General features: G+C 33.7%; 4 protein-coding genes across 9 annotated transcripts in view; 2 read left to right on the top strand and 2 right to left on the bottom strand.

The window, feature by feature from the left end:
- LOC129315791 (uncharacterized) overlaps positions 1-10,439 on the bottom strand; it is an 11,859-nt gene extending 1,420 nt beyond the window's left edge. Inside the window, exons 1-16 of one of the 2 annotated variants that reach the window (XM_054959847.1) lie at positions 9,766-10,439; positions 8,344-8,890; positions 7,145-7,396; positions 6,873-6,964; positions 5,864-6,074; positions 4,013-4,194; positions 3,705-3,923; positions 3,159-3,331; positions 2,430-2,523; positions 2,268-2,324; positions 2,053-2,187; positions 1,642-1,713; positions 1,401-1,514; positions 724-885; positions 505-633; positions 263-364 (exon numbers count right to left, since the gene is read on the bottom strand). In XM_054959847.1, coding sequence (XP_054815822.1) covers positions 263-364; positions 505-633; positions 724-885; positions 1,401-1,514; positions 1,642-1,713; positions 2,053-2,187; positions 2,268-2,324; positions 2,430-2,523; positions 3,159-3,331; positions 3,705-3,923; positions 4,013-4,194; positions 5,864-6,074; positions 6,873-6,964; positions 7,145-7,396; positions 8,344-8,890; positions 9,766-10,260 — 3,036 coding nt within the window. In that variant the 5' untranslated portion in view covers positions 10,261-10,439. The remainder of the gene's footprint in view (positions 1-262; positions 365-504; positions 634-723; positions 886-1,400; positions 1,515-1,641; positions 1,714-2,052; positions 2,188-2,267; positions 2,325-2,429; positions 2,524-3,158; positions 3,332-3,704; positions 3,924-4,012; positions 4,195-5,863; positions 6,075-6,872; positions 6,965-7,144; positions 7,397-8,343; positions 8,891-9,765) is intronic. The other variant, XM_054959856.1, reaches the window with a different exon arrangement.
- A 15,949-nt stretch (positions 10,440-26,388) lies between these two features.
- Positions 26,389-28,374, top strand: LOC129303298 (uncharacterized). Its single transcript, XM_054942520.1, has 2 exons — positions 26,389-28,192; positions 28,313-28,374. Exon 1 carries the CDS (start codon positions 26,579-26,581, stop codon positions 28,169-28,171), a length of 1,593 nt encoding a protein of 530 aa, XP_054798495.1. The 5' UTR covers positions 26,389-26,578; the 3' UTR covers positions 28,172-28,192; positions 28,313-28,374.
- Positions 28,375-35,959: 7,585 nt separating this feature from the next.
- On the top strand, positions 35,960-40,945 carry LOC129311166 (probable alpha-amylase 2). 3 transcript variants are annotated; one of them, XM_054953244.1, is made up of 13 exons: positions 35,960-36,328; positions 36,720-36,792; positions 36,880-36,913; positions 37,180-37,217; positions 37,700-37,826; positions 37,938-38,164; positions 38,252-38,394; positions 38,495-38,607; positions 39,400-39,488; positions 39,760-39,882; positions 40,136-40,171; positions 40,373-40,471; positions 40,558-40,945. In XM_054953244.1, exons 2-13 carry the CDS (start codon positions 36,775-36,777, stop codon positions 40,750-40,752), a joined length of 1,242 nt encoding a protein of 413 aa, XP_054809219.1. In that variant the 5' UTR covers positions 35,960-36,328; positions 36,720-36,774; the 3' UTR covers positions 40,753-40,945. The 3 variants fall into 3 exon arrangements, with proteins under 3 accessions (XP_054809219.1, XP_054809225.1, XP_054809210.1); XM_054953250.1 differs by having other exon boundaries at positions 35,960-36,421; XM_054953235.1 differs by having other exon boundaries at positions 35,960-36,792.
- Positions 40,946-41,276: 331 nt separating this feature from the next.
- On the bottom strand, positions 41,277-53,502 carry LOC129311155 (villin-3-like). 3 transcript variants are annotated; one of them, XM_054953205.1, is made up of 24 exons: positions 53,202-53,502; positions 50,779-50,905; positions 50,515-50,614; positions 50,001-50,069; positions 49,617-49,853; positions 49,355-49,532; positions 49,116-49,248; positions 48,821-48,980; positions 48,596-48,746; positions 48,407-48,507; positions 48,109-48,267; positions 46,994-47,062; positions 46,855-46,923; positions 46,623-46,760; positions 46,397-46,525; positions 45,857-46,004; positions 45,723-45,733; positions 45,466-45,606; positions 45,251-45,376; positions 44,281-44,343; positions 43,139-43,234; positions 42,718-42,967; positions 41,885-42,117; positions 41,277-41,795 (listed from the first exon to the last, which is right to left on the bottom strand). In XM_054953205.1, the coding sequence occupies exons 2-24, from the start codon at positions 50,832-50,834 to the stop codon at positions 41,682-41,684; spliced, it is 2,931 nt and encodes a 976-aa protein (XP_054809180.1). In that variant the 5' UTR covers positions 50,835-50,905; positions 53,202-53,502; the 3' UTR covers positions 41,277-41,681. The 3 variants fall into 3 exon arrangements, with proteins under 3 accessions (XP_054809180.1, XP_054809189.1, XP_054809199.1); XM_054953214.1 differs by having other exon boundaries at positions 41,885-42,114; XM_054953224.1 differs by lacking the exons at positions 50,515-50,614; positions 50,779-50,905; positions 53,202-53,502 and having other exon boundaries at positions 49,978-50,038.
- Positions 53,503-55,190: the final 1,688 nt, after the last annotated feature.

Genomic DNA, 55,190 nt, shown 5'->3' with positions numbered 1-55,190 from the left:
AATAAACGGTTTTTATTATGGAAGCAAAGAAGAATGTGGATTATATATTGTTCGTTGCCTGAATTCAGTCACTTTTTTTTTTTTTTTTTGGTGGCCAATGAAAAAAGACTGATTTGGAATTTGTGACTTCAAGGCATTTGAACTTCAAAGTCCACATGTCCAAAAAAATTGAGCTTTTGCATAAGATGCTGTCACATAAGAATAGCCTCAGGCTGAGCTTAAGGTATAGCAGTGGTCTCATAACTAGTACAAAACAGAATACCTCTAGTACCGTCGTAATAAAACCCATGTATTTCCCCGGAGTAACCGCCTTGACAGCTGCAGCTCCACACTTCCTTGTTATTATCTCAAATATGACAGTGACCTGCAGAAAACCAACACAAAGGAACACATGGGTTTTTAGAGTGCAGACTATAGAGACATGTTACACAGTCCAATCTAATTAAGCACACAACCAAGCATTTATTAGAATTTTACAATCATAACGCTAAAATTTGCACATACCTTTGATCTAAAATGATGTCTTGAGACAGACGACCAGGGGAGGACTTCAGTTACAATATCTGAGAGGAAGTTGTGCAGATCTTTTGCTTGTACGCAGGAGACCATCACTTTTACAAAGCCCAACACAGCCTGTACAAGATGTAAGTCAACGCAGAAGTTGTTATGTAGAGATCCTCTAAAAGTATTCTGACTTTCAAAGTAGAGTAGGGAAACACTCACCTTTATGACTTCAACAGCTTTAGCGTGCAGCAAAGATAAAAGAGATGGCACAAGGTTAGACACTGAGAGAAAGATGTCTATATCCTTGTACGCCAAAACAGACAGTGCAGACACTGCCCCACTTTGTATATGCGGAGATGAACCAGTAAGATACCCAATTATCTGAAAATTGTAGAGTGTTAACCACTTACTCCCCCTGTTAAAAAATGTAAGGCATTTTTAACCAAATCTCACCCTCCAATATAGTTACCTACTTTTAAACTAATCCTATCTTTTCACATTTACCTGTATTAAACACCCTACAATAAGTATAAAGTCATTATCAATAGCGACACTTTTCAAAAAAAGGCAATGGCTACACCTCAAAACATCCAACTCCTCAAAAAATGCCTTACATTTTTTAACGGAGGGAGTGTTAGTTACTACAGATGCATAAGAAAAACAAGTGAAATTAAACAACAGCACAGCCAAGTCCAATAGTGCGATGACAAAATAAAGATTTGGAAAGAGCGTAAAAATATGATTTCATTGCATACACCTATTTTTTAGTTTATATAAACACGCAAATACATATATATCAGAACATAATCAACTCTAAACCAAGTAACTTCTGAAAAAGTAATGCTCCCAAAGAAATGTACATCAACTGATCAAAGTGAAATACACTATGCACTTACCATATTAATGAGTTTATGATATGGTTCAGTTGGGCCACCATATGGTAAGTCTCTCAACGTGGAACCAATATCAAGGAGCACATCATAAGCTTGTTTCCTAGCTCCATCATTGCCCTACAAATTACAATTGGTTGTCAGTTTATGAAACCCACCACTTTTCCTCTTTTATTTGAAATAACAGACCAAACTTAAATCTGTGAAGTTTTGACAAGTACATCAACAACATTCACTTAAATCTTACATCCTTTAACGTGAGAATTATTTCATTGAGAATTAAAAAGGCCTTTGAGTCCACCTCCTCCTCAAAGCTCATCTGCAAAGTTCAGGAATCTACTTCAGTATGCTAGACAGTTAAAACATGACCCCAAAGTAAAAGCCATGAAGAAAATTTTGGATTTGATTGAAAAACTATAAATAAAGACACCTAACAAGTGAAAAGTCAATTGTATAAGTAATCATGATACAAAGCTCTCTAATGTCAGCCAAACTAGCCTTAACTATTCTGGTCAAATAAGCTCCCAGACTGGCTTGGTTTAGATACAATCCGGACCCATGGTCATTTTCTTTCCCTCTTAAAGGCCCAACCAGTTATTTGATCTAGCTTGAACAAATTACAGCAAATTAATTTATCTTAATTGAACAGAATTCTGACCTTCACCATGTGTATCATCAAAGTATGAAAACAAGCAAATCGACTTCTAAGACATGCAAAATCACTTGGAGGCCTCTGATTCAGCAAGAAATCAATCAGCTCTCCATATCGGGAAGACCAAAAAGATGTGTGTTCCTGCATCAAGCAGCAACAGTGATGAAACTGGAAGCAAAAACAAAGGCTATGAAACATAAGAATCTTGTGCATTAGTAGACCTCCAAAATTTTGCTCAAAGTGCAGTATGCCTCATGATGAATGTGCTCATTAGCTGCCTAAATAGCATTCATTTAAGTAAAAGGTCAAACCATAAGGGATAGTCAAAAGAACTATTAAAAAACTGTAAAAACAAAAAGGAAACGTCTGTCACTTATAAATACCTGAAAAGAGTTTATAGTTAAAGCATAAATCATCTCAACAAGATCATCCTTCGCTCCTTCAACAAGAGATGATGCCAATTCCAATATCAGGTGCCTGAACAAATAAGTAATTATGACCATTCAGTGATTTCATAATTACATAAAAGACATGAGTTAGTTTTCAGCAACTAGGATAGTTGGGCTCTCCAACTCAAATATCATAGTCTGAATGCCAATGCCAACAGTGAACATGTATCATCTGCTATGAGATAAGAAGTTTAGTACAAGAGTAACATAAAATGAAGGCTACTAAAGTTCAAAATCAGTAAAAGGACAGAATTTACAGATTGGTATTTATAATGAATCGATGAATTATTTCCTGTTTATGTTAGGAAGTAATAGTTATTAGCTTGGACTTAAAAAATAATTATCCCAGCACAATCATCCCTCTCAAACAAGGTACTTTGCTGAAGATTTTAAGGCTTCAATGAGAAAATAACCTGTGTTAAAAGATAAATTAACAAGAATGCTCAGTATTCTTCTAGTTCTATGCTTCTTAACAATATAAAACAGAAAAGACAAGGAAAGTAATGTGGATGCTATCAACAAGTCATTCCAACTTTAGAAAGAGATGAACATTAAATGCAAAACTGAGATCATACGTGAACTATTGCCATCATATAAAAATCCAAACTGCCAAGCATGGCCACTGATTCAATTATCCTTGTAAAATTAAATTTTCACAGTTACCTTTGAGAATCTCTCTCTGCGTCACTTGGTTCACTATCTAAAGTTTGACTGTCATTCTTCAGCTCTTTGGATTTACTTTCGTAGTCAATAAATTGAAACCTTTTAAGTAATGACGCAAGAATTTCTTTAGTTACAGAAGAATCAGTGATAGAAGCCAGACATCCAATAGCTCCCTGAAAAAGGGGGGGAAATCAAATAATTCAAATTACTTGTACCCTGTCTATAAACACAAATAATCAGGAAATTGCTTAAAGAAAAATCCGACAGAAATTGAAAAGAGTGCGTGATAAGATACAAAACCATAATGACAACACCAATAATTATCATCATCATTATCATTAAGGTTAAGGAGAACTAGAAAGTAATGTTTCCAGCCAAGAAAATGACACCTAATAGTTTACATGCTACGTTGACTTGAAACTCCGTGAATAAATATTCTTTAGAATGGCAATGATGCCAACAAATTCTTGATTATGGGATCTATTCAATGACATGTGAAGAAGAGGTCTTATCTAAGACGAGCTAAATAAGTGATAAAAGTACAACCTTTAAACAAATGTGATTCTCACAGTGTGAATTTACAAATAAGTCTGTTAGTACACTAAGCAATTGATTAGAACAAGATGCCAGAGCCTTGACGTTTCTAGTGGCTTCTTTCTTTGAGTAAGAAGGTAACATTCCATCCTCCATCCAAGAATCTTCCACTGCATAGCAGTTTGACACGCTCTTTTTCTGGCTTGCAGTTCTGTTTTCATTTACAAGAATCTGCACAAAAATTAAGAGTGTGTAAGAACAGTACTCTTTTTGGGGTGGGAAGCTAGATCATATAGACCTATCTTTGGAAGGAAAGAGACCTGTAATGCCATGGAAATATTTTCATGCATAGAGGGGTTCTTCTTGAGGAAAGTAATAAGAACATCAGACAGACTAGAAAACTTCTGGGAAGTATCAGTTGCATGACGACAAAAGCTAGGCAGCAATGCCAAGAGCTCATGCGCTCGAACCTGCAGATCTTGGCTAATGGCTGACTTTTTGTCTGGAAGAAAGGTTAAAAAGCCATTTATAAGTTGGTAAAATTGCTGACGCATGATAAACAAGATAACTACAAAGGATGGACATTTTAGACAAAACAGAAGATTATCCACTTTACTCAACCAAATTATTCATGATCAAATAATTGTTATCACTGTCAGGAAAACCGGACCAAACCAGCCTGCCTAAAATTAGTCAAAAACAACACCTCAAGGACCAGCCAGTTTTCAAATTTTGTTACAGCACAATTCATCTAGGACATCTGAAAAACAAAGAATTGAAGGCAATAGGAGAAAGTGGAAGTTGAAAAAAGGAAAGAATAAAGGGAAAAAGAATGCACAGGAAGCAAAGTGTGTGGTCGGTAATTTTTGGACGCTCTCTACACCATGCTCCATATCTCAGCAGCACCTCATTCATCAACTATCAAGGTGTTTGGACAAAATTGCTACTTCTACCATTGGGTTCTTGATATAACGTGGGAAGCTGGAAAGTTTTATATTAATTACTCTTAGATATTATCAGTAGTTTTCCGTATTGTTCAATTCAAAAATGACTTCTCAAACACGTTAAGAAATATGGAATTGGTAATTCAATATTTAAAATTTATTAGTCTTTACGAACAGTGAATCATTGAGTGGTAAGGAACTCAACAGCTATCAAAAGGAGTTTCGAATTCAACCATTCCTAAATTGGGGCCCACCCTGGCTTGAATCCAAACTAGCTGACATTACAAATATTGAATGGATTGTTACCAAAAAAAAAAAAATCATAGTATTTATCTGTCATGTTATAATCTTTTATATAGAAAAATTTTGAAAACATATTTACTCATTACTAGTTCGAACATGGTTCAAGTATGGTCAGTCCTAAAAGCTTATAAAGCACCGATACTTCAAATTACCCCACATATTACCGATACTTCTTCGATATTCAAATATTATTTTTTTAATTTTAAAAAATTTTAATTTTTGATACGCATTCGATACTTCTAGATTGCTAGTTGATACTTCAAGGCTATTTTTAAGAAATTAATTTTTTTAAATACTTGCAATATTAATCTTTTTAATTCCTAATATATTTCTGTGATTTGCTTTAAAGTCAAAAATTAGATGTTCCTTTAAAAAATAAGTTTCGGATATAATAAAAGGATCGAAATCATATTTTTTAATTATAAAAACCTAGGGATATAATCTTTTGGCATATAACCCCTAAGTAGGAAACTATTATCAAAGACTAGACGGTAGGCAAAAGGTAGAGATGGAATAAAAGAACAATAAATGTTTATGTTTTGCTTGGTGTTACTATAAAGGACTATACATGTATGCTAGTTTGTATATTTTCTAAATTGAAATTATATTTTTAATGTTTTTATGATTTTTTTATAAATATATTTGCACATATCAGAAACATATCATATCCTATACTTTTTAAAATAAAAGTATCATCGTATATCCGATACACAAATCAGTATGTGTGCATCATAGCTAAAAACCATGAAGGCAGGAACCGCTATTTTCCTTAGTTCAATGTCTGACCCAACTTTAAAAAAATTGATTACAATATGATTACCTTTTTCTATATTTTTATCCAGTAAAACAAAAATAAGGAAATCATATTTTAGAAGAATAAAACTAACTAATAAGCTGAAGATGATGAAAAGAATGACAGAGTACCTCTACGACTAGCCTGCTTAAAGGACTTCGCAAGAGGCATGATATGATCCATGTAGCATGTAAGGGTTGCTCCAGCAACATAGCACTTCAAAATAGGTACCAGCCAGATATTTGAATAACTCAAGTCGTGTTCATCAAGAGATATAGGCACAAGCATAAGAATCCTCTCTGGCCCCATAGCAAAAACAGCAGCACCAAAACATTTCTGGAGCTGCACAATTATGAAAAGCAGAAAAAACAATAATCAGCAGACATAGTTTGGGTATGAAATGGATTAAAATACATTAAACATTACAAGTTTAACACAGCAGGGACAATTGCAGGAAGAAAGAAGAACGTCAAAAATCTCAAACCAGTCAACCGATCCATGACAAATTTATCCACTTGGAATATTATAATAAATGAGATATACAAGTATCCTACAAAAACTGATCCTAAAATTTAATATTAGACAACGGATGACTATTGTTTCATCTCATCCCAGAACCCTACCCAGTAACTTCTAAGAGGCAAAATTTAACAAACACTTCACTAGAAGGAAAATAAATGACACCAAAAACAGGTAAATTTTAGGGGAACTGATACTTGGGTCCCAAAAAATCAACTACTTCACAGTTAAGACTCAAGACCCAAAAAATTTTCTCAAAATCGAATTGCAAATACTAATTTAGACAGTTGCAAATATGAGTCTCAATTGTAACCCAAGTGTTTTAAGTATCATGAATAACTTGGGAGTAATTCACAACTGAGATTCTCATATTTGTAACTATCTGAATCAATATTTGTAACTTATCTTTTAGCAAAATTTTTTGAAAATTAAATGATATTAAATTGAAGTTTTGGGACTTGGTTTCATTCCCCCTAAAATTCACCCAAGGTTTAGAATAACTGAGGAAACTACATATACGGGAAAAAGAAAAGGTGGAAACATGAAGCATTAGTTGCACACTAAAACTGTAAGGCCAGATCAACATCACAGAAGCCAAGAAAATCTCCAGTCAGTACTTACATACTCCACGCTCATCCCACCTTCAGAATTGTAGGCCATCAAGTCAGCAAATTTAAGCACAATATTCCTCATAAGCACAAACGAGATTTCCCCTACAATCGAGAATAAATAAGCAATTAACACTATGTCTAACCCCCCTCCTCCAAAAACAAAAGAACAAAAATTATCACTGAAAGAGGGGGAAAGTACAATAGCAGAGCATAGACATTATCATCAATAATTATTCTATGGATAAAAACAGTAAGCGACTGTAAAAATAGAAAGTCCCATACCAAGCTCAAGAAACAAAACAGATATGACAGAGAGAATATGCTCATTTGGAATTCCAACACCACTTGAAATGGCATTCTCAAAAACAGCGCATGTTGATTTCAACGCACTGCTTTCAAAACTATCCCCACTCCTACCACAGGATAATTGATCTGTATCAATTAATAAGCTCAGTGGGTGCACATGACGCTTCAGCACATCCTTCAAAATACTTGAAGCTTGTGATGCAGTGTTTGTCTCAGAAGTTAGAAGACCTAAGTTCAACATTGACAGCTTGAATCAGACCACTACATACTTGAGAGGATGCATAGAAGCAAGCACACATGTAACATTTGAATAAATAAACTAAGAAAGAATATACATGAATCCCCATTAATATTCTATATAATCACTTGCTAGATAGAAAAACACTTTTAGATGATGTATGAAGCCTATTAATAAGTGAGTTCAGCAAGAGTTAGATAGAAGATGGATTTTTTAGAATCTTCCTCCAAGTGGAAAATGGCAAATTATTGCTTCTACATTACAATGAAAATGTTTTAGTGGGCATAAGATATATTAATAAAACCAATAAAACCAATATTTGACCTTCTTTAACAGTTGAAGGTTTTCGGATGATTGGTTTCTTAATAAGGTAAAAGTTTCAAAATCAGTTAGCATGGGTGGGCCTACAGTTCCTCACACTTCAAGCAGAAAGGCTTTTGCTCAAGTGGCATGACAGATATTAATTAAACTATTATTAGGTCTTCTTCAAAACCATAAGCTTTTGGGATAGTTGGTAGCTTGCCAGAATGAAAGTTCTTGGTTTAAATGATACAGAGAAGGACCCAATTTGAATCTAAAGGTAACTATTCATCTTCTTGAATGAAAACAAATAATGAATAGAAGTATTGCAGCCTTCTGGTGTAGTGTGTTAGTGATATTTGAATGACAAATATAGTAAAGTGAACTAGAGAAGGCAACCTAGGATGTTTTCTATGACAGAGTAATAACATCCCTGAAAATTATGTAATTCTAGAATGCAATAATTCAAGTCAAATAAAACAGACAAAAGCAAGTGCCAAGAATTCCAGTTTAACTATATGAAATTTGAGGATGGAGAGGAAATAAAGAGACCTAGAGCAAGCCTGAACATAATCAAATGACAAAATTGTTACATTCAATTATCATGTAGCCATGTAGGAATAAGAAGTATACATACCCATTACAGAACTACAAACAAGAGGAAGATTCTTGATCCAAGAGCTTGATTGTCCAATATGAAGCATGTCCAATGCACGGCTTAACAAGGTTGCTGCACAAATCACAGTATCCAAGGGGTTTTTATCTCCCAAAGACACATATGAAGTAAGACAAACTGTAATGTTCTCTGTCTCTATAACTATGTTTTCAGATCTTGAAGCTTCAAAAATAGCCTCAATAATTTTAAGAGCATGCCTTGTAAGTGCCGAGAACTGGGAATCAATTAATTTATGCATTTCTGAAAGCACCTTTGAAATGACTTTTGCAGAAAGACAAGGAGCAGTAAGCTTAAGTACATTTAGCACATAAAGGACCTCCATGTGTTCAGGTTTGGAAGACATATCATCTTTAGGTCCATCACCGGTCCTTGAAGTGACTAAGTTCATAGCCAAAGGCATGTAACTTCTCAGCACTGACAAAACGAACTTGCTTGCTTCCATAACAACTCTGGAAGATTGGAAAGACTTGAAAACCTTTTCAAGAGACTCTTGAGCACATCTTCGTACCTGAAAGAAACCAACCAGCAGAAGTACATGAAGTTATGAACTGAATTTGTTTGATTCTACTAATGATTTGATCTACTCTTTGACCAAAAATATTGCAAAATCAATTATCTAAACAGAACCAGCTAAAAAAGAAAAACGCAAAAAGACCAAAACAACAGAATAAGAAAGAACCAAATCAGTTTCTAACAAGTTCGATTCGACCATACAACTTGGTCAAATTGAATTTGATTGCATTTCAGATATGACCTATTTCAACATTAAGGTTCATCAAAGGATCCAAAAATGAAGGAAGCAATCCAATAAATACACCTAGGTGCCATTTAAATGGTGAGGGCAAAATGCTGTCGGAAAAAATCAAACAAAATAAGATTGATCAGTTTAATGCGTAACACTTGTTCTTAAATTTTACAAGCTTAAGAAGGTGGTGAGTTTTCCTCCATATGGCATTGCAAGCAAGGAAAAAAGTGCAGGTCTTCAGATTTTCTTCTTCCAGACAAGAGCTCTATTCTTTGAGACATAGTTAGGGATAGTAATCTTAGCAGGTCTTATACATTGTCCGTCTGTATCATCATGAAATAACGATACTAAAAGACCACTAATTCCAATAAAGAATAAAACTTGTTATCATATGGACTAAATTACTTGCACCGTTACACGTCAATACCCGAATTAACCATTCAGAGGAATGTGTACGACAATGGGCAGTGAAAGAGCTGATGTCTTGAATAATGTGAGAACAGAAATTAGATTGAATGTTAGGTTTTGCAATGAGACTACGGAACATGGGCACGAAATTATGGATAATTAAACATCTTGATATGCATAGTTGCATAAACAAAAAAATGCGAAAAATGATAACAGTAACATAGGAATACCTTGGGACGCTTGTCGATGGAAAACTTCATCAGTGCTTCGAAACCCAATCTGACAGTGTCCCAAAGCTCCAAGTCACAAGACGCCACCAAAACCCCTAAACACTTGACCGCAGCCCTCACGCTAGAGACAGCCAGTCCCTCCCCTTCCCTCTCAGCCACCTTGACCAATACTTCAACCGCATCACTTGCCCTGGCGGGCGCAATTCCACCGGGTTGCACCAGAGGGAGGTCGATAGCCAGGAAAGACAAGAGTGCGGAAAGGGCAGTAGGGTCCAAGGAATCAGACGAAGACGCAGTATCAAGTGCAGAGATAGTGGCGGCAAAGTAAGCCGGCGGCGTGAGAGGGAGGGACTCGGCAGTAAGATTGGAACGCATGGCTGCAGCGGTGGCGAGAAGGTGGCGATGCTGCGGCGCGGCGGAGTTGGCGTAACGGTCCATGAGCTGTTGGCAAATGTCTGAGCCATCCTTGAACAATTCTGTGCGTTCTTCTTCCATGATGAAAAGATTTTTACTTGATTTATCACCCTGTCTATATTTTCAATCCCTGCACTCCCGCCGGTGGAGTGGAAGAAGGGGAGAGAGTGCCCAAGAGGCGAGGGTTTAGTCAAGGGGTTTTAGGCTGTGTTTGATTCGCTGGAGGGGAGGTACCTTGTTTGGTTAAAGAGGTGGAATGATCTTAAATGACCTTATACTTGATTTGGAAGGAGAAGGGAGGGGGTGTCCACTAATTTATCATTATATTCTTGTATCTAAATTTTATATTTTTTAATTATTCTTTATGTAAATTAATTTTATACCTTAATCTAAATTACACAGCTTTTTTTAATTTAAAACTAAATTATTTTATTTATTAATTTTCAAATTAATTTTAATATTTTAATAGTTTTAAAAATATGCAAGAAAAGTGGTTCACAAAGTCAGTCTCTTCCCCACGTCTTTTTCCTCAATCATTCGTTACGTGTCTCTCGACCCATTGCTCGATCTCTCGCCCCCTGCTCCTGGCTCCCTCGCCCTCGCCCTGGCCCTCGTCCTCGCCCTTTGCTCCTGGCTCCCTCGCTCTCCCCCATCGTTCTCGCTCTCTCCCTTCACTCACTCCATTAAATTGCTACATCTTCTCAAGTCACAACAACACCCTCCATCATACTTATCATGCTCTCTTTCTTCCCTTCTCACCAAAGTATTGTTTTTCGATCTCTAATTCTGTTTTAATTAGCTTATAAAAAATATGAATGATTGTTATTGATTGAATTATGATTGTCACCATAGACTACAACTTGAATAGGGATGGTAGACTGCAACTCAAACGGCAAAGGGAAGGAGTGCTAGTGAGGAGATGAGTTATTAAGGGCGAGATGATCAGAAATTTTAACTCCTCTTCAAAAAACTTCAAATTAAAGGTGAGCAATATGAGGTCCTCTCCCCTCCAAAACTCTGAATTAAACACATCCTTAAAAATTTAAAATTAATTATTATAATATATATATATATATATATAATATATATGTTATGTTTTTCTCTTAATATTTTATTTATTGATCTGTTTCATAACGAGTTCGATGCTCATCTAAGTACCAAAACACTATCATTTTGCAAGATTTTCTTTTTAAATCGCAAAATTATTATTATTATAATAAATAAATATTATAAAATTACTATTCTAACATTTAATAGATAAATAAATTTAACTTGTTAAAACTTGACATAAACAATTTATATATAAATTTTGATATAAACAGTTCAGAGCTGTATTAAAAAAATTGTAACTATAACTACAAATATTTTATAAAGTATTTTTTTATTTTATTGATATTGTACAATTGTTCATCTATGAGAGATAATATCATTCAAAATATGATCAAGTATTAAATATAAGTATTTTTCTAAATAAGAATTTAAATATTGATTTGTTACATTTTTGCTAAACTCAACCCTTATTCTGCATTCTTTAAGTCATTTTTTTATTACAGTCCATTCAGACCAAAATTTTTGTTTGAACTGTTTGGATCATATTTTAACATATTAATGTTTATTTATTAAATATTAAAATAAAAACTTTTAAAGTGGTTTTTTTTGTTATTGTAACAATTTTGTGGGTTAAAAAAAATTGACGCTGCAAAAGGTCGATGTTTTGGTGCCAAGCACCAAAACAAAATCCTTCAGAAACGAGGCGGAGCCCAGCCTTTATTTAACTAATAACAAACTTAGGATAACTATAAGCCCTTATATCTTGATACGACTACTACATAAATAAGACTCATGGGAAGTTCAGGGAGGATGTTACATTCAATACATTGAGTCAAATCGTACTTCGCTGACAAATCAACACTCTCATTGCTTTCATGGAACACATGTTGCACTATAATTTGCTGATCCTGAGTGATAACTTTAACAACATGGCACATCCGCCATTGTTGAGAACTATTATTTTCTTGTGCCACTTGGAACTCATGAACCACAGAGGAAGAGTTATCCTCCACAATCTGTTTAGTCAAATTGAGTCTACAAGCTACTTCTGAGCCATGATGGAAACTCCATAATGTAATGCTGTGTTTAGATTAGCAGAGAATTTGATTTCGATTTAGTTAAGGTCCTCTTCTAAATATACAACAAAATTTAAATTTTATTACAATTCATTTCTCATTTCAAATTTCCTTTACATCCCAGTTAATTATTTAAAATTTTAATTAATTCAAATATTTTATTCACTCCGCATTGCATTTTATTATTGATACTCCAATGACTCATTTATATTTTTGCATATCTTATTAATTAAAATACAAATAAATTTATCATTTTTATTTTTTTTATTTTCATTTCAAATCTCCACTCATCTAGTTTCTTCATTTAAAATTTTGAATACAAAATTATTCAAATACATGGATTTTGGACTTGATATTTAGAATGTAATTTTTTAAATATAAAATTTAAATTTTTTTCACCAGTGAAATATAAAATTTAAATTTAAATTTGTTAATATAAACATTATCTTAAAAATTTATCATACTTGAATTCATGTAATAATAGGAAAGTTTTTCGTCAGACATAAATAGGAAAGTTTAACTTTCCCGAATAATGCTCGGAGGGTGTTGTGATGATTATTTATCAGATATAAATCGGGCCAATTGCAGGAAGACTTTTATTTTCGGGCTTCTACATAAGCCTGACAGAAAGCTTGAGCTCGCTCCACCTCATGCCAAATCTAACACCCATGTCCGTGTTGAGAAAAAAAATATTTAAAAAAAGAAAACAAGAGGATGCATTGTGAATATAGCATAGAAATCTAAGTCAATCTACTCAATTAAATTGTTAAACCAATCAATATCTTCATCAAATTAATAAAATATTTTATTCATGATCAATTTGATCCTCGTTCAATCATGATTTTAACTATTAGCTATTGATCAATTCAGTAAACCCAATTTCCGGTACTCTGATTATGAATAGATTGGAGGCGTGCATGGACTATGGAGGGGTCAATATGAGGCATTCAACTTTCAGCGTGTGTGTATCACTTGAACTGCAACGTGCATTCTTGATGCATTTAAAAACCATGACAGATTTACCCGTACCTTACTTGACATATCTCCAGTCATTTTATAGTACACGGATTTAACAAAAAATTAAAACAACCAGCACGACGATAGGAATTAGTTGAAGATCAAGTCGTGAGTAAAGATGCACATAGATTTTTACAAAGAAAAAAGGAAAGCACGTAGAAATAAATACATCAACAATATAGTGTCTAGTTTGATAGTATGGAATATTGAATATAAAATAATGAGAATGAAAGTAAAGCTCTAAAAATAGATTATCTAGTGTTTGAATAGATTTCCTTGTGAAAGTCACTTGCGCCAAAAATGCTTCGAACTGGGTTCCACCATACTCTGTTATTCCTGATTGAGTCTAGCCATACTCAAAGTTTCTGATTGATAACACACAGACATATTTGACGAAAGCATAAAATACTATCTCACACAACTAAAATCGTCCTGTATACGAAACAATATATCATGTTAAATTTTAGATTAGCACTGAGCTTAGGCTTTCGTGGCGGCCTTCGCATTATGGGAAGCAAGACCACAAGAAATGGCTGAGATTGCATTGTCTTAAACACGCGATCGAGTGAGGGTGGGATTTTGGTGGGCGTCAGTGTCTCTGACCAACTGATGCACAAAACAACTCCCACAATGATGAGGATGACACAGAGAGTCGCAAGGGGACACAAATGCCCGCAAAAACTTCCACCCCCCAACGCACATAATATATTCAACATTTTAACTGTGCTCTTCAAAACCCGTATGATTAGCTCCTTTGAATTTCCCCACTTTATAACTTGCACAGAACAGTCAAATCACACTTGCCAAGTGACTTTAAATATAAAAATTAACAGCTACTGTAAACTACACCTTTTATAAAAAAAATTATATTGAATACCTACCAAAAAAAATTAATTATTAATAATATAGTTTAGTTTAATTATTAATAAAATTTATAATAATTAATTTTTTTATACGAGATTTGATTGTAATTCTCTTTTGTATAAATAGTAAATTAATGTAATTTAATTTAATTATTAATAAATCTTACAGTAATTAATTTTTTTTATGGGACTTGATTATAATTTTTTTTATAAATAGTAAATAACGTGACTTTATTTTTTAGCTGCGCAGGTATACTGCTGCAGTAAATATATGTCGTGCGAAGCGCCAATCCAAATAAAATCAAGCAAGCCCGCTAAGACACGGGACCTGAGAACCCCATCACTTTCTCGGCATGCTGTTACGAACTTCATTCGCGCAACGCAGAATACTGACGTCGAAGCAGTGTGTCGTCTAGTTAGCAGCTACGCTAAAAATCTTCTCATGCCTGATCCGTTAAAAGAAACCAGCGTACTTGTTAGTTGTTTGGATTGAAACTACCTCTTGCATAAATTGTAATTTGCAAATTAAAATGGGGTTAAAAATCAGTTATTGTAGCATGATTTATGTTTAAATATTCTTTTATAAAAAAATCAACTTAAAAAACTAAAATTTATTTAAATGATATAATTAAAAAAGTTTAAATATATAATAACTAAAAAGGACAAGTGGGAATAAAAAAATTAAAAAGGACAAGTTGTTTGCCCCTCTCTTCCCCTGCTTCTCTCTTTCTCACACACACATATAAGTATGCAATTTGATAAATTTAAAAAAAAAATTGAAATTATAGCTATGATTATAAAAATAAAAGAGTTAATGTATCAATGTAGAATATATTTTTAAATGCTAAAAGACTTAATTAAACCTATTTAAAGAATATATATATACATATAGATTACAAATAATAAAAATGTTAATTTTATAGATAATAAAAATATCAAATTTCACAAGGAAAAGTGAAAGGATAAATAAGTTTAATAAATTTAAAATGCATTAAATACAGCTAACTGTTAAATTTCAATAACTAATATGAAAGTTTCAAAATATAACTTTTGGCCTTATTATAATTGAAAAAGAAAAGCTCATTTGCCAATTACTCTTACCCAAATGTGTGTGTCTATATATATATATATATATATATTTACTTTTAGTTAGCTTTTAAACCTATAAAATATAGTTTAAGTAGTTACATGGAATCCCAGACAAGCACAACATCTCTTGGCAACGTGCTATTAACGTTACTAGATTTGCTTGCCCTATCTATCCAAAAAGAAGGAGAAAGAGAAGAAGGCGGCAGGGCCAGAGATAATGCAAGGATTGATGCCGAGGCACGTAACATTCAACTTGGATAGTACACACACATGCATGTTTATTATGAACAGGATGAAAATGAAAATATATACAGTGAATTTATTTACTGGGAATATAAAAACGCAAAAATGAAAATAGTATGGAAGAGAGGCTGGCGAGCGCACAGCCGCACATGATAGAGGTAGAGAACATTAATGACGAAGCTGAAGAAAGAGTCAGAACAGTACAGTACGTTGCTGGAAGGCGAATGTGAGGTAGGTAGAGCACGAGAACAGATGTACTGGTACTTCATTTCTTCGCACCTTCCAACTCTGCATGCCATCTGCTCTGAATCTGCCTATTTATGTTCCTTGTCTCGCTGCTTTCGCACATCCCAACCCCATGCCATCACTCGCCAAGCCTCGTGGCTGGTTTAATTTAACTCTTCAAACGAAATAGAAGGCATTTCTTTCATCCTCCATTACTGAAACCATGCGTTCTGAGCTCTTGTGTCTCTCTTTTTTCCATCCTATGTTGTGGCCTATGGATATCACATTGGAAATATTTTTTACAAGTAAAGTGACATTTATAAACGTAAGAAGCCCTTTCAAACTTTCACCTTATAGATTATATTTTTAACATAGGCTTTTCCTTAGAACTAGCACGTGCATTCATTAAAATTTCAATGTCACGGAAATAATTATCTATGAAGGATTATAATCAAGAAGAAGTTGAGTGAAATGCCATGTAGTGTAACTATCAAAATATCCTCTTGAAATGAATGGCGTTATCATGAATCTTGTGTATCGGACAATCTTATAAGTAGAGTGAGAGTTTTATAAGTGTATGTGATAGGTTTTCCTACCATGCATGTAGACTAGTGTTTGTCTTTTTTTTGGGCTCTTTTCTTTGGTGTTGCACTCATAAGTCATAACATCTCACTAGTACAGCTTAATTAACTATGTTTCAGGCCTTTATATTACTTGAGCCCGTGGCTATATGTAACTTATAGAGTTTTAGACATGTATATATATATAATTTAACTACTCCGTAATAAAATGTAATCAAGCATGCGTAGATATTGAACATCTTTTTTCTTTTTTCTTTTCTTTTTGTTTGTTTGTTTGCCATCGTATATACTGAACCTCAATGGTTTTTTTTTTTTTTTGGGTGATTGAAAATATCTGCACTGTTGAAGCAAACCTGTGAAAGAATCAATAGTATTCCGCGCACATGACAGTCTCTCTCAATTTCGCACTCATCATGTTACCCCTCCATCTCCTGTTTTTCCCTACGTACGGTGCATGTTTAATAAATATTTATGTGTGCTTGGATATGCATGGAAATATGATTGCACAGTCCAGGTTTTTATTGAGCGAAAGAAGTATCCCGATTATATATATAAACACGATGAGGATATAAAGCTACAGCCCTGCGCTAAAATTATAAAGAAAGGCTATATTTACGGCTTTTAAAATTTTATAAAATGAACTATACTAACATTTCTGAAACAATTAACAATAAACAGCTGTTTTGAAAAAATTAATTATAAAGAAAAAGCCCTGTTTATATATGTCACAATGTTTTGAAAAAATCAATGATCACTGAGTTGTTGGAAAACACATTTTATTACATGTTCATTGATTCTCATAAACGATGAAATTAAAAAGTCGAACAATTTTTGTAAGTTTTAAAGCATTAACTATTACAATGACTAGAAGAGTAAGCATGTCTCGATGCATGTTTAAAAATGTTGTTAAAAGAATTACATTATTAAAAAAGTAGTTAGATTGATTTATTCGTTCAAACACACTCAATATTTCAATTACGCTTTTGTGGATAAAAAACTTTATTACGAATTGTTAAAATTATAAGAAAGCTACTAAAATCACATGAATAAAATGGCAAGTTATTTAATATTTTGACTAGATACTTTATAAAAGGATCAATTTTTATTCTTGGAATAGGCAGCGGAGATGCGTCAGGTTTTACTTAATATTTCGGGTTGGGCCTTTTCCCCCTTCCCGGTTGGGGGTCGGGCATGTGGGGTTTTCGTTGAATAACTCCAAAATATATTCTATTTATTTCAAATTATAAAATAATGTAAGATAATATTATGTATAATATCATTTCAATTCTTTTTTTATTTAAAAATAATATTGAGAATATATTCTTAATAAAATTTTATTTTTTTGAAATTTCTTATGTCTCGGGACAAAAAATTCCTCCAATTCTGTCTTATATTTTGAAAAAAAAGTACTTCCTCCTATCCAAAATATAAGCATTTAAAAAAACACATACAAATAAAGTTTCATTTTTATAAAATTATATTTTATTTTTATTTTTTATCCTTAGTTTAAATTATAAGTGTATTTTATGATAGGTGAGAGATAAACTTATATATCAATTCAGATTAATAAAACATTATAGAGAAAATTAAGGGTGCGTTTTTGTGACTGGGAAAGGACTGAGCTTGATTCCTTGAAAATGGCATCAAATGAGTTAATGAGATGAAGTTGAATCGAGCATGGAACCCTACCAGTCTACCCCGCCCCCCAACCCCCTTCCACATTTTCCACTGCCCTTTAATGTCGGCAGGGCCAGCTATTTTTTTCCCCAATATTTTGCCACACTGGCAAAAAAAACTTAAATATTTTGGATCTTTATCAGCATTGAATTTTAAAATTCATAAGAATCTACTCCCACCGGTATACTTTATTTATAAAAATTCTAATAAGTGAGATATAAACGCAGTGACTTGCATGTTTTTATATTTTTATACGGAAACAAAGCAGCATTGGTTATCTATAAGATTATACGAATTTGTAATTTTTTTTTAATTCTTTCATTTAGTTTATACTACTTTGATATCTTTCTTATTAATTGGTGCGGTGAAATACTATTCCCGTTCATGCATGCACATGAGCATATATTTTGTCGGCGCCGTTAAAAATATGTTAGACCTTGGTTGAGCGAGTGATTTGCTTATACTAAGTATCAGTTTGAATTTTAATTGAATATAATAAATTATAAAAATAATTAATTAAATAATAAATTTTAATTATAATTAATTATGTTATAACATAATCTCTTTAGATACTATTTTTCTAAAATAAATTTTAACAGAATTAAAAATATGTAGATAATTTAATTAAAATTAATTTTATCTTTATAAATTACAGTATAATTTAATTATTAAATATTAATTTTTTGATGATACAAAGTTTGAATTTTATTAAAAAATGATAAAAGAGAATTTTATTTTATTTTTATTAAATTATGTGCTTTCTTTGTAATTTTTTAACCTTTTTTTATAATTTTTCTCAATGTTTTTTGATAAACTTTTTGGCCAAAGCTTGGATTGGCAGCTCTAGAAAAAAATCAAATTTCACCTCAAAATCTAATTAACCAAAAAAACCTGATGTTTGGGTAATTGAAGTCAAAATTAATTTTTTAAAAAAAATTGATTAATATGACTATTCAAACACACATTAAGAGTGTTTGTAATCTGGCCGCGCGTGGTTAACAGATATAACAAAATTAATTTTTTTTTAATTTATTCCCGTGCATAGTTGGAGAAATTATAATAGGTCATAATTGAAAAAACAGGTCAACTCAAGACCTATTTGGATAAGAAAAATATTAATAGATTTGGATTTAATTCATTTTTATAAATTAAAAAAAATTCCCTCAGCTCAAGTAATGTGGATTAGAGGATTAAATAAACACATCCACCAACTCATTTATTTTTTTGGCATAAATCTAAAAAAGATACGCCTAAATAAAATATAATATTTCACATAGTTGGAAAAAATCACGTCATAAATAACTATGTGAGAGTGATAGTTAATTTTGTTGCAGCTGATTCCAAATTCATCGTAATGTGAATCTATAATGTTGGCACGAGATATATGAACTATGACATCCTGCGTCTATTAATTTATCGAGGGCCATAAAGCATGATTTATCATGTTACTGTGCCAGGCAACCCACAAATTGCGGAACACAACTGCGATGCTAGAATTACAATTTTTTTATTCATCAAATTTTTAAGGGAGAATTTCAAATAAAAACTAAGAATGTGATATAATTATTAGTTAATCCAAAAAAATTAAAATTTCAGTTTAATTCAGAAAAATAAAAGTAAAAATAATTTTAACTTTAAAAAGACTAAAGCACCATTTACTTGTTATGCAGAATCATTCATTATTAATTTTATTATTTTCCTGATTAATTTACTAATTTGAGTTGTAAATTATATGAGTTAACATGATAGTAATTATATAACATTTGACATTAGTTGTTCAATTATAAAAAATAACATCAGATGTTAAATTAATAACTTTACTTATTAATTTATCAATATTAATTTACAAATGATATTAGTAAATTAACAAATAAAGTTTGTAAATTACTAGCTAATGATATTGTTTGTCTGATAGCTGGATATAATTTATAAATTATATTGGTAAATTAGCAGGTGAAATGAGAAAACTAACAATCAATGATTCTGCATAACTAGTGAGATGTATTTTTATCTTTTCAGAATTAAACTTGTTTTTACTTTGATCCCCTGAACTAAATTGAAATTTCAAAAAAAAAATTAGACCTGCTGGTAATTATATCACATCCCTGGTCCTTATTTAAAATTATTTCAATTTTTAAATAAGAGTAAAGGTGTAAATTTGGCTACTAACTAATTTTCTAATACTATTGGGTAGCCTATACTATCAAGCGGTGCGAAATAAATTCTCAACTTAAAGTATATAGTAACCCACTATTAATTCCGCTTGATGAATGTTGGTGGGGCCCATAAAATTTGACTGAAATGACATGTATTAGCACGTGTAGAGATGTTAACTTAACTACAAATTATTTTTTGATGAGCATTGAGTAACATTTGCTATAAAAAAATAGACCATTCAGTATTTTCTCATCAATTTTGATCAAACATCATTTATTTTTAGACTTATGAGATCCATAACACGTCAATTTCTTTAATTTTCTTGCCTTCATCCTTAGTCCCAGCTCAAGAAAAAAAGGTTTAAAGAGTTAGTAAGTTATGATCTAAAGACATCACAATTCAAACTAATATTTCGCTTGAATTACCATGTAGATTTAAACAAAAACTTGTCTTCTTCCTCTTCCTCTTCTACTTCATTGGTATCAAACTTGTAAACAGCTTCTGTAGCATTCATTTTCTACATAAATAAGTCACAAAACAAGAAGATTAGAAGAGAAAGAAAAGAGATCACGAGAATAAGCAAGGACCTTTGCTAGGGTTTGCCTATAGAGAGGGATTGGGGAAACTACTAAACTCCAAGAATAAGTCTCTTAGCTAGTTATTCTCCCTTCCCAACCCATTTTCTTAAGTTTTTTATTAAGGTTTGACAAGGGGGGACTATTTTCAATCTATGTAGATTATGGGTCTAAACTTATTAACTTGAATGGAGTTAATGAGAGCTGTTTTGAGTATTTAAATCTAAAAATCATTGGTTTAAACATTAATAGTGGTTGGAAGCCATTAACATCCAAAATGAGAGCATTAAATTTGAGTTGTGAGGTTGTCGGGACACATTAGTGACCTTAAAAACAATCAATGAAGTTGATGGGGGTTAAAGAGAGTTCATATACGCAATGAGTAAGCTTGAATGTGAGAAATAAGAGCATTGAATATTTTTAAAATGGAAAATAAGAGTTGGAAGTGTACATTTCACAATGCTAATTGAACTTGGACTTGATTAATTATAGATTAATCATTTGAACACTATATTTAGCTTGGAAAGCAAGCTTGGAAACAAGTTGTTGAGGGATAAGTAAGTAGCCAGGGAAAACCTATCTTAGGTAGTTGTTTGTTAACTAACTTATAATGTGAAAATGAATTTATTTTCATGTATGATTGAAAGAGAATATGACATAAATCATATGAGTTTCATCAAATCTAAAATGGGTCATAATTTCAAGGTGAACTTTAAGTACTTTCACTTTATGAATTATGTTGAAATGAGGAGTTGTTTAGTTTATACGATAATTTTGATGTGCAAAATATGAATTATAAATGATGTCGTGATTACAATAGCGTAAATGCGATGATTGAGTAAAGTGGAGAATATTTGTAGAAATAATATTGATACTTACCCAGGTAGCGTAGTATCGTAAGCCTCAATATGTTAATATTGAGCAAATGAAATTGTGAAAAAAGTAAACATTACACGTTGTATGATGATCATTTGGTGAAAGTTTATCTAAGGAGATGAGTAAAAAATTCATATGATATTCATAACTTCCTTTTCATGCACGAATATTAGCCCCATCTCATAGTTTGTTAAGGGATTAGAACCTAACTATTTTTGCCTATTTGTCAAGGAGATTAGCCTAGGGTATACAACACTCCAAAGATTTAAGAGTGGGGGAAACTATAGTCTGAAAGTAAGTGCCGTGATCTTTAACATGGTCACAACTCACAAATAACGAGCTTGAAAAGTTTAGTTATACGAACGGAGCCTTGATTGATATTATAGTTTACAGTTTCGGTTAGAAGATGTAAGAAGGGTATAAGGAGGAATTGACTATGTAGATGTGCATGTACAGCATGTCACATGATTGTTAAATTTGTGATAAGTAGTGATAGTAAATGTGTCGTTGCCACATGGTTGTCGTTAATGTGTATCGAGTTGTGAGTTGGATTATTGTTATATGTTTGTAAGTATTGAGATAATGTACCTTGTGATTTGAAATATGAAATATGAAAAAAAGTTTAATTGTGAAAGTTTAACTGTGTTATGTATAATCATATATTTTGAGTATTCAAACTCTCTCTTGCGTGTTTTAATTAATTGATATGCAATTGCATATGATTAGATGTACTTTGATTATTTAGTGGTTTTACTCGCCCACCTCTTTTAAAATTTTACAGGCTAGAGCGCCAACGTGGAAAGGGAAAAAGCTCCAGAGGCTTGGCAATGTAGTATTTATACTGTAAAGCCTCTTAACTTTATTTAATTTTGTTTAATAGTTATAATATTGCCACTTATAATGCATTTTTTGCATATACTTGCACTACGTTAATATTTTGTAATTTGAATTTTTTTTGGGCCCTAGGATGTTGTATACAAGTTGCTAAAGTGTTGCTAAGACTAAAAAACTAGTACAAATGTAGAAGTATTGATTTCATCACAATTATGAATATTGATTGAAAAATTCTATGCTAAAACCTCCCTCATATGGTTTTGGTGTTAAAGAGATTAGGGAGTGAAAAATTTATATTATTGAATATACATGTATATGGTGTCTTGTACAAGCAGTCTTGAGGCCTTTAGGTGTGTTATGGGTGTTAGGAATATTTTTTGGTACGTGTGTGGGTTTTTAGACACCTTTGAGTCATTAAACGTATGAAAAATTGTAAAAATATATTTAAGTATCTATCTTCCTTGTGTAATCTAGTTTGAAAATACAATCTGTGTCATTAACTATTTTATAAACAAATCTTTCTGTAAACACCTAGATTAACTTATTCAAATATCGGACAAAGAAATAGGGCACGTTGGAAGTTACGACGGGGTTACTATGTGATATGTGCAACACGCCGTAATGCATGGCTCCTAAGTTGCAGCGCGTTGCCCTGTTTTTCATGTCTTGATATTTCTCAATTGATTTTGAGTCTTTTCATTATCATAAGATATTCCACATTTTTGAAACATTATTTTACTCTGAGTATAAGTTTGTTAAACTATCTTTGAGTAATTTTAAACCATATACAATTTGGCATCTCATTTTTATAAATTACAAACTTGATAATTTAATTAGTTTACCCTGATGATTGCCTTAGAATTTTGTAGTTAAATGTGATTAGGTAAAGAGATTTTACACTTTATATAAGAACTCTTTGCAGTTCTTATTCTTGAGTTGAAATTGAGAAATAAAGGCAAAAAAATTGAAGAGATTGATATGTTGCGGGTCTCATAAGTTCCAAAACAAACAATGTTTGATGAAAATTGATGGTAAAGTATTGAATGGTCCATTTTTTTATAGTAGAGGCTACCCAATGCTCTTTGAAAAATAATTAATGGCTAAATTTGTACCTTTACACATGCTGACGTGGAGCGCCACGTGTTATTTTAGTCAAAAATTGGTAGGCCTCACATAGAAGTTAGCATCTATTAAATGAAAATTAACAGAGACTACTGTATGCTTCGTTTTCAAAAAAATTGAGAATTTATTTTATGTCACCTAATAGTACAGGCTATCTAGTGTTCTTAAAAAAGTAGTTGGAACCAAATTTACACATTTACCCTTTAAATAATTCGAGTTAAGCAAGATAATTATGACCCTCTATAAATAGCCTTTTGATATCGTAAAGGTTTCAATCAAACTCTAACAAATTTTAAAACCTTACTAAAATATACATATCAAATTGCTTGAACTCAAAGCACTGTTAAATATAAAATCAAATCAATTAGTAGATGAGTCTAACATGTAGGTCTAATATATTTGAATTTTGAAAGCACGATAAATTTTGAAAAAATAATAATAAAATTTTATCAAAATATATAAATAACAATCAAATTTTTTAAAATATAATAATTTTTTTGAAATGCATGGATACATTTATGACATTAATGATTTTAGGTTAAAAGATTAAATTGTCCTTGTTTAAAATAAAAACAACAAATCTAGCTCTATTTTTTCAATTATAACTTTTGTTTAAATAATTATAACTTTTATTCTGTTAATTGCAAGAATTGAGTAAAAAATCATAACTTTTTACATGAAATTTTTTTTATAATTGATAAGCAAATTACGAAAAAACAAATTCTAGTCACAAATTTTATTTAAGAAATCACAATTTTAATTATGTTAATCATAAAAATTAAATAAAAAATTACTCCTTTTACATGAAATTTATTTTATCATTGAAGTCTAAGTTTTGAAAATAATTAATCATAGCTTTTATTTTGTGAATTACAAATGTTAAATAAAAAATCATAATTTCACATATGAAATTTCTTTTATGACAGAAATCAAAGTTCTAAAAATAATTAGTTATAATTTTTATTTAGGTAATCGCAACTTTTTTTTCCTGTGAATCACAATAATTAAATAGAAAATCACTTCTCACATGAACTCATTATTTTTAAATTTTAAATAATGAGCAATTTAATTATTCAACTTGGAATTATTAATGTTAGAAAAATATCCAAAATTTTTTAGAAAAATTATGACATTTCTGTAGACCTAATTTTCATTTATATATTTCAATAAGATTTTATTCTCACTTTCTCATAAATTTTCTAGTAGTAAAATCAATTACATCATTTTAATTACAGTAAAAATTTCAACCGATAAACTTCAGAAGGTACAGTTATCAGTAACCAGAATATACCAAGGATTACACACCCTGGATATTTGTCTTTGTCCCAAGATTCATATTATTTGCACGTTATATTGGTAATTAGATTTGCCTGGGGGTATCATTGATCTGGATTCAAATCTACTGATGGATTAATAGATGGATTTGATATATTTGAATTTATAAATGAGAATAAATATAAATATTTTTACTGAAGCCACTAAGCGTGTCAATTATATCAGTTTAATTAAAATCCGCACCTGTAATTTTTTTCATAAATCAACTACAGTGTACAGATAGTTGATTTGAAAAATAAAACATTCATAATTTTCCATGACAGAATACTCAACACTATCGAAAATTATGTTCCAGCAGTTTTCAATTTTGAAAATACCTTAACAATTTAAGGTTGAAAATTACACTAGAAAATAGAAAATAGGGAGAATTTTAATTAAGAATTTGGAAAGAGATTTAATTTTAAGTGGATCCAAAATATTTTGAAATTTCAATTAAACCTAAGGAAACAAAGTCAAAAGAATTTCAATATTAAAAAGATTAAAATACCCTTCATGTGTTATACAGAATCATTAATTGTTAATTTTTTTATTATATTTATTATTTTACTAATATTACTTGTAAATTGCATTCATTTGTTAGACAATCATAATCATTAGTTGTTAATTTATTAACTTTACTTGTTAGTTTATTAACATCAGTTATAAATTACAAGATCTATCAATAATTTACAATTAATGTTAGTGAATTACAAGATTTTTTTATAATTTATAATTGATATTAGTAAATTAACAAGTAAAATTAACATATTATTGTTTATGATTGAAAAACTAATGTTACAAGTCTTATATAATTATTGGCATGTTAACTTATATAATTTATAATTCATATTCATAAATTAACCAATGGATCATCAAAATTTAAAACTAGTGACTATACATGATAGGTGAAGAGCATTTTAAACTTTTTACCATCAAAATTTTTTTAATTTTATTCCTTTGAATTGAATTAAAATTTTTAAATATTTTTAAACTCACTTAAAATTAAGGATTTTTCCGTATTCTTAACTGTCTCCCTAACAAATATTCAGTAGTTGATACCTGTCAATCAATATATGAATATATTATCAAAAAACACGATCCCATGTCACCAGAGAAGTTTTGTAAATTTACTTTCAATAGTAAATGGTTAATACCTCTCATTGGTCTTAGAGACTCCGACTCAAAGGCTTGCATGCCTGCGTTCCTCTTCTTCCTTTTCTAATTACGAATTTACTATGGGATAATAGAGTATATGATTATATATAATTATCATATATCAAATAAAATTAGTACAACTGTTATATATTATCTATTAATTAACCCTCGTTCCTCTCATAAGAATAACATTTTATGTCATTTTTTAAAAAAAATTAAAAATTAATATCTGTCAATCTAAATATTCTGGGATCAAGATGTTGAAAACCAGATCATGCATTTATAGTTTTATAAAGAAGTCAGGATATTACACGGAACATGGACGTATAAATATCACATTTTCCTAATGCCACAGTAAAAGAACAAAGAACACCACCACCACAGTGGGCAAATAGAACATAGACGGCGAAGCAAATGACCAAATCGCCGAAGGGCCACTAGCTTTCTTCGTTATCGTTTCCAAAACGTCCAAAAACAGAGCCAAACAGAGCAAGTTAAAAGCTTCGCAGCATTTTTGACGACCACAGAGACAAGCAGAGACGAAGATGGGTTTATTGGCGAAGGCAAAGGCAAAATATGATAGTAACGCGAGCGCCGCCGACAGCAACTCTAAGAACATGGGTCTTCTAGTGGTCTTCTTCCCTGAAGGCGATTCTGCCATTGCCGACAAAACCAAGCTTTTTTCTACCCCCTCCATTGCTTCATCTTCATGTTCTTCATCCGCCTCTAGATCACCTGCTTCCTCCGTCAGAAGAAGAAATTCCAACTTCCTCCTCTCCAAAGCTCAATCCACAATTTCAATCTGCGCGCTCTTCATCTTCATCACTCTCCTTCTCTTCACTCTCTCTACTTTCGAACCCTCTCATCCTTCCCCCCACAATACCCTTCTTCACGCCCCTCCTCGTCGATTCCTATCACAGAAACCTCCCACCATTCGCAATATCCCCACCAATCCCACTTCGAAACCCAAAATCCACAACTGGTTACTCCAAATGTGGAAACCCAAATCGTATGAAGCATCAAAGACCGAGCTTTCCTCCCCTTCAACTGCTCTACAACGAATGGGCACCCTGTATCGAAGAGGAACCAGAGCCATGAGTGATCTCGTTGTGGCTCACGTAGTTGAAGACACCATCGAAGATGAACTCCGTTTATTTCTCAGAGTTCTGCACCGCTCTGGTCTCACTGCTAGATCTGATGTTGTTTTCATCTTCGCTTCTGCTTCCTCATCTTCAAGATTCGCCTCCAGTATTCAGCAAGAGAACGACTTGTTCTTGTCACTTATTGACCATTATGCAGAATTGAACTTGACGGACATGAGCCTGAAGAAGAAGCCGGAGTCGTATTTCGACGCGGCTCGGTTTTTTAAGGTTGGCAAGAAGGGAAAGGTAATCGGGGAGCCATTGTGGGGGAAGAAATCCCGAAGCAATCTCACAAACCCAGAAGCAGATAAAGGTGACAACGAGGTGGCTCAGTTGAGTTACGGGTCGGTTCTTAGCTTTGACGCCACTGAGTTAGACCCGGAAAACTCGCTGGCCGGTTTTCTAGATCACGTCCCGTTAAAATTGCGAAGATGGGCCTGTTATCCCATGTTACTGGGTCGAGTCAGGCGGAACTTCAAGCACGTAATGCTCGCGGACGCGAAGAATCTGGTCGTGACAAACGACCCATTGGGACGAATCAGGAATCGGAGCTCCGAGTCCGTTTTTATGTACGCTGACAGTAAGCATAGTAAGAAGACCTCCGACAAATCTCATTCTAACCGCCCGGTTGACTCTGCCGTCGTAATGGGCGGCGAGCGCGGGATCCGGAGATTATCGAATGCGATGTTGATAGGGATCGTTCGAGCCGCGACGCAACACAAGAAGAGGAACTCGGTGTCCGAATCAGCGATACTGAGTCAACTCGTCAGCAACGGGTTCGTGTTGAAGAACGTCGATTTGATCACGTCGACCGAGTCGATACCGGACGCGACTACACTCGGAGGCCGCAACTCAGCTGCTGTTCCGTCACTCTCTGATTATCCTATAATTCGACGTGGTTCGAGTAATCGTGAGTTAAATTCTGTTATTAAGAAACAGTTATGTTCTTCTGACATAGATTCTTCTGTTTATAGAGATTGTTGGCGAAGCGTATAGACAGTCTTGACAAAAAATAAGGTGGGAAATAATCAATTTTTTTTCTTCTTCTTCTGGATTCACGCCTACTGGTCACCGTGTGATTCGATCAGTTTTGTTGTAATACATGTACATATTCATGGTGGGACTATATTTTTGTAGTGTTGTATTCGAGAAAGTTATGGAGCAGTGTGAGCGGAGTGGAGCTGACAGAGAAATTTGACCGTGCAGCCCAAAAAAACCCTTACTTTTATTGCTTGACTTTGGTCCTTTTTCCGAGATCTCCATTATTAATTAATCAAGTAAATACATTGTATTTTGAAATTTACATCAGCCATTGACAATGGAGCAGTACAGGGCATTCTTCTAAGAGATAGACTAGAGTTGCTTGCTGTTGCTGGAGAAGATCCCAGGCGCGAGAAAAGGGAAAGGTGGGGTGTTTGTGGGGAAAGAAAGTGAAGGAAAATGAAAAAAAGAAAAATGAGAAAAAAAGAGGACATGTGGTGCTGATCTGCTATTAGGCTGGGGGCAGAGTCCGTGTTGGTAATTAATGAGAGGGCAAGGGATGCATTAATTTTCGGAAATTCCAGCTTTTAAAAAGAAAAAGGCTACCAAAACGTGCTGATTACGCGCCTTTGCTGTTTCTCTTGCCCCCCAAACAAGGCCTTTTCAGGCGTGCCTCTTGCCTGTGTAGTAGTACTGGCATTAACTTTGTAGGCTGTAAAGTTGAGTGGAGGCTTATTTTAACCAAGAAAGGCCACTGTTGGATCACTGTTAGTATGCGTTTAGGTTTTCGTAATATTTTTAATAGGTAAACAAATTGAGTAATGATCCCAGAATTGAGCCAACCAAGTTAATGCTCATTCACTCTAAATTATACCCCCAAGACATGCCAACCTCGCAACTTGCCAAGTATGGACCATCCTCTTCTACTTACAATATAGGTTTTTTTTTTTTTTTTTAGTTTCCTCTTCCTCCCTCGTATGGGGAATTTTTTTCAATTAACCACACTAATAACTAATTTATATTTCTTCGCTCTGGTTTCGATAGCGAGAGACCGAGTCTCGTTTTTGTTATATCTTTTAAATTCAATAATATTAATGAAAACATGTTTTGACAAACTAAAACCCTTCATTACCTTTCGTGAAAAATGGTCAGCATGAACAACTGGACAAGATCTCGTGTGGTTAATGGGCAATTGGAACCGGGAAAGTAACTTAGTAAAAAATATCAACAGCTGTTCCTGGTGAAGAAGAGTTTTGACTATCTAAATGTAACATCTTAGATTCAAGTCCATGCAAATGTAAGAAAAAATGTCTTTAAAAAATTATCTCTAATTAAAAGTCGATAATGTGTAAATATGATGGGTCAATTAGTCATCTAAAAAAAATTAACCTGGACAAAATAAACAGAGGGTGTGTGTGTTTTGGCTTTGGATGCCAAGTGCCAATGAGAAAGTGATTGACACCGTCTTTTCACGGGAAAAGCCACCTCACCGACACCAACTCATGGTGATCTACGCGTCACACCATAATTGATTCCGGACTAGACCTGTGTCTTCTTCCTTATTATTTCTGTAGTATAGGCAAGCCTCCACTCGAGAGCCCCCACAAGATCACTAATATATTAAAGTTGCCTATCATTGCAATATTATGGGCCTATTCTAATTTTCTTTCAAATTCTCCGATTATGCTCCAATGCTAAAACTATTTTGTCAACAATTGATTCATCGTAGAACAGTACAGTAATATTATTTATGCATTATAGGCCTATTCTAATCGGACAGAATCCCCAGAAAAGAAATCCAGTTTCATGGGTTATTATTCACGTATATTTGTGGTTGTAGAACATCTATCTATCGGTATATCCAACAATATTGAATAATTACAGGTCCTGGAATCTATCTGGTCTTGGCCCCCACTTTTTGACATTAATTACCAATATATTTTCATGTGCTTCAATATGTACGGCTAGCTACGAGAGATCTTAATTTATGCGTCCTCAAATTTCCCATGTACACACTCTGATCTCCGTTTCTTCGATCGTTCCCTTCTCCCGTTATTCCATCTAAAAATTACGTCATTTCTGATTGTTATCAGACCACTAATTATACAGTTCTGTACCACGTAGTCGTGCGAAATTACAGTTTCTTTGGCATTTTTTCCTTCTTGTTTCCTAATCAAATTAAGATTAATGTAATAGCAGCAACCTGTGGGATCATCTCTCGTATATAATATGCATATCAACAAGTTACACGCGCGCGGATAATAAAACTAGGTTATGCGAGTTGATGACGAAAACTTGTATGAATAATGAAATAGTGTTTGTTTCAACGCTCCTTGACAGGAAGGAAAGAATCCAGGGCTTTTTGTAATTGAAACCGGCCGATCATTGTCTGAGATTTTGAATTTATTCACTGACGTGGGTTGCTAGATTAAGTAAGCAAGTTATATTAGTTTATAATAATAAGGTTGAAGTAACCTGAATATATATATATATATATATATGTTAATTTATTAAAGCCGCGCTATGCCAAGCATTTTGCCGTTGGAAGCACGAAAACTCAAAATCCATAGTCATTATTTTTAAGAAAGAGAAGGAAAAGAGAGCCTACTTACGAGACTGAGAGTGGCTTTCATGCTTTCGGTGTTAAATGTGTAGCACGGGTCCAAAGCAAAAAGCCAAGCATTCAAGTGCATGTGAGCTCCCTTTAAATTTTCCCATTGCTATGTATCTCGAGTTTTCACAAAAAAAAAAAAAATCATAAAATTCCGCATAAATGTAAGTTTAATTTTTAAAGCCATGGGTATACTAACCAAAATCACTTATTTACATCTTTTTATTTATTTCATTTTTTTAGAGCATGCCATCAAGAGGGCCTTCACTATGGTAAGATTTGGTTAAAGGTCGACGGTGTGAAAACAACAGAAGTCCTAATTTATTTAAGAGAGACAAAGTGGGATGGGTATTCTAGTGCTCAAATATTCCCAAAATCCTAAAGGATGCTCACGAAGCTTGCGAGAAACTGATAACGCTCGCATGTGAAGACAAATTGATTAATGTATTGCATGTGTTTGTGAATGTGAGTGTGAACCTCACGTCACTACCTTTCCTTCAACTCTTCTGGAAGCAGCCTCACAATGCTTATCTGTTTTCAATCCTAACTATGATCGTGGGATTCAGTGACAAAAAACACACGCATATGTGTGTGTGTGTGTTCTCACATTTCACATTGCATCAGGCGTACATATTTAAGGCAGCCCATAGCAAGACTGTGACGGGGTTTCTGTTAGGGACCAGGGTCCTGTGGATTAAAAGAGGTGGGGTTTGAGTGGAGAAAGGTTTTGGGACCAGTTATTTATAGTATATTTTTTGGGTTGAGATAATTTACTTTTAGTTTCTCTTCGGTTAAAAAAATCTACTTTAATTAATTACTTCAATAATTCATCAAGCCTGGAATCTGCGGTGTTTCACTTCTCTTGGAGCTTATTGTCTCGGCCTTGGTTCGTCACATTATGCTGATGCTTTTAGTTTGCATTCTTTTAATTAATTGTGTTTGCTTATTATAAAGAGTCACTTAAACTAATTATTAATTGTACGGCTGTATCTCACTTTGCAGGCATAATTGAATTCCCTATTGTGTGTTTGTTGCATTCAAAGATCAAAATAATCCCGGTGATCTTATGTTGTTATATATCAAGACAAATAAATGGATGATAAATATGGGTCCCGATTAAAAGGCAAGAATTATGAGGACGAAAAGAATTAATCCCATGATACTGGTGAAAAAAAAAAAAGAATTAATCCCGTGATTGATTATCGGGTGACTTTATTATTTCCAACTATATAATGCTAACGAGGATAAAATAACTTCCTGCAGTGAAAAGTAGGTATTTTACCTGAAATAATATGACGTTTTTTGGAAACTTTGCTTGACCTAATATATAGAGCATTAAATAGGTTATATATATATTTTTTAATTATACCCTTGCATTATTATACTTCCTTATGTAGTAAATAATGATGTTTTGAATAAGTTAAATATTATATTAATTCTACTTAAGAGCATGATTGAAAAGATGTTAATCAATTTTTAAAAAATGTAGATTACTCCTCCCACCCTAAATTATAAAATATTTTTAGATAAAATTTTGCATATCAATGAACTTTATTAAATACACTTAACAATTTTATTTTTTTAAAATAAAAATATAAAGTTTCAAAAATATCCTCCATTTAATAATTTTAAATCTGCATTTAATTAGTACCCCTTCGGTCCTATTTATAAAATACTTTCTAGATGTAATCTTTGTTTTAAAATATAGGATGCCTTATAATAATTAAACCACTTTTTTTAATTTTATTCCTTTCTTGATTAATGTAAAAATATTTAATATAGTTGTAATATTATTTAAAGTTAAGGGTAAAAATGAAATTACATCTCACTTTTTTTATAATATCAAGAGAAAAATTAAATTTTCTTAATATGTATGAAACAATTGAAAGTGTCATATAATAAAGACCAGAGAAAATATTAAATAGAGAGATAAAGGATAATATTAAAATAAACTTATTTAATAAAACTTTAATCTTTTCAAAGTGTCTTACATTTTAAAACGATAATTTTTTTTATATGTCTTATAATTTAAGATGAATGGAATAATTAACAATCACATGGTTCTATAATTTGGAAGGAGTTTGCAAGAGGTCCTGAAGATTCAAATGTACTGGTGATTTTAATATTTCATTCAAGTTGGTTACTGTTTGACATGAAAATAAACATGATAAAAAGATGGAGGGACCATACAAATATTTAAAAAAAAAAATGAAGTGAAGACATGATATTTATCAGCATTATTTAATAGACTTGGTTTCTCTCTATTTCCCTTCTTTTCACTTTCTCTTCACTTTTATTTCAATCATTGAATCCATTTTGAATAGTTGAGATCCAATGTTTTATAAAATTATTATTAAAATGTGAAATTTAGAAAAATAAATGAATAAATTTAAAATATAACTAATTTAATATAAACTATACAATTCAAGATTTAGGACTGTAATTAAAAAATAAAATTTATAAAACTTTAAATTTTAATTATTAAATAAATTTAAGAATTGAGATGAGAAGTGGAGAGGAAGATGAAAGAGGAAAAATGAAAATAAAACAAGTCTTTATTTAACATATCTTTATCATTCAAGGTAAGGGCGTGATATTTTTTTTTTTGTAATTATTTATAATCATAATACACTCTTTGTATATCCCAGTCGCTATCTTATTTCTTTATCATAAACTGGGGCGTACTATCGCTTGAGCTGTTGATTAGAGTTATCTTTATGATTATATATACATTAGCCATTGAATTGGACTCGTTTAACTTCATGCACACTTTGAGAAAAATTCCAGCCTCAATTATTCCCTCACAGGCCTTTCATTAAAGGTCACTTTAAACGATAGTGACGGGTTTTCTTTTTCTTTCAAACTGTATAATCAGGCACTTCATTATTACGGTTAGGTGAAAGGTATTCTAATAAACTTATTGCTGTCTGGTCATCACCGAGACACGTACTCATAATTTGAAAACTTTCTGAGAACAGTTTATGTGCAGAGAGTATGTGTATATATATATATATATATAATTTCATATATATACGATAGTCGTGCTTTAGTCTGATAATTTTCCTAATAATAGTACTTGGAATTTGTCCAGCTTCAAACAATTAAATCTCGTGAAGATGTAATGATGTGGTGTGAAAAATGAAAAATCAATGTGTGACCGTTGACTTTCTTGCCTTCTTTTATTCACATGTATCATCATGGCTGCACGCACAGTGCATTATTACCTAAATTAATTTGAGTTACTTTAACCACCTACTCCTCAATCTACTGCGTTACATTCTCAATCAGGATCAACTATTAAAAATTTAATTCAAGGATATTGTTTTGAATTATTCCAACTAAGTTGCTTGACCCAAGCTATGTAATGTGGCAGACAGTTAAGATTGAATATACAAGTGGTAGATAAATACTCCAACCAATCTCTATTAATTACAAAGTACGCATCCAATCACCTCATTAGATCTAGAAAAAATTGGTCAAGTCATTAATTTTATTTGAAAATATGATAAATTTGTAATTTTATTCATATTTAAATAAAAAGTGTTAAAATTTCAGTATTCTTTTTATCATAATTAATAAGCTTAAATATGAGTAGTATTGAAAAAATACAATTCGTATGCCATCAAGTCCCTTTATACAAGACAAAAAAATTCTTTCTTAAAGACGTTCTTTAATAGAGACTATTGAGGGGTGTTTGTAATTGTTTTTTTGTAATCAATAAAATTGACTCTTTTTCTGAAAAAGAAAAAAGACTTGAGTAGTACGGTGAATTGTTGAGAAAGTTGAAAGATTTTAAATCAGATCATCACGGCAAACATTTAAATTTTGACTCTTGAGTGTACTATCCCTTGTTTTCCAGACAGTGATTCCTACGCTCGCGATGGAATGGAATCGCGCAGAAAAGTGGATGGAATATAATTCAGAAGAGAAGCTTTGTTTGTTTCTTTTACTTTTCTTGTTTGAACCGTGGCCATAATGCTCTTACTTTTATTCGAGAGCCAAGAGGTTCCAAGAGAACAAACAGTTTTCATGGCGAAAGGAATGCGAACCTGATGCCTAAAGCTTAAAGAAGGTGGAAGACCACTGAGAAAAAAAGAGACGAACCCACTTACAGTTACCATTCCACGAACGCAAAAAAAAAAAAATAAAAAATGGCGGAAGCTCAGCTGCTCACAAACTTATGGAATATCGACAATGGGTTTCCAGTCTCGGGCTGTGTCCAATTTATGATGCGAGATCTAATTGACTGTGTAACGTGGCTAGCAAAAGAAAAGATAAAATAAATGAAAAAATGAGAGTAGGTAAAGGAAAAGCTGTTGGAATTTAAAGAGTTGAAGAGAGGGACTCAACTTGAAAGAGAAAAAATTATTGTTCACTCAAACTGCAATTCACAAATGCATAATGTCTGTTTGGATTGTCTCATTAATCGATTTTTGGTAGAAAAGTTATCCAAACACCCATTTTATAGGTTAATCAATTTTTGGGTCAAAAATGAATTTTCTTTAGAAGCTGAGAAACCGAGTGTTTTAGAGAAAATCTAACCAAAAACGTTGGGGCAAATTATAAAAAAAGGCTCAAGAAAAAATTATAAAGAAAGAACATAATTTAATCAAAATAAACCAAACTCTTTTCTCTTTTTTTCTTCTTAATAAAATTCAAACTTTGTATTCTCAAAAAATTGATGTTTGATATTTAAAAATTAAATTATATAATAATTTATATAACTAAAATTGGTTCTGATTAAGTTATTCAAATATTTTCAATTTTGTTAAAATTAATTTTAAAAAAATAATATCTAAACAGATTATGTTATAATATAATTAATTATAATTAAAATTTATTATTTAATTAATTATTTTTATAATTTATTATATTTAATTAAAATTCAAACGGGCACATAGATAATCAGACCCGCGGTCCAGTTCTGTTCTCAATACTTGGGATTCAGGTGTAAATGTTGAACTTCTTTCTGGGTCTTTCTGGATCAGACACCAAAACACCGCCGTTTTAAACACGGATCAAAATTTCCCAACAGGCCAGGAATGTCAGAAAAATATTGGGCCGACCGTGGCCCAGAAAGGGTGGATCTAGAGATTTTTGCTGAAGCGTGAATAGCATTACCCAAAGTCGTCAATCCCAATTTGATGGTTGCTTGCTTGGCAAGCCAGCAATGTGGCAGTTCTCGTAAGAACCAAAACTCCTGTGCGTAAGAGAGAGATTCTGCTCCTCCATTTCCGATCCTATCACTTTCAGCTACTGCTATGGAGTTCGAATATAGTGGCTCCTTATCTAACAGCTAAGACGCCCTTACCCCTTTGGTTTCGCCGCGTCTCTCTTCCTCTAATTTCTGCTCGTTCACTCTGAAATATGCTCGTCTCTCATTTCAGGAGCTGATTCCCTTTTATTATTATTTTATCTTAATTCTTTCCTTTTTGCCATCTTATGGACAGAATGGCGTGATTCCCAACTTAGTGGATGGTGACACAAAACATTCTACTTTTCTCTCTACTTATAGGCGGGGCTATCTCTCCAACTCACGCTTCAATCCTCAATTCACCCTTGTCCGTTTCTGCTCTTTATGTGTTCTTGATTTTCCTTGTTTCATGAGCTCCAGTGTTGCTTTTGGGATGCTACTTTTTCTACTACACTAGAAAGTATGACTTCAAAGTTGCTTTTGAGTTTGGTTGCTGTGCATTATCGATCCTTATGAATTTGCGTTTTGCCTGGGACGAAGAATTTGGTGCTTCTATTGGCATCAAGAACCTGAAGTGGCTTCCTATCTTTCTCTCTGTTAAAGGATGACGCTATCATCGAGTCTCAAGAACATTAGCAAATCACAGTCTCATGTTTTTCATTTCTTATGCTTTGATTGTTATCTCAACAATTCATATGGTCTCAACTTTCATTGTCAGCCTTGAAACCGCCTAGTTAATAAATTGACCATTGATGCAGGTTGCCACATTAAAGCTGAATTCGTTCACCCACTGTTTCTAATCTTTGAGCTGCTATGGGTTACCTAAATAATGTGAGCCAAAGATTCCTATTCTATCAAGCTTTTGGGAAACATTTTTCATATTTCTTTGTTTAACTTTATCTTTTGGTTGATGGGCAGGAGTTTGATCAAACTAATCAACAAAATGATCATGGTATGTGTTCTTCCCATATTTCACATGCATATAGATTCACAGTGTCATCATATAGTCTTTTGCTGACTAAGAATTGAAACTCCCATGACGTGCACATTGTAGTGATAGCTGGTATTATAATCAATACTAGTAAAAGTTATATTCATAACTGAATTTTCGGTGGCTGTCATTGTGTCAGCTTAACGGTTGTATGTAACATGTTAATTTGAATGCTCAGGTGAGGGTATTTTGACTTTACTGAATGTTTCCTTGACATGTATGACCAGGTGCACTGATACGAAATGGAAAGGAAATTCTTTTTCAGGTAAACTAAAAACTTGGGACTCTGCTTGTGTTCTTAGTTGCCTCCCTGTAACTTACAAGTTTTGAAGACAATGTTCTCGGTTTAGTTATCGCATTATTATGTTGCCTTTTTTGGCTACACTTTTCAAAAGTATATGTTGTTTGTTTCTCTAACTTTGGGCAATATTTAGTTGGAAAGCTATGCTGATCTGGTTAGTTCCATGTTATATGCTGCATCTTGGTTTTTTACTATGAAAACCAACCAATAGTGTAAAGTGTAAGTTAGTTAGTAGCCGTTGGGTTTGTTAGGGGCTGATAGCCTATAAAAGAGAGGTTGTATGGAAAAAGTCAGACTTGTGAGAATTTTAGTTTTGAGTCTTGTTTCCCAGTTTCTCTCTGTCTCTTGTCTTCTTCTTCCCCCACCCCTTCCTTCTCTGACTACCACCTACATTATGCACATAGCAGAATTGACACACTCCTTAAAAAAAAAAAAATGCTTTGCAGGCATTCAACTGGGAGTCTCACAAATATGATTGGTGGAGAAATTTAGAAAGAAAAGTTCCCGACATAGCAAAAACTGGATTTACTTCAGCATGGTTGCCACCACCAACACATTCCTTCTCTCCTCAAGGTTAGAAGCAGTCATAATAAAATTATATGTTTGTCAAATAATATTTTATCTTCTCCAATGACCTTGATGAGAACAATGAGATCAAACTTGTCATTCACTTTTGGTTTATAGGTTACGCTCCACAAAACCTTTACTCTCTCAACAGTTCATATGGTTCTGAGCATCAGTTACAAGCTTTGCTTCATAAGATGAAGCAGTGCAAGGTACGAGCAATGGCTGACATAGTTATCAATCATCGTGTTGGCACAACCCAAGGACATGGAGGGATGTATAATCGTTATGATGGAATTCCATTATCATGGGATGAACGTGCTGTGACATCAGATACTGGTGGTTTGGTAAGATAACTTTAAATAATTAGCTTATTTTCATTGATTCCACTTGGAAACCAACGAGTTCTCTTATATGTGTGTTTTTTATTTAAGGGTAATCGAAGCACAGGGGCCATTTTCCATGGGTTTCCAAATATTGATCATACCCAAGATTTTGTGAGAAAGGACATCATTGGATGGCTCCAATGGCTACGCAACAAAGGATTTCAGGATTTTCGTTTTGATTTTGCAAGAGGGTAATAATTCTCATCCCTTTGGAATTTAGTTTGCTTTTTACTTTGTGGTTTTCCTTATTCTGTTCGTTGATTAACCTCTCTAATTCTCCTATTTTTTCAGTTATGCCCCAAAATTTCTGAAAGAGTATATTGCAAAAACAAAGCCAGCATTCACTGTTGGGGAATACTGGGATTCTTGCAACTATCATGGTTGTGTTTTGGACTATAACCAAGGTACCACACTTTAGTGTATGTTGTTAATTGGCAAACATATTAATGCATCGTGGATAAAGATAAATTTGTGTTCTCTGAAGTCTTATTTATTGAAGATGTGAAGGAAAAAGAACGTCCTTGGGATTTTTTTTTGGAATTTTCAGTTCACAAACGCTGTCTTTTGATTGGACTTTTGTGTTAGTTCTTAAAATATATGGAAAGTTCGTGTAAAATTGGAAATATCCAAGAGAGATTGAAGCATCGTTACTTAATTTGATTTTCTTTTTTTCACTTTAAAGTCCTGACGAAATTATTGCAGCGTGAAGAGAGTATGTACGGTTAAACAAAAAAATAAGCTACAACTTTCTGTTATAACCAAGAGTTTAAGGTATTGTTAACCAATGGCTGTGGGATATCTTTTCTTCAATTTTTGAATTTTTACTCAACTACGGCGAAACTTCCATTTATTGAAGAAGTATTAAGAGCAGAAAAGGAGCTGAAAGAAGTTTAGTGGTGGTGAGGTTCTCCACAAGAACCAAACTGCTAACCTCATCAGAGTTGTTTTACCTGATTTTGGTTTCTTTGCTGAGTTATTGACAGGTGAACCTGTTAGCCTGTTTCTGAGTCCTTCTTCGTATTGACAATGATATGAATTATTCTTTCTGAGTGGTGGATGAATTTATACCCAGTTGTTAAAGTTTGTTATCTCTGTTGGAACTACATGGTCCCAACACTTGGCCTTTTGCTTACTTATTTTTCATCCTCTTATAATAGATCAAAGTATACTATTTTCACGTGCTTGTTCACCTGCAGACAGCCATAGGCAACGGATAATCAATTGGATTGATGGCACAGGTCAGCTTTCAACTGCATTTGACTTCACAACAAAAGGGATTCTCCAGGTATTTTCCAACATTTTTTAGTTCATAAATTAAATTAACTTAGCGCAACGTTTTACATTCTCTTTTGATTGAGGGTGGAGTGGTAAAAGAATCAGCTCCTTGCATATGAGCACATAACAGTTACATTATTTGTTTTTCTTTGATTTTCATTGGATTTTATGATGTCAACAAGCTCTTGTGTCTATGGAGGTATAATGGCAAATGGAGTGTCAAGGATTAAATTTCTTACAATAGGATATTTTCCCATGTAAACTGAGGTGCTTTGTTGTAGGAAGCTGTCAAGGGAGATTTTTGGCGTTTAAAGGATCCTCAAGGAAAGCCACCGGGGGTGATGGGATGGTGGCCATCAAGGGCAGTGACATTTCTAGATAACCATGACACAGGTTCTACCCAGGTACTGAATTTATTATTACTAAAATGATGCATTGAGATGCTTCAGAGACAATATCGAAGAGGTAATTTTTCTTTTTTCTGGAGCACATGTCGCATTTAACTAAATATACTTGCTATATATATATATATATATTTTTTGCATTTCTGATTTTGGCAAGAATTCTAGCATCAACATGCAAGGTGTTTTTTCCCTTCTGACAAGGATGCTTGTTGCATTATATTATTTACTCAAGCTACTGTCTCACTCACTGCAGGCTCATTGGCCCTTTCCTTCAAATCATATCATGGAGGTACTTTTTTTTTTTTTTTTTTTGGTGGGTCAACATAATGATTGCTTATAAAAATAATGCTTTACTGCCCAGAGTTTCTTCCATTATGCTTCTTGCAATAGCGTTGCTTGATTCTGTTGTCAGTTGAAGTTCGTACTCTCCTAATCTCCTTAGTATGTTCCCAAAGTTTACTCAATTGCGTATATGATGACTTATTGGCAGGGTTATGCTTACATATTGACTCATCCTGGGATACCAACAGTTTTCTATGATCACTTTTTTGATCGGGCAAACTCCATTCATGATCAGATTGTGAAGTTGGTAAGTAACTTAGTAATACACAACTATCAAATTGGACATTCTACCAAGATGCCCCTCAGTATAACTAATTCACATATGGGTGGCAGATTGATATCCGCAAGCGTCAAGGTATTCACAGTAGATCACCTGTGAGGATTGTGGATGCTAAGCAAAATCTGTACGCAGCATTCATTGAGGAGAAAGTGTGCATGAAGATTGGAGACGCTTCTTGGTGCCCTTCTGGGAGGGAATGGACACTTGCAGCTTCTGGCCACAGATATGCAGTATGGCACAAATATTAAATCATTGCCCTTTTTATTATTATTTCAGCTTTTCATTTGCTATAACTGGGGATACACCCTCAGGACCCTGTAGGTCGTGGACTCATTCCATGTGACAAATAATAATGATAATTATTTTGGGAGCCCTCCCCCCCCCCCCCGGGGAAAAAAAGTGAAAATAAAATTGCTACTATGCCACCTCAGCTTATGAAAATTCATTAGATCAGCATTCGACCGCACCAAAGCTATTATTTTCTACTGATTGAAACCAAGTATAGGTCTACAGAATATAAATGAGACACTGTTCATGGTTATCCAACTTTAACAAATGAAATAAAAAATTGACAATGACGACGACAGTTCTAGAAAATGTGGGGCAGAAATTGGGGGTGAAGATATTTTTCAAGGAAAATCTGATTTTCCTTGGGCTTAGATGAAGAAATGATTTCGGACGGAAAATTTGGGTTCCAAGAATTTAACATTCCAACCAAATCAAGGAAAATGAGCTTTTTCACTCACTTTCCTCTTCGTTAGCCTAATTCATGTGAACCAAATGAGGCCTTGATTAAAAAAATGTAACAAAGTTTCATTCTCTCCATTGAGATTATATAAAATGCAATACATATACATCCGCGAACCTAATCAATGACAACATGAAAGAGGTCAAGAGCTATAAAACGGAACAAAGCAAATGAGAGAATTGGCACTGCCCACTAACATCGCTGCTACAATGCGTGAGCATTACTACCGAGAGGAAGCAGTAATGTAAAAGGAGAAATTAAAATCACTCTCTAAGCCGCATCACAAGTAATTACGAGACCGGCCACAAAACCACCACCTTAAAAGCCAACAGCAAAATTTATGTGCGGCAACCCCAAGTATGATGTGCCGATAAAAATCCAACAGATAAGTGGATTTGAAGATGCAAAAGCAGCAGGTACATCATAAGTCTAAAACAAACCCATCTTCTTTTTCTGCATGTCTTGTTTCCATTTTGGCATTTGATAAAATGCTTCTTTTGTCATTCCAAATACAGATAGGAAATCATCATCTGACAGATAGGCCTGAGCAATACCACAAGTGGAGACAAAGTTAATATATTCATAAATTCCAAGCACAAAGTTAAATCAACAATATGCAAAGCAAGGCTAACCTCTCTCCGTTTAAAGTCAATTCCAGACACGGGAGTATCAGAAAGAGTCTTTAATTGATCATAACTGTATGTCACACGACTACTTGGACTCACAACATCATCGTCCAAATTTTCTTGCTTTGGTTCCGAATCCCCATCACCGCCAGTTTCATGTGCAAGTTCCTCTGTCTCCTCGGCATCTTCGACTTCTTCAAGGCGTCCTGTTTCAGCTCGGGCACTTTCACCCTTACCTTCTGCCGAAATTATTCACACTCGTCAAATGGATCAGCTTATGATTCTTTGAACAAATAAAAATCAAGCATGTGGACAGCAAGGAAGTTTGCAGTTCCCTTCTAAATATTTCCAATTAGTCTTCAAAAGCAAAATTAGGACGTGACTTTGAAGATCCCTCCAGGGAAAGAGAAAGCCAAAGCCTCCTCATGTATAAATTTGGTACATGCTGTTTTTTGTCTGACATCTCAATAAGCCAGGATTGCAAATTCTTCTTAAATAAAAGAAAGGGTTCCCTGATAGCTTTGCTAGTAATAAATGTGCTCAAATCTATGATCCTAACAAACATGCAACTGGTCAAACTACTACACATTCTCTCATATTGACCAGTCAATAAAGGTGAGAAGAGCATGTATTTAATGACCAAAAAGGAAATTGTGTAAAATTTTCAAGAAAAAGGAACAAAGGGATCGATCAGGTTCTGCAAAATAAGAATGGAACTTTTTTCTTAAAAGAAATGTGTTTTGCAGCATTTTATGCAAAAAATAAGACAGAAGAACCGGCACAATATACTCGCGTGATGCAACATCTATCTTAAAATAATCAGAGATTTATTTTCTCACCAGGGTTGATGTTTCCTGCAAGAGGACTTCCAAGTGGTGTAGAATCAGGAGATTGCTTCACTTCAGCAGTCAGAACCGATGAAAGAGCAGCTACTGCAGCTGCTCTTTGTGATCCTTGACTTATTGCAGAATGTTTAGGGGCGACAGCTTTAGAACCTGATGATGAACTAAAAGCAGAATTTAAGGCCGCTAAAGCTTCTGCTCTTTGTCTTGGTCCTCCATGATTCAATTCATTCAACCTATCCTGTGACTAAAATATGAAGAAAGTGCCAAAAATTAGAAAGAGGCACTACAATATGCTTAATCGCGTTAAGAAACCATCCTCTTAACATGGGTGTCTGCTTGTTTCAGAAGTCATTCCTTATCATTAATTTTGTTATAACAAAAAGCTAGCAAATCATCTGTGAGAAAGTGAAAATACCGTAGCGGATGTTTTCTCGGAAGATGAATTGAAAGCAGAATTTAAGGCAGCTAAAGCCTCTGCTCTTTGTCTCGGACCAGATCCATCAGACTTTTCCTGTCACCAGAATCAACAAAGCCTTATCAATGAAATACAGGGAAAACATTACTATTGTAACGACACTTGCATGTATGATGCGTATCAAACACTGATGGGAATGCATCTGCATATGGTTATACAACTAATAATGACGAGAAAGAGATCAAATGATGAGATTATACAATGCCCTACTCTTTCGGAACCTGGCTGAGCTTGAAAGACGTTAAAACCACTCAAGTAAGAAAGGCATGGTAGATATTCTAGTATGAACCAAAAAATGTCATGACTTGATATACCATGCACCGCACTTTTATCTTTATCGCATTATTGAAGAAAAATATTGCCGAAGAATTATTTTCAGCATCATCAAGAGAAAACATTTCATCGAAACCCGTTTTGAGAAAAAAGAAAGGGAAGGGGGGAAAACAGAGCATTGTTTCTAAATTGTATATACCCTCATTCGTTTTTGAACCCATTTTGAAAGTATAATGTCGGTCCTTGATATACCATGTACCTCACTTTTCTCGTTATCGCAAAAGAAATGAATTATTTTAACATCATCAAGAGAAACATTTCATCAACACCCGTCCTGAGAAGAAAAGAAAAACAGAAAAAACAGAGCAGTGCTTCTGTATTGTTACGGAAATTTTTATCCTTCTTTCAACCAATTTTGAAAAAAATAATAGTCTCTAGAGTTGACACTGAATATTTCAAATTTTGAAGTAGAAAGATGGCGAAGGTTGATAATCATCTCACAAATTACCCTATAGAATTATGTGGAATGTTATGTTCTATAGCCGAATACACGATGCTTGGCGAGCGAGAAGGAATCCCATGTTTCTCTACAAAAGCACTTTTTCCATATAGGATTGAAGGAGATAAAGAAGCATGAAGTGAAGAAGAATTCCCATATTTTGGATCTTAGCAATCATGAAAACTGCTCTTAATTAAAGATCAGTTTCAAGTATTGGTTTTAATGTAAACAAGTGTAATTGAAAAACTTAGTTACTTTGCACGATTGGTTACAACAGTGTCTTGTTGGAAATTAAAATTGAAGCCCTTACCTCCACAGCATGGCCAACCCCATATAGTAAGGTCACCTTTTTCTGGAACGAGTTTCCTTGAACCTGCATTTTATCAGCAAGTGCCCCTTTATAAACACATATATTTGCATAAGCCTTGTCTTGTGTAGATTTTATTCTTTAAAATCACACAATCATTCAAACTCATTTTTCAAAATCACAACTTCACCTGGTATAGTTTCAAATGTATTAAAATTAGCACCAAGAAACCCTAGTTCATAGATGCAAACAGTTGCTATAAACCTGTCTGTGTTCTGATCCTCCCTATGTTTTAACTTTCAAGTTCAAAATGTTGATGAAAAAATGAGACATAGAGATTCAAATGATAGCTGGAATAAGATTCATCTTCCACCCAGTTGAACTCTAGCAATATCGAGATCTGGTTTGGGCTAAATCTGATAATATTTGTCTTCATCATAGGTTCTTTAACATTAAGAATTTAAACATAGGTGGTTGTGAAATATTTCTGTGTCTATGGTTAACGAGATTTTTCAGCAAGGAGCACCTCTTGGAATGATCAAATTCACCTGGATGCTAAAGACTAAACTTACTCGTTCATCTCTGCAGTAGCCAGTTAAACAATATGTAAAACAGCGCTAAATGAAATATCTGTATGCTATGTCAGTCTAATTTTCAGCTACTTTCTAGCCAACCCGAGCCAGCATTCAAGGAGGCCAAGCAATGCCATGGCTGCTAGGGACCTAGCTTGGTTGTGTGGTAGGCAACAAATAGATGAACCCCCTTTTTAATGACAAGTGACAATATCCCAAGGGCTTTTGCTAATATGGATAGGAAGAATTATTTCAGTTGACCAAGAGGGACATCCAGCAAACTGGGTTTACAGTTGAAGATGATAAAAAGAGTGAAAACAATGAATAAAATAATACGATGTCAAACAACAACAACTGAAAAAAAAAAAAAAACGGAAAACCCTGATGGTTAATACACATACAGTGGCTTTCACATGATCCCATGAAAAGTATGCTGTGAAGAAGCAAGGTTCGTTCCCTTCTGTAACCTTATACAGTGGCACCTGAGGAGACAGTCCCTCCAAAGATGCAGCCAAATCTATGTATTTCTGGTGGGAAAAAGTTACGAAATTAATGAAGTATATCACGCAGGTAAGAAAATGGGAAACAACATCCTAAACATGATTGACATGTTTACCTGGCCAATTTCAAAAGCATTTTGCCTCTCTCTTGAGCTTACAGACTGACCAACCCAGACAAACACTTCTCCATGTGTATCAAAGATGAGCATATCCTCAGTTAACAGATCATCTTGGGAGAAGTTGTAAACCTCCTCAACCTGAAGAGGAAAATATAAAAACCCATTTAAAGCCGTAGAAAGACCAAATTACAAATAACAGGTTTCTCAGCTCTAAGGGGAAAATTGACATAATGAAGTTGCAGACACCGACTCACCTGAAACTTCCCTGGTGAATCCACATTGCGAAAGAATTACCAAAATCAAGAATGGTTAGAACAAGGAAACTGCTCCATTACCAAAGCTAGCGCGCTAACATTTTAAATAGAGAAGTGAAAAGCAAGAATGCTACCTTTATTAAACGAGAAAGTGAACAAATGTGGATCTCTGACAGTATCATTAGCGACATTTTTGCTGACGTAATTTTGTTTTCCTCCTAGTGCAGACCAGAAAGCCGAGCTTTCTGTTCCTTCTTTAGCATGTTTTAAAGTAACTCCTGGCTGAAAATGACCATGTAACAGGTGATGTTGCTATTATTTAATCTTCATGATAAGTTAAAAATTGATTAAGTACAATAAGATAACAAAATCACGTTTTTGCTTAGTTGTAATAAATGCAAAAGGAACACAAAGCTATCGGGTCAAGTAAGTGCGTTTGACTTGAAGCAATAGGTGCAACAAAAGTACCTAGTCTAAGATTAAGAGTCAAAATCTCTTCCTAAAATGGTCTATCATTACAAGACATTAAAGTAAACGCATACTCAGGTTTAAATTATCAGTGGCTGAGACAACTAACTCATGCACTAACTTCTTACCATACTGCTGGAAGAATTTAGTTCGTTTTTAGATGAAACTAGCTGATGTTCCAAAGCATTTTGGTAAGCAGAATTTACCTTCAAAAATTCTGCAACATTTGCTGCTACCTGCTGCTGCTCAAAAGGAGATTGACTTCCATGCCAAAGGTAAATTGTTGAGCCAGATTGCAGGAGGAAACACTCAGTAGAATTTAGTGATGTTGCCACCTGAACAAGAACGGTATACATGATATGATGCAAGTACAGATGACTGGTACACACAAATTTTCCCAAGGAAAAAATGAAGCATTCAATGGGAGCATACTGCATCAACTTGCACTGCTTTATTGTTATAACTGGAAGGTCCAGAAACTTGAAGGAGTGCAATACACTCTGCTGTATATGTCTCATCTTCCAAACCTTTGTCAGCTATTAATTGTTTGTAAGAAGAGCTCAAAGCTCCCTAAAATATAGACAATTCATTTAAAATGGTCAGCCTCTCATGATTAGACTTATATGCTTTGTCAAAAAACACTTTCAGAGTAATGACATGGTACCTTAAGGACCACCATAGGCTGAAAAAGAGCAACAAATTGCGGTGGCTCTTTACCTTCAAATAAGCGACCCTGCAAGAAGCTAATTCAATTGTAGACAATTCACAAACACATTCCAAACTTCAAAATGTGATAACGATACCTGAACAGGTCTACCCTTCAGTGAATTGAACATTGTGTTGGCCAACTGAGTTGCCCTCCTTTGATCTTCCTAAATGCAAATTATGATCAAGCTAATTTGTATGTAGCCGTAAATCCATCAATATTTCAGCAATGAAAGCCATTAGAAAAAGAAGTTTTAAAAATCTGAATATCATTTCATGCCCTTTAATATTGTTTCATCTCAATTCACAGATGCAGTAAGAGATCGCTTCATCTTTCACACACATAAGTACTATACAAGAAAAGACAGTTGGAAAAAGGGAAAGACTTTAAAAACACTTATAGATGTTATTCCATAGCAAAGCTCGATTAAACAGTTTATTGATCATGGGAAGAAAACTTCTTGCGAAATAGTCACAAATGGGTAGCCTCACAGTGGAAAAGGTTTTTATGTGCCTTACAATCTGAGATGATCATTTATGGTTGGATTGCTGTGTAAAACATTAGATATGTGGAACAAATAGTCTGTGTAAACATGAAGCAAGAGTGAAATATTTGATGAATTAAAAGAGTTAGTGTAATTATCCATGAAAAAAATATTCCTTTAAATCTACATAAGTTATTCAAGATCACAAGATTTAAGGCGGTCATCTAAGTTTGAAAAGTGAGGTTTGCTAAGTAATGTCACATCTTTAGGGAAAAGACCAAGTGATACTTTTTCATGAATTGAAAGGTAATACATAATCAATTAGGGTTATAACTAATAAATATTAAATCAAATAAAAGATAACTTTTAGATCATAAAAACTGAGTCAACCTAACTAAACTAAAATTATTTTTTGTGCATTAATACAGGGCAATGTTTGATCACTTCAGTCCAGTATCTATTGCTTCCAGTAAACAAAACCAATAGACATTATTGTCTATCCCTTGAATGATTGAATCAACATTTGAAATATCAGCATATCCCTTATAACGTTGCTTTTACAGCCAACCAAAGCTTCATAAAACAGTAAAATATTTGCTGAAGCACGGTTGTTTTCAGTCAATTTTAAAAATACCTTGATTACAAGTGCTAACACTATTAAGTGAACGTCACAAAATATTACATGTTCCATTCTATATTTGAACTCAAATCGGAATGATAGAAATTACCTCAACGCTATCTTTCCCAAACCAACAGCATAAAAAGTAGTCATCCTTCCTCTCACCAGCGTGGTAACTATACAGTACTATGTAGCAATCCCCACTATAAAATTTACCTATATCCTCCTTAGGTAATGGATTCTTATTAGCTCCATCAATCCACCATACCTGAAAGAGTAAAATAATATTCAATTTTGCCAGACACCAATTAAAAATAATAGAAATATATACATATATCCACTCACACACATCTATATATGCATAAACTGGCCTCCATCTTTTGGCCCCAAAAAAAAAAAAAAATTACCTCCATCTTTCCACCACCTTCAAGTAGATGAGGCATTTCCTCATTCACTGCTGTGTTTTTTGTCATTCCCTTGATGCCCATACCTTGCTGCTTCAGTAAAGCTAGTAGTAAACAAAATACAATACTTAGCATGCCTAGTGAGACACAATGGCACGAGTAATGTTTCAAGTGGGAAGAAGTGATATTTACCCGCGACTTTTCCTCTTCCTTCCTCAGCACCAGTAGTAGCAGCTCCTGTTGGCCAAGAATCAAAGTTGGATTTAAACGAGTGTGTCTCAAAACCTTGAATTACTCTGGTTATCTTTGTAGATTTTGGCCTATTGTGACTCGCAACAAACTCCTGCAGCCAATAGAAAAGATAAGAAATCCATGTTCAGCTGATATATGAAGAGTTAGATGCTATAATGTTAATACCTCAACTGCTTGACAGGCTGATTTTCTTTCTTCAACTTGTGTTACCCGGCCAACCCAAAGAAATACCTCAGCCCCACAGTCCAGTATATAGCAGTTGTTGTTCTCCAATAGTGATTTAGACAATTCGCCTTCTACAGGCTTGACCTCACCATCAACAATGCTACAAGGATATTTCATACAATTTTTTATTACCAACCAACTATTTTCATATTTTAAAAATGGTATCAACTTCCACCTATGGTCCTATTGGAACAGATCTTTGAGGGAATTGGGGAAGGGATGAGAAGGAACATACTTGTAAAGTTGAGCTGAAGTGGCCTCTGGAATGATATCATCCTCACAGACGACCTTCTTTCCAATGGGAGCAAAACCACCAAAGAGGACCCAAAATTCACCTGAATCTGACTCAGTGTCCAACCTGCCATCATCTGCAATGTGGAATAGATTTTACACACAGTTAGAAACAAAGAAATGCTTACGTCCGCAGAATAGAAATATCAAATTATTTAAATTCTGCAAAAAATATGCCCTCACCAACAATTGCAACGTCACATTTCCCTTCATGATAATTTTCCTTCAGAAACTGAATTACTTCCAAAGCCTTAGCTCTTTCTTGAATATTGGAATTTGCACCATTGAACTGATAAATTTTACTCTCAGTGTCTAGGATAAAAACATCATCATGATTCAGCGATGACCGTGCAAAAGGTACCTGCACAAGTAAAATGCTAAGTTTCATGTTCATTCAATGAATGTTCACTGGGTCCAAGAAGTTCATTTCTAGGGAAGAATATGCCTGTTTCATCCTAACAACTCGCTTTCCCTTGCATATGTACAATCGTGTTTCAAACTCTTCTTGTTCAGGTTTTCTAAATCCAGATGCAACACCCCCCTCTAATGGTATCATGCATGGTCTGAAGTATGACAAGAACTTGTCAGATTCATGGCCCTGGAGTTCCCTGTGCTGCACTGCACGTCCTCCAAGAGCAGCATCAAGTTCAACAGTTTTGATGGCTGCTGTTCCAGCCTCATCCTACAAGGAAAAATTATTATCAAGAAAGAATATTCTTTTGTAAGAAATATCAGTGCAGGTAATTCAAACCATGCAGGTGAATCATGTATCTCAGACTATCTCAAAAGAACTTTACTCAGCTCACCTAACATTTTTACTTAGGCTCACCTGACTTGTGTCCTTTCCAATCCAGAAGTGTATATCATAAAAGTAAGTACCTCCTTTTGCTTGTGTTGTCTGAAAATAAGCATATAAGAGAGCCTAAATAAGAAGGGGAAAAAACTGAAGATATAAATCAACCATGCCAAAAGGTTAGTAATTGTATTAGAGGCTTTCCTTAGATATTTATATCATGTAAGTTGTACCATTCCACCTTCTCTATCTATTTAGTTTGTGTATGATAATTACCATGACACTGTGGATCAAATCTCTAAGAGAACCAAAGAAGCAATTTAGGTATACTGCGCACATTATAAATAGAAGAAGATCATGAACCATCTATAGAACATTCAACATCTAGTCACACAACATGGTGATTAAGGATACTAAATAAGGCCACAATCAATACATCAATGATATCTATAGTTCATACCTGCAATATGAGATCTGAATCACGCATGTAGAACATTCAACATATAGTTCAACATATAGTAAACAAGAACATTCAACATATAGTTCATACCTGCAATATGACATATGAATCACCCATGTAGAATTTCCCATGTTCAGATTTGGGCAAAGGAACTGGCTGAAAATTCTCAATTCTCCATATTTCAATTCCTCTTCAAGAAGTTAAGTCCGAAACCACTCAATGTGAACTCAATATACAAGATAATCAGGAAAAATGATATATTTTTTTTCATTTTTCACTCCTAATTTATTTAAGAATTAAAGAAGAAATTATATAACAATTTACTTTCAAATGAACTCGATGTATCAAGGATACGATTTTAGACCCACTCCCTGGAAGGCAGGATCTAAAACTTTTGTTGAGCTAGACATTGCTGAAATTCTTTCTTAAATGCTCTCTTCACCAGAAAGCACGCAGTGAATGCAAATTCCTGAGTAGTTCGCTGCATAAAAAAATATTAGATATTAATGGAAATAATGAAGAATATGTGAGCATGAGAAAAACATGTATCAGTTTTTAGAGCAACTGCATATTCTATGACACCACAGTATCACACATGCTACTGCAATGATTAAAAATATTTGGGGAGATCAACAGCAATGACAAGTGTTTATTTCTCTAAACCATTTTTTGCTACATCTTTAGTAGATACCGAGGTAGTATGAGATGCATAATACCATATTGAGTGGTATAGGTTGCTCTATGGGAAACTTAATTGGATTAGTTCTTCCCCCTCGATATCTGACTTGAGGGGAAGGTTTTTGTTCTTACTTGGGTACTTATCAGCCTTCAAGGCCATGTTAAAATATTTAGAACACTAGCCAGGCCCAATGGCTTTTGAGTATCAATGTGATATTGCTGCCCATCACAAATAACTTAATTGCTCCATGGAAGTAAACTTCCCCACATCTACAATATTGCTACAATAAGCATACCAATGGGCACCCGTTACATACAAACAGTTGATCTATAAATTTGGAAAATGAATAAATCAGGGACCTCCGAAGTAGTTTTATTCATTACAGTTGGCGGAGGCTTTCTGTTCAAACTAATATGTTCTCCTAACAACAGAAAAGAAAGTCTACAAACACTTCCCAATTTTCATATTCCAAGTTAGTGAACTATTGTAGGGAATGTATTATCTTTTAAAGAAACTATGATATAAAAAGTGGACAGGGAAACCCAAGCTCGAGGCATATGTGAGAGCAGAGGATAGGCAGATTCATAGTGAGGACTAGAATCTTGCCTGTCTAGTGATTGAGTAATCTTTCTATTTTCTTCAACTATGATACTCTATCACACTAGTAGATAACCCCTATTTGCTTTTATCAAATCAATAAATAGCCTATTCTTCACAAATAGATGGACTATTTCAGTTATTTACTTGAATACTTATGTGGTTCACATCAGATGACTAATTGGCCTTGATAATATGTAACAGATCCAACAACTTCTACCCTTGTTTCTCAGAAAAGATGTTAAATTTATTGATCCCCATCAAGCTTGGGTTGTAAATGACATTCGTATAAGCTGACCTACAAAATTGCCATCATATATTTGCAGAAACATATGCGGAGTAGATTTAGCATTACAAATTATGCAAAACAGAAAAGAGCCATTGAAGGGGACCTGAAATCAGAAAGAAATTGATCTATTTATCAAGAACGTAAAATATTTATTGATAAGACTTGATCTGCTAATATAATCCTTCAAGGAAACTTGAATAGATACATTTGCAATGAAGCATGCTCGATTTAGAAGAAGCGTGCAATAAGATTTTTCCTCTCTTAGAGACTATATTGACTTATTTATGGAGCTTGAGTAGATAGCTTCTGCGCTTGTCATTCTACCTGGTACTTTGAAATGTCCTGTTTCATTAGTCAAATCCCAAAGTGTTGTTCAAGTGGTAAGAAAAGGAAATCTCTTTGTGTAGTCTTCTTCAAATAAGCTTAGTTATGGATGACATGTGCGGGCCCAACATCCGTGTTAAGGCAGTTATAAAGTTAGAATATTTCCCTAATACTATTTCATCAGACTTAAGAAACCCTTGGTTTCCTTTAAAATTTCCAAAACCTTTCACTTAAATCTTCGATCATCAACAAGCTTGCTTTATGTCCATTCTCAACTTCCACTACTGAAACAAATATCAATATGATTTCTGATATTACCTATCTAGTACCAAAACAAAAAAGACGTTGGCTGTTTTTTTTTCTTATTACATTTAAATTTGTGAACAAATGAGAACTGTTTGATTGTGGAACTACTTGTTTGTAGTTTTTAAAATGGGAATACATTGTAACCCTGAATTGAAGTCCAATTACAACTTTATTAATTTCTTTTCTCGCACGAAAAGCCATTAGCCAACATGGCAAATGATAGAACGTCAGGGAATTTCAAGTCATGATAAATGCATGCAGGCGTGAGGCCACCCAACAAATTAAGAGAGTGAAAAAAAAAAACAGATAGTCCAGGAGAAAAGAGGCACCAGTACTAAATCATAGGGATAACTAACGACCAGAAGATAAGCGGCAACTACGAAATTCCATTTAAGTTATCACAATATCGTCCAGATTCAGATCAAAAAATACAATGCTGGTCACACAATGATCAGAATATTGAATCAGAAAAGAAAAGGTGCAGTAAGAGATGATGATCGAATTTCTGCAGTATTGGAAATCGGCGGAAAAGATATGAGTAACGTGGATAAGGATACACTGGAGGGAGAGGAATTGACGTGCCTGCGATCTCTGGGCGTGATGATGAGTGGAGAGCTAAGAGGCCGAAGATGAAGATAGAGAGGAACATACATGAAAAGAGAGGTGCATTATTGCCATGCCTGCAGTGACTTGGTTCTCTCTAACTTTTCAGGCTTTTGAGATTTGTAATTGAGAAAGAAAGAGAGAGGATACAAAAAATGAAAAAAGAGGGGGCATGGATGAATTATGAAACGAAAGGTTAGGGAAAGGAGAAAGGAAGAACGCAAAGAGAAGGCACCGTTAAGAGGAGAGAGGATTTTGGCGAGAAAAAGTCGTTGTTTAAAGACAAACGATCCGCTCACCTTGGCACCGGGCATGTTGCCTCTATATTGCCTTTTGCTTAGACGGACACGAAATTTGTCTTGTCTTTTTCTCTTCCTCCTGTTTTTTCCCGTCAAATAATGTTATTTCTTTTTTCTTTTTTGGGAACTGAAAAACATTTAGTCGCCGTTATGAAGGTGCATGAAAGAAATTCAAGGGAAGAGTTATTGACTATTGATGATTGGGCACAAGAAATTAAATGTCAATATATTGTCTTATTTAGGAAAAGTCTCACTCAGAGACTTCTGAAGCCTGTTATTAGTGAAAGATCGTATGATTCTGAATTCTTTCCCCACACCAAAGACATCTAAATGAAAACAAGATTTAAGAGGGAAAAAAAGAAAGAAAGAAAGAAATAACACAGACAAGAGGAAATGAAACAAGCCTCTGGATGGAAGAACTTGGTACTTGTTGATTACTTATGCTTACTCATTAAAATGTAATCTATGCTTGTTGCAACAAGACAAACACTTGTGAAAAATTATAGAGTTAAGAATTATTTTTGCCATTGAATTTTCCTTGAAGGGTCAGTGATCACCATAAATTTAAATAAGGGTTAATTCTGTCTATTAATGTTAAAAAATTTTCTTTCTTGTCACTCTATTATTTTTTTACTGTCTCTTCACTACTAGTGGGCACTACATTACATTGTTTAATATTTTTTATTATAAAACATTTGAGTTTGGGGTGCCCCATTGACTATTAGGGGTAAAGTTGATAGGAAAAAGTAACCCTTAACATGATATTTATAATAAAAATAGAAAAATGTAATGCGAGACTTACTAATTGTGAAGACATGGCAAGTTAATGTTAAGGGTGCTGAGGGTGATGATTTTTAAAGTTAAGGAATAAAATAGACCCTTATTTAAGTTTAGGGTACCCACTGACCCTTTAAGTAAAGTTTGAAGACAAAAATGACCCTTAACCTAAAATTAAACTATATGCCTATTAGATTTTTTTAACTTGTTCATCATCAAATTATTACTTGTTAATTTCCAGTGATTATTTATGAATATATGAATGTATACTAGTTGCAACAACACCAATACTTGTGAAACATTAAACCAAGCCTATCAGATTTCTTCACTTGTTCATTATTGAATTTCTGCCTGTTAACTACGCATGGTTACTTGTCAACATATGAATTCCCTTCACCCATATTTCCTTTCCTCTCAACAAGGCTATTGATAGAATTTATTTATTAATCATGGTGTTATTAGCTCAAAGTGCACATATATTGCATTGGAATTAAAAATTTGCCTCATTGTCTAGGTTTTGTATACTAATATTTTAGTTCAAACAAATGAACTATTGAGAAAATGTATAAGAAAAATTGACAAAGCGTATTTCAAATGCCAAAAAAAAAGCAATCAAATTAGTTTTTGCAAGTTCATTTTAATTTAGGAACAATTAAATAAAAATCAACATTTTTATTGACTTTTTCAAGTGTATTCATTTGACCTAGTTTTGGATTTATATTTTGTGTGTAAATTTTGGACAACTTTATGTACCTATTAGTTAGACATTTTTAGTAATTTTTCCCTTTTAAATATGAACATAATGCTGCATTTTGATTAGATTTTGTCATGTCACATTTTATCAAAATTGAATTATGTGTATTTTGTGAGAGAGGTGAAATGTGCACATGTG

The sequence above is a fragment of the Prosopis cineraria genome, unplaced genomic scaffold (genome assembly GCF_029017545.1).
Source record: "Prosopis cineraria cultivar Desert tree isolate PC_DT_omini unplaced genomic scaffold, ASM2901754v1 PC1, whole genome shotgun sequence".
In the NCBI taxonomy this organism is placed as follows: Eukaryota; Viridiplantae; Streptophyta; class Magnoliopsida; order Fabales; family Fabaceae; genus Prosopis; species Prosopis cineraria.
This window is presented reverse-complemented; position numbering and strand designations above follow the sequence as displayed.

Bases quoted from the DNA above. Each gene is read 5' to 3' on its own strand.
- LOC129303298 (XM_054942520.1), top strand. From the start codon at position 26,579: ATGGGTTTATTGGCGAAGGCAAAGGCAAAATATGATAGTAACGCGAGC.
- LOC129311166 (XM_054953244.1), top strand. The intron at 40,172-40,372 runs GTACTTTTTTTT...ACTTATTGGCAG, and splicing joins CTTCAAATCATATCATGGAG to GGTTATGCTTACATATTGAC. The intron at 40,472-40,557 runs GTAAGTAACTTA...TATGGGTGGCAG, and splicing joins ATGATCAGATTGTGAAGTTG to ATTGATATCCGCAAGCGTCA.
- LOC129311155 (XM_054953205.1), bottom strand. From the start codon at position 50,834: ATGTCTAGCTCAACAAAAGTTTTAGATCCTGCCTTCCAGGGAGTGGGT. The intron at 50,070-50,514 runs GTATGAACTATA...GCTTATTTTCAG, and splicing joins ATTCATATGTCATATTGCAG to ACAACACAAGCAAAAGGAGG. The intron at 47,063-48,108 runs GTAATTTCTATC...ATTTGCATTTAG, and splicing joins TTGGGAAAGATAGCGTTGAG to GAAGATCAAAGGAGGGCAAC.